The sequence below is a fragment of the Elephantulus edwardii genome, unplaced genomic scaffold (genome assembly GCF_000299155.1).
Source record: "Elephantulus edwardii isolate Elephantulus edwardi_28Jun2011 unplaced genomic scaffold, EleEdw1.0 scaffold00028, whole genome shotgun sequence".
NCBI lineage: Eukaryota > Metazoa > Chordata > Mammalia > Macroscelidea > Macroscelididae > Elephantulus > Elephantulus edwardii.
In genome coordinates, this window is record NW_006399778.1 from 18,705,864 (window position 1) to 18,767,894 (window position 62,031).

Here is a 62,031-nt window from a genome sequence, read left to right on the forward strand (position 1 = left end):
GTACATAGGGTTGCTATGGATTGCAGGTGACTCGAAGGCATATAACAACAATAACAATAGCAACAATCCATCTTTATTTCTAACGTTTGTATCATAATAACCAGGGGTTATCAATACACTTAATTGCATATTTGAGCAATTTCAGATGGCAGAAGTTGATAAGGATCTTCAGTTCTTTCATTTCCGCACTGTTGTGGGGTGCATAAATTTGAAAAGTAAATGGTCTTCCTTGTAAATATATGTATGATCACTGACAATGTTTCACTATTTCAGGATGGATCTTGTAATGTTCTTTTTTTAAAAAATTTTTTAAGAAATGTTCTTTTTGATAATAAAAGTGACATAATTTTGGTGAAATCACTGTGGAAGGCGGTATGGCGCTTTCTCAAAAAGTTGCAAATAGAGATACCATATGACCCAGCAATGCCTTTACTAAGAATATACCCCATAGAGACCATAACTGACATCCAAGCAGATATATGCACACTCATGTTTATTGTGGCTTTGTTCACAATAGCAAGGAGTTGGGAACAACCTAAGTGCCCACCAACAAATGAATGGACAGAGAAGCTGTGGTATATTCACACAATGGAATACTGCATTGAAAAACAAGGAACTCATGCAATATTATTCAAAATGGGTGAGTCTGGAGGACATTATGCTGACCTTGGGGTTGGGGAGAGACTGAGAAAGATGGTTCAACAACATATACTGCATTGAAATAGATGAGGGAAAAACTGTTTAAAAGGGATATGTGATTAGGTATTTTTGTCTTGACAGGAGTCTAGAGCGAAGGCTACATGGTGGAGTGGACCTGGGGAGGGTTTGTAAAACAATTAAAGAATTTTTCTTTTACTTTTCCAAGAGGGTAGTGTACTAGGGGGAGGGTTGGGAGGGGAGAAAAGTGCAACAGTGAATGAATGGAAATTCAAAGTCTGTAAATTTTTACTGAAATTAATAATAAATTTAAATAAATTTTTAAAAAGTGACATAATTTGTCTTTGTCATCTATGGTATAGTTGTTTGATTAAAAATGTCCATTTCAGCTCACTACTCCCTAGGAAGGACACTGATATTTGTTCTATTTAATTCTTTATGATTTGACATTATCTCCAATTAATATTTTGGAAGCAGGAGTGGCATCCACTTCCTAAACAACATGCCTCCAGAAACTCTATGAACTTTGATAAATGATGATAGTTATAGAAAGGTTTCAGGCCTTTTGTTCATAGGGTTGCTATGAGTTGTGCTCAACTCAAAGACAATCAACAAAAAAAACCAAACATTTTTTTAAAAAGGCAATCAACAACAATAACAACAGTATTTTGTACATTCCACATTCCACTTATTAATAGATCTTTGCAGTTGTTTCTTGTCATGTTTAGTTGTGCCACATATGCAAATGGAGATCCTGAAAACTTTGTCATTAAAGGCGACTCTACTTTGAGGAGGCAGCTCTTGCTCAGTTGCACTTTTAGTGTCTTCAATCTGAGGAGCTCATTTGCTGGCTATATGTTCCAATGCTATTCAAATGATTCTCAGTGGGCAATTTTTTTCATAAGAATTATCTAATGAAAATTTAGCTCTTTATATGCAGTGGAAATATGTTCTGAGATTTAGAGCTAGGTTCTTCTCTGGACATCTTTGTCTTCTTCTTCTTTTTTTGTGTATGACCATGACCACCCTTTTCATAAGCTTCCTTCCCAAGAAATCCCTGTCATATGCCTCACAATGCATTGACTCCTCCATGATTTTAAAAGTCTTCGACTAAAACAACTATGAGATATCATCTCACCCCAGTCAGAATAGCAAAATTGAACAGAACAGCAAGCCACAAATGCCGGCGAGGTTGTGGAGAGACTGGAACCGTTATTCACTGTTGGTGGGAGCGTAAAATGGTGCCACCACTGTGGAAGGTGGTATGGCGTTTTCTCAAAAAGTTGCAAATAGAGATACCCTTTGACCCAGCAATTCCACTACTGGGAATATAACCCAAAGAGACCATAACTGACATCCAAGCTGATATATGCACACCCATGTTTATTGTGGCTTTGTTCACAATAGTAAGGAGCTGGAAACAACCTACGTGCCCATCAACAAATGAATAGATAGAGAAGCTGTGGTATATTCATGCAATGGAATACTATGCTGCATTGAAAAACAATGAACTCATGCAATATTATTCAAAATGGGTGACTCTGAAGGACATTATGCTGAGTGAAGTATCTCAGTCACAAAAGGACAAATATTGCATGGTGGCACTGTTGTAAAACAGGACTGACATCGGGGTTGGGGGAAAAATGAGAAAGATGGGTTCAATAATGTATACTGCATTGAAACAGATGAGAGAGAAAACTGTTTAAAAGGGATATGTGATTAGGTATTTTTGTCATGACGGGAGTCCTGAGCGAAGGCTGCATAGTGGAGTGGACCTGGGAGAGGGTTTGTAAAACAATGAAAGAATTTTTCTTTTACTTTTCCAAGAGGGTAGTGTACTAGGAGGGAGGGTTGGGAGGAAGAAAGGTGCAACAGTTAATGTATGGAAATCCAAAGATTCTGTAAATTTTCACTGAAATTAATAATGAATTTTTTAAAAACTAAAAAAGTCTTTGACATGTAAAGATGCAGTGATCACTTCTTTCTCTGTACCAAGAACCCCTATTTATTTCTAGTCATCATTAATCTAAGTTTCTATCATTACAAATCAGAGATCTTTTCAAAGAGCACTAAAAATCTTGTTTCAAGTTGAATTGAGTGACAAGGCTAAGTACTGACCAAGGACAATAGTTATTTCTAACCTCCAACTAGAAATGGTCTTTGCTCTAGTCATACTTTTTGACAGGCAGAGAAAGGTGGCAGCACAAGTGATATTGTCTCAAGGACTCTACATATACTAGCTGGTCCATGTGCAGGGAAATCCTCTTTTGTAAAGACCCTGTTCCACAAACTCATACACAGCAAGGATGTTATTTCACACTGCAGGGCGTTTTTAAGTTATTTAAGAGCAGTATTGTGCCTTTGAGTTGAGCACAACTCATAGCTACTCCATGAACAAAAGACCTGAAGCCTTTCTGTAACTATCATCATTTCTCTGAATTCATAGAGTTTCCAGAGGCACGTTGTTTAGGAAGTGGATGTCACTCCTTTTTCCAAGCCTGTCTTGATCTGGGAGCTCCACCAAACACCAATAACCAAAGGTAACCATTATGGCATTTGACACACCAGTAGCACAGCGTTCAGCATCACAGCAACTCCAAGTTACCTTTGTACAGCAAACTGACAGACCAGTGCTGTACTGCTCAGAAGAATGTTCAAACCAAACACAATTAACCCTCGGGCCCAAATGACTTTTAAATACAAAGTCCCACCCACCAGTCCTGATTGACTCTCAACAAGAGGCTTCCAGCCCACAGCTCCTTGTTAACAAAATAAAGCAAATCCAATCAGGTCACACACGTTTGTGAACAAAATTTTTAAAACCCCAAATTTTAAAATGGTTCATTCAGAATCACTTTACACACACACACACACCCCAGATTTGGAAGCCTTAGGAAAGCAGCTCTGGTGGCCCAACCTAATGGCAAGACGTGCTGCAATCTCAAAGGCATACAGTTCAAGGCCATCAGCTATTCTGTGGCTACCAGCTGTTCAATGGGAGAAGGCTGGGCAGTCTCCTGTGCAATTAACTGCCTCTGAAAACCTGCTGGAGGATTAGCTACAGGTCAGTTCCAACTCTACCATCCACAATAGCAGGATTGGAAAGAAGTTGTCTTGAACAATAGAAAATGAACTCTTAATATGTCAGAATTATGTGTCTCAATTTGTGATGCAAAATTAAGACAAAACCCTCCTTTCTACCCAAGAATTAGGGATTTCTAGGAGTTCTAGTGGCATAGTCTGTAAAGAGTTTCACTGCTAACCCAAAGGCCATTTAAATCCACCAGCCACTGTAAGGAATGTACCATTGAATTGGTGTCAACTCATAGCTGACCCTCCAGGGAGTTCAGACGCAGTAAACTACATGAATGAGATTGCCCATCTTGCTCCCACAGGACAACTGGTGGATTCAAATCCCTTGCATTGGCAGTGCAATTCCTGAAGAAGAATCTTGAATACCATGGACCACCAAGAAAATAAATAGATCTGTCTTGGAGAGGGTGAAACCAAGTTCCTCCTTGGAGGCTAGGATTTTGAAGCTCCATCTCACATACTATACTTTGGGCACATGGCCTGGAGAAGGACATCATGCTTAGAAGGGAGCTCCATCTCACATACTATACTTTGGGCACATGGCCTGGAGAAGGACATCATGCTTAGAAGGGTGGAGGGACAGCACAGGAGAGGAAGACCGTGGATGAGATGGATTGATACGTAGGTATGCCAGAGTCAGGGAGACTGGCTCTGGACAGGGCAGGCTTCAGGGTCGCTATGGGTCACAGGTGACTTGACAACACGTAAGAACAGCAATAAGAAGAGGCAACAAGAGAAAGATGCTGCATCTCCTCCTGTGTGATTTACTCCCTTGGAAAACCAACAGTTTTAAGTTGTAACCAATTTGATGGCAATGAGCGAGACTTGTTCTATGAGGTAAAAACTGAGTTATCGGTTCTTTTCTTATTGGACCCAGTGCACATTCCACCTCACTACCAGTTAAGACACAGTATCTGTGTTTTTGGTGATTTTGTGTGAGGAGTTAAATATCACACCCTTATCACCCATAAAAACTCTTGTATCTTGATTTTCTTGTCCATCAGCTTCCAACTGAAGATTGAAGACCCCGGCAACTTCAGAAGCCAGGTGCTAATGATAAAGCTGCTGGAATTTAGTCCCTGACCGATGAGATGGAGAGCCTTCCACTCCACCCTATGCACCCTAGGTCCACACTGAAGCACACTGGACTCACATTCACTCATTGCTGTTGGGTTGGAATTGACACATAGCTGAGCCTCCAGTGGATTTTGGAGGCTGTGAAATGCACAAGAGGGAAACTGTCCCTCTTTTCCTGCAGAGCCCATGGTAGATCCAAATAGTCAGGGAGGTATGGTCTTTGGGCCAGCAGGGCATATCCCTATAGACGATGCCATTTTAATGAAGTAGTAAGGTTATTTTGTGTTAACCTGGAGCCCTGGTGGTAGTGTGCTGTTGCTCTGTCAATTGAGTTTGACTCCACCAGCCCCTCGGAGGGAGATGAGCTCTGGCGGCCTAGTTGCTCTTCAACCCAAAGGGACGTGCTCCAAAGGAGAAAGATGGGCCATCTCCTGCCACATGATTTAGAGCCTCTGAAATCCTGCTGTAGGATCAGCTACGAGCTGGTTCCAACTCAACAATTCTGAGGGAGAAAAATGGGTGGTCCTCTCCCATAAACCGTCTAAGATATCTGATGGAAGGTCGCTACAAGTTGGAATTGACTGTAGTGGCTTCTGTGTTAAACTACTGGGTTGGGATTGCTAGTGAACCCCAGTATCACAGCAGGTAAGTAAACTGTTTACTGTGAAGTTGAGGACTGCTGCTTTGTGTGAGAAAGATACAGCTGTCTGCTTTTTTGGTAGAAATTACAGCCTAGGGAATCCTCTGGGGCCCAAGATCATGAATTGTAATTCACTGGATGGCAATGGATTTGTTTTCAGTTAATATTTTGTTATAGTAATCTATTTTATATGAAAAGCAGTTCCTGAAATGTGTGTATATATATCTATATCTATCTATATCTACATCTATATATATCTCACCTTGGTATGGTGGTTGGAAAAGAAGTCGTATGAAAACCTGGAAAAACAGAGGCCTCTGTTATTCAGAATGCAAAAGATGTGGTAAAACCATTTCCTGTGGCAGCTTGGAGGGCTGACTACATTAATGATTAAGCCTTCACACAGGCTTTGGATCATTTCTTTTCGGGAAGGTGTTGCATCTTAGTCTGAGGAAGCTTGTAAAGTCATGTCAGTGTGCCAGCTTTTACAAGCATCACATGGAAGAGCTAAGCTAAAGAACTGGCTGGTTGTAAACAGAAATGGATCCTTGGATCCTGGGGTCTTGAAGTAGACTTCCTACTATCCTTAGATAGTGGTAAGAAACTGCGTTGCAATCCCAAAGGCATGTGGTTCAAGTCCACTGCTCGAGGATGGACAATCTCCTCCTGTGTGATTTACAGTCTCTGAAAACCTGCTGGACGGGCAACTATGGTACACCACCACCACCACCACCACTATTCCCCCTGCCCCCCTTGTGGTTCAGGTGAAAGTTTACAGAACAAATGAAGTTTCCCATTAAATATCTGTGCATAGTTTTTAAGTTTACTTCCAATTCCTTTTGTGACAGCATGCTCCCCACTTTCTTGAGTTCCCCATTTCCATTCGTCCTTTTCTGCCCCTTCTTGCCTTCTGAGCTGTTTCAGGGTAAATGCCGCCCAGTACTTTCATACGGCTGCTAATTTTGAAGAATACTCTGAAATAACCTTTGACTGCCAAGGTTAATTACAATTCAGCTTTGTGGCAAAAATCCTATTAAGGCTTCCCTCCTCGAACCTTTACCAGATTAACTCAAGGGAGATGCCACTGCTAAAAGAAATGAGAAAGCAATGGATTTCAGAATTATGTACAAGAAAACACTTTGGGTGTGGTTACTGGCATTCAGAGTGGACTGGAATAGCTCTTAAGTTTCTTTGCAAGTTTGTTTACCAAAGAAACCACAAGACTTTTCTAAGTTTTAAAAAAAATCTTCACATTCTCAAACTTGCTACAGTACTAAGCTATGAAAACAGTACAACTCCCAAAGACGGTGATTAAGTCCCACCCAGAGCAACGCTACAGACTCTAATAAAAGGACTTAACCCTTTCACAATGTCCACCTTCAATTCCCTAATTGTCGGGGTGTGTGACTGCCTTGTTTCCATTCTGCCCTTTCCAAAGGGAGTCGTCCTGCTCCTGCTCCATTACTGCACAAAGTGTAACAGCAAGGACTCAGGGAGCCCCAACTGAGGCCTGGAGAGCATGGGCGTCCCAGGGGAATTTTCTCAACGTGGAAGCCAGTGGGTTGGCTACATGATCTGGGGCCACCTCCTTTGAGGAAAGGTCTACCTTTCTCCCGTGCATTAGCATCATGCATTCAGATTTCTGTGCCATCTAGTATGCCCTTATGATGAGGTGATATTCAAGGTGGTCTTGGGAGGTACATGTTAACTTCGCAGAAGCTTGGTAGGCTAGGCCCTTGGATATGGCAGAACTTGGGGCAGAGGCCTCCTGCCATGTCAGGCTGTTAGGACAGTGACTCAACCTTTGGAAATGCCATTTAGTATTCTCAAATCCTTTAAATGGCACAATTAAATGACACTAGATTGTGAGAATGTTGCATCATCAGACAAGGTTTCGATGAAACATAGGATCAGGGTAAGAACACTCCACAGCCATCTAATGAGTATTTACTATGTGCTGTTCTAAGCACTTTACCTGAATTAACTCATCCAACTCCTACAACTATGCTATTACAGCTGCAATTTTATAGGCAAGAAAATCGAGGCACAGAAAGGTAATATATACGCAGACACATCTGGTCAGGGACAGAGCTGGAACTGAAACCCAAGCAGCATAATTTTAACCACTAAACTCTATCCCACTCTTCTAATACCATGCATTAATTGCTTAGGAAAGTTACAAACCTCACATTTCCACACCAGCAACTAGCTTTCCTCCTATGATGATTCCCTAAAAGTTGTAATGGATTGTAGATGCCAATTTTTCTCCCGAGGTTCAGGCACGTGTCAAAGGTTACAAAGGTAGTCACCCTGATTTAAAAAGAAACTGATCAAACAAGAGTCTTATGATAAAAACTTTATTGTCTTAAATATCAAATGTTTTACACATTTTTCTTCAGAAAGTTCCTATTAAAAAAAGAAAATAAAAGGTTTTGATTATTTAGGGCTAACTTACATATCAGTATTTGACAAAAGCTCAAACTCAAATGCATCTCGGTTGCAGACAGGTCCTATGTTCAGCCCTGAAGCCAATGGCACAACACAACCAACTTTGGGATTCCTGAGTTTGGTTCCCTTAAGTTCTCAGAATATCACAAACGCTCAAAACCAATGTGCTATGGAAGTGACCGAGCTCTTGGCAAATCTATTTTACCAATCTACCCAATTTTTCTAAGACAGAGTAGACTCAGGGCTTGGAGAGCCAGAAAAATGCTGCCCTGCATGCACAATTCCAAGAAATGAGGAAATACTGGCGCTTCTATTTGTCAAAATATGGCTACAGAACTGGTAAATAAAGCTTTCTCGAGGGCAAAAGGCCATTAACCCAACTTGCTACGAAGAACAGAGTTTGAACAAGAACAAGCAAATGTATTTTCAATTTAGGTGCAGTAAAAACAGCAAATTCAGTCAGAATGTTGGGCTGTTCAGAGTCACTGCTGACTATTTCAAAACGCTGATTAGTGGAGGACAGAACAGAAATCTACTCATTCAAATGGAGAAGTGCGGGTGGGCCGGGAGCATAGGCTCAGAACAGTGCTCTTCTGGGAAGGGAAAGCCTGGCCGACATCAGGTATCTCAAGGTGTAGGAACCAAAAGGCCAAGGGACCGGGATGCTTCTGGGAGGAAGTGAACACAGGTCTACCTTTCCCCCTCCACACCATGAATGTAATTGCCCAAGGCTACAGGTAAAAAGAGTATAGTAAACAATTTCCCATCAGAAGGCACTTCCCCACCCCCCCCCCAGGAAATACACTCCAGGATGTCCATCCTTTGCTTCCCAACCAGCCAATGAAAACTGTTTTAAAGTACTTATTTTAAAGAGAGTTCTGTAAATATTCTTTTGCATGCTACATACATCATCCCCAGACTCTTGAGGTCATCTTGGCTTTTCTAGGTACAATTTTTTAATACTTAGGCCCCTGAACCTTTCTTTGCAGATTTCATAGCATAAAATGGTACTCTTGTATCCTCTCACCTTTTCTGGACCCCAGAGCCTATTACCAATCACCGACGCATAATGGATAAACATTCAACCTGCAAACTTCTGAAGTAATTTAAGATCCACAAAGTCTACCTAGATGCTTCAGGTTAGAACATGCATCTTCAACGAGTTTAAGCTCACGTTTCTTTGATAAGAGCTGCTCTGAGGAAAAACCCACAGTAGTGCTTTGACTCTTTTAAGTCAAATTCCGCCCACCATTCTGCCCCAGTCTCATTTCTAATCTTGCACTCAGTTGCTTGAAAACAGAATGTTCTGCAGCATTTTCAGCCAAGGTGTTAGCCCAGCTGTCAGTAACCCACAGCAGCTCAGCTCTCAGATAGGACAGGATGCTGCTGCAATGCCCTCCCTCTCCATCCCACAGTCCTGATGAAAGGAAAGGCCGACTGCCACACTGTGATGTGTACTGAGGATCACCCTACCTGCTACCTTTCTCCTCCTTCCTGGCCGACCAATCTGTCTGCACCGCCCATTTATTTGCAAATACCTGATATTTCCATTAAATATTAGAGAATATTGGCTGTTGCGTTTTAAAAAAATTCCTATTTAAGCCCAATTATCTCCTCAACTTAAACCAAATAATTCTAGTATGACTTTGAAAACAAAACGAATAGGCTAAGATAGGTCTTGTTCTTTAGGTCAAAATGCTTGTCTCCTTCCTAGATGGAAAGCTTCTGGAGGGCACGTTTCATTCAGTCACACCTGTATCTTTAGTGTTTGCTGTGCCTGGCACGGGGGCACTCAATCCACACTTGATGAATCAAAGAAATATTGATGAATTCTTGTTCAAAGACTCATCTTGCATAGCATCTGAGAGTATCAGTTTTCGGTTCAAGTTGGATTTCCTTGACCCTCTTCTCTTTACAACACTGGTAGGACAACACGAAACACAAGAAACATCTAGGAATCATTTTTGGTATACCTGATATATACTCCTTCTCTCTGGGGAAAGGTCAATGACCTGGTGTAGTTTAATTCTGAATTAGTTTAACGGAGATGAGTCTTAGGATCACTCTATCCATGTCCCTATCAAATTCTGACATTTCTGCTATTTGGAGAAACTAAGGCACAAAAGAAAATCAAGTGCAACAAAGGTTCATACCTTTATTCAAAGAATCTCTCCTGAGGGTCCAACTGACGTATAAAAATTAGCTGTGATTTCACATCTCCAGCCACCTAAGAACACAGTGTGAGTTTACTCTGGCAAGAGTAATAATTTTTAGCTCTTGGTGTTGTTTATGGAACTCCTACAGTGAAAGGTGACATCTGAGGAGAGGAAATGAACAGATGACAGAGAGCTATTGTCACACAAAAAGGAAGACTGGCTTTTTGATGAGTATCTGCAGTAGAGAATGAAGACTGCCCAACTTAGCATCTCTCATCAGACTTACAAGTTTCAAATGTGTAGCAGTTTGAGTTCTCCTGCTTAACCTCACCACAGGTGGCCAACAGTGAGGAAATGAGGACTCACTTCAATTTGCATGGCCAATTTTCTTCAAGGCTTTTTTTTTATACACAGTGGATTACAAGCCTCCTAGGGTGAAGAATACACTGGCAGGCAGGAAATTTGCTCACACTTTTTAATCTACATGAAAGTATATCTGTTGTCTGTCAATTAACATAGGAAGGTAACATATATGAAATGAAAAATTTAATTTTTATGGCTTTCTAGTCATAGAAAGCTGTGGTAAGATAAAAACAGGCAGATTCCACTTTAACTGGTTATCGCCAAAGATACAAGGATCATATATTCTTCTATTTCTATGAAACCCTTGTTAAGAGAAATGCGTAGGAAAAACACTGAAGAAGCAAAAAGTTCCTATCCAGTTTCTGTTGCTAAATGACTGGCTACTTTTTTTCAAGCTAATAGCTGAAGCTCAAACTGCACTGATGAAGGGCTACTTACTGGCTGATGCCTAAAGGCCTGAACAGGTACAGCTAGAAACAAAGAATTCTTACTAGCTTCAGTGGAAAAATCCACAGCCTAGGTATACTTGTTTGGCAGGAAGCACATGCTGCTGTACCAGAAGCAATGTGAAGGAAGCTAGGAATGCCACAGGAGAACCCCTTCCTCTCTTTGGTGAGCAGAGACCACCTGTGGAGAGAAGCTCTAACCGCAGAGCTGTCCACTGTCGTTTATATCAAAGAGGCTGTTCAGTAAAGCCATCAGGGCAGCCAAATGAGTTCACATGATTGAATCTTATTCTCAGGAGCTAATCTATCATTTCTGCACTTTCAGAATTTTGAATGTGTTTAACACAATGTAACTGACAATGAATGTTTCAAGTGTCAGGTTCCCTAACACCTTTCAGGCTCTAGAATTGTGGAATTTAACAATTATTCAAAAATCCTAACAATGTTGGTTAACTTTATTTTCACAGAAATGGACAGGAAACAAGATTTTAAAATTCAAAAACAAGTATATGTTAAAAACAAATTAACAAAACTGACAAGGATATTTGGCAAATGGATTAAAGTAATTTAAAGTATTCCCAACAAGAAATACATGTAAAACTGCTAGGCCTATTCAATTCTCTCTTAAAATATACATACACATACATAAAAAGTTATCATAATGAAACTTTGTCTAGACTGATAAGTCTATACCTCACTTGGGACTGTTCCCTAACTGCCATACTGTTAAAATCCAATGGCCATGCCTCTGCGTCTTTATTCTCCCACAGAACACTGTGAAGCCATCTTCACACTGAAGGTTTTTAGGAGGTGGCTAACATTGTTAAGCTCTCCACAACACACCCACCCAATCCCATGGCCTCAAAGAACTGTAAATTTAGAACACATTTTCAATCAAGCAAAAAGCCCTACAGCATTGCTACTAGATCTTGTTTTCAATCATAGCACCAACCACTTAAATTATAATCACAGCTCTCACGAGTCCATTGATAGAAACCCTACAAGCAGTTTTTCAGTGCATCTTACATCTTTGGTGTAGGGCAGGTAAAATCTCCAACATGTGATTGTCTAAAAGGACATTTTTAAAGACAATCTTGTGAACCTGTCACTCTGAGTGCCCTCTTGAAAACAGTAAACAACAACTCTGTCATCCACTTCCTAACTTCAGAAAGGATCATGCTGGATCAGTCTGACCTACTGTCACATCACTAAAGTCTTAACACATACAAACATCACAGCAAAGAGAAAGGAAGGAGCTGGAACAGCACAGAAGAGACAAGTCTCTCAGTGCTCCCAAAAGCAAAATTTAAAAAACTCCTGAGATGTGAGCTTTCATTCTGATTGTGCTCAATGACTTGAATTCTGATGGAAAGAATAATCTTCAAAGAGTAAAATTTTACATAAAAGTAACATTAAGTTCACAAATCATCCTTTCAAAGCATGCTACTAATTGTAATATGGAATCAAGAACTATCAATCTCAAAATTCTATTTGATAAAACCAAGATTTCTGATTCCTGCTAGGTACTGTCTGTTTTCTAGGAAAGAATGATCTAAACTACTTAGTAGGATTATTGCACAGTGGGGCCCACAGGACAAAGATTTCCAAGGGCTCGTCCTCATAAAAGGCCACAATAAAAACATTTATATGCTATGCCCCGCTCTTAACTCTACATGGTACACAAATATGATGATGAGTCTTATTTTAAAAAGAAACTCCTGAGGAAAAGAGGAGATGGAGAACTTTACCAAGGCCACTTGAGTCAGAAACCACATTACTATTTTTACTGCTGTGAAGGACACTCACCAGACAGACCAATCCAAGCACCAAGATGAACCAGGGACACAGTTATCACACAACAGCATTTCATTCAATCCGTGGCTCAAAACTGAGCTTTAGTAGATGAGTTAAGGAAAGAAAGAAGCTCCTGGCAATCAGCTTATTAGCTGAACACAAACTGACCAAATAAATCATTGAATTCCAGTGTTTATGCCATAATTTTTCATTCAGTTTTTGATACATCACCAAGTCATTTGCAATTAAAGTTGGGTTTTTCTTCCCTCACTTTAAATCTGGGTAGCACCACATTTCACCCTGATGTCAATTTCCCTACAATACCCCATTCTGGTGTTGAAATGAGGCAATCCGTGCAGTGGCCTGCCAAATATGAAACAGCTCAAATTTTAAACCCTCCTGCCTACCTACTAAAATGTCAATTATAGGAGTAAAAAAATATCTTTAGGAAATATTATTCAATGATTTGTTAACTTCCTGTTATAACTGATGAATCATAATATACAGAGCACTGGGTATAATTCCAAACACCAAACTAAGGTCAAACGTTTGTAACTTGATAATTGAGTCAACAAGTCAGACCCTGCCTATAGCACACACAGCCACGTAAGGATGCTTTCAGCTACACAGGTCGTGGGATTTCTCATGGCTTTTGCTTTTCAAAGCACTCACTCTCATTCTAAAACAGTATGATATACATAAAACCATCAATTTTATTCCAGAATACATTATCTTAATGTGAATAAAATGCTTTTGTATGCACATACTGCCAATACATTTAAAAAGGCCCAAATTTTAACAAGTAGAATAGACAAATTCATCAGACAAGAGATCATAAATTACTTTGGCCGAAAAAATCTTAAAGGAAAAAGAATTCTGGCTCAACATTCTGCTTGCAGGTTTCTACCTATCCTGTGTGTGTGTGCATGCACGCATGTGCACGTGTAAGTAGCTTTCCTTATGGGAATGGAGTATGGTCTAGCCCACTTTCTAAGGTTATGTAGGAACTACAATGTTCTTTGCCAGCAAAACAAGAAGAGCAAGGTCTACATTTCCACCAACTCGATGCAAAGCCCCAAGAGCTTCCTGCAAAGTAAAGCCAGCCCGGAGGATCCGTTCAATGTCTGCAGCAGGAAAAATCAGTGGGGGAAAAATGGAAGGATTCGATGGATGGCTGGTAGGTGGCTCGAACTCAAGGAATGGACCGGCAGCTTCAGGGCAGGTATTTTCTCTGGATTCAGGCTTTTCGGTCACTGGATTCGGAATCCCCTGACCAGAGTCTTTAACCAAGAGGAAACTGGATGGTAAGGACTCTGTTTGCTCACAAATTTGATTCAGTGCATTTCCCTCACCTGTTAAAAGTTTGGGGGAAATTTCCACACCTAGTGTGCGGTGCAGTTGATTAGACATTTCCATTGAGGCTTGAGGGACAGAACTGGAACTGCTCTCGTCAGTGGACTCCCTCAACTTGGGGACACCTTCCACAGGACCCCTGAAGTTGATGTCGTTTATATTCTCCATTCCAGTGTCAGGCGAAGTCCCTAATTTTTCTGTCTTCGTGGATACAGGGACAGACTGATGAGAAAAGCCTGGTGGGCACTGTTCATCCAGGGAAGTGGGAAGAGGTTCACTGTGGGCCCATATTTCAGGAAGGTCGTTTGTACTTATTTGGCCCTTGGCTCCTGTTCCTGATGGACAGAAAGTGTCTTCATATATGTTTTCTGAAGCTGGATTACTACTAATGACCAAAAGTTCATGAAGTTCCTTCAGAGCTGTTGTTATAGATGAACAGGATTCCTCTGTTGTCTCCACAGAGGTGTGACCACTGCCACAAAGACTTAAAGGAGAGCAACTGCTATCTTCTTCATTTGTTCTAGATATGTCAACCTTACTTTCTGGGCCCCGTAAATCCTGGGTAGAAATGGAATTAGTTAAAATTTCAGATGAAGGGTTGTATTTTGATATTTCTACTTCCATTGAAGGATTATCTAGGATGAGATGAGATGCATCAATGCTCTTGGCATTTGGACAGCCTCCTGAATTAAACACAGCAACCAAGGACTGTTCAACAACATCTACGTCCATAAGTGTTTCTGAACTTGAGCAGCCCAAGTATCCTCTATTTAGAACATTTTTCCCTGCACCTTGAAGGTCCACATTCTGCTGGAGCTCATCCCCTTTCATCTCAGCTTCTAAATCAACACGTTTGGGTTGGCTTTGTTGCCTTTGACCAGGAGGGTCAAGGGTTCCCGTGCTACACAGATGTGCTTGGTCACATGGAGCATTCTGTTGTACAACCTCATGCTGTTGATTCCTGGCTTCTTCATGCTGCTGAAAGCCATTTACTAGACTTTGATTCTGATATTCTGGATGCCAACCCTTTTGATGGAGAAACATTTGTGGGTCACACACCCTAGTAGCTGTGATAGATAAACTAGTTTCCCGTTTGGTACAGAGATGAAATTCGTGGCTTGGGGTGCTTTTTTCAGCAGGAGACTTCTTTAAAGTGTCTGTAACCACTGTTTGTTCCAGTGAATTCTGCAAAGGCCTAGGTGGCCTCTGGTCTGCTGAAGCAGTGTCTGCTGAAGAAGCATGAGCTGAAAGACCCTGTAGAGGAAGGAGATGCTCTCTCTCTTCAGAGGCGATCTGGAACTCAGCAGAAACCTTCAAAGCCTTGTCAGCTTGACGGTCAAGGCCAGCTGCATCACTGGGCTTTACAGGGCAGACTGAAGTAGAGACAGAACGAGGAACACTCGTATGATTACCAATCTCAGAACTCTGTCCTGAAGGATGGGCTAGATGGTCAAATCCATCTGAAGTTGGTAACGATGACATTCCCAGTGAGGTAGTTTCTTTACCACTTTTCTCTATATGGAATAAAAAGAAAAGGAAAAATATTAATTAGCCAGTAATTGATCAGAAAATACAAATCTAGACAGGACAGAATTAAAATCTGGTCCTTAAACTCAAATCTGTCTTCAAATGCAAGAGCTATTCTTCTTGTGGTAGACAAATTTTAGTATCAGTATAAGAAGTAGGCATGATCTTAATAAAATATGTATATTATCCTCAATATGACAATTCAAGTACCATGAATAAGCATCTACATTACAGCTGGTTAATACTCAGAACTATGGACACATATTTATTTTTATTCTCAGCATGCTCAGACCTCTAGAATGTTTCTCCAAGACTGCCTGATAATACCTGGGATGCATGCAGATTCTGGGGTACTTCCTTGGGGATAAACCCAAAAGTATGGATTTTTTAAAAAAATACAAAGTGATTATTTCCCCTCCCCCGTACTATCGAATCAGATCCTGCTGGCACAGGAGGAGACTGCCCCCCTCCAGTGGAGCATCTGGAGGACTCTAACTGCGTGCCTTCAGGATTGCAGCGCAGCTTCTTGCCACAAGGCCACCAGAGCTCCCTAATGAGTGATTCTTAAACACATTACAACTCTTAACACTTTGTGCACTATAGATGTTTCTCATGACAATGAATTTGTTTTCAACACAAACACTGAGGTTATAAATGAGAAATCTGTGGTCAGTCATACCTGGGACACAGTAAGAATTCAAAGAGAAATAAAGCAATGCTCAGAGACTACAACAAGATAGAGATGCAAACATTTGATATAATTTCCAGCCAGTTTTCAAGAAGCAGGGTTTTTTTTTTAAAAAAAAATCATTCTGAATCAGAGAACAAAAGCAAAGCTAAAGAAGATCTGGCTGATTAAATCCCAATCTTCCAACCAAATGATACAACTGTAAAAGAATTATCAATCACTTTCTCAATTAATACAGTATATGAGATGGTGTGTTTCAATAGGCACTGATTATTTAGCTTCAGTGGAATCTACAGACCGCTCATACAGCATTGCAGTCTTACACACTAGTTTAGCGTGCTTCTTAATGCTGTCATGAAATATCAGTTTCTTCTAATGTTTAGTATCAGTTATCCCTTCACTTCCTAATAATTTAGTTAAATATCCTCTATGTTCTATTATAAAAATCTCTAATTCAAAGTCAAAGGTCTTGTAACAAAAAATTGATTTTAGAACACAATCTATAAGGGCAGATGCAGTTTAAATGCTTCACTCTGAATGCTAACATCACATACAGGAGTTCAATCTGAAGAAGTCACGAAGCAAGGCAGTATGATATGGATGGCTTTACATCATTTTAATCAGCACAGAAAATGGAGTACTATTGTCAGAAAGGTACCGACAGCTTGTGCCCTTACAGTGTGGTAGTATGCAGGAAAAGAGCCTTTATCTCATTTTAAACCATGTCCATTAGAGTCTGGAAACAGGAGTATTACTTTTATTTATTAGTCTCTACGGTTGAGTCTGAAAGAGGTTCAATTCTGAGCTAATACTAAGGGGAAAAATGCACTGTAGTAAAATATTGATGTTAACAATCTAGTGGAGCTTGATAATGGCCTTCTGGCACAGTATGCCAGTTATAAGCAATCGGGGTGGTCATGGTGAACCCAGCTCATTAGATTTTAAACTCACTATGAAAGCAGCATATAGTTTCCCTGTAGCTGAGTTTCACTGGCCTAAGAGTAGGCGAGGGGACCTAGGTATAGGCCAATATTACAGGATTAACAGGAGGGTGAAGACAACAGACATTAAGAATCAAACTGTGCCTGTCTTTAACTAATTCTTACAAGAAAAAGGGGGGAAAGAAATAAAAAAATGCCATGAATCTAATTACAACCAGCCTGTAGGACCTTATCTGGTTATTAGTTGGCAGCTTTAAAGACCATTTTTCTTCCTTTCATGCTAAGTTGGCCAATAACCTCTTGTCTGCCAGCTCCCATATTTACAACACAGAGAAATGGATACCAGGCAACTTTCATGGAAAATGTGTCAGGCCAGAGAATCAAACGCCAAGGCTCAGCTCCTCCTGTGTCCTAGATAAGTCTCAGTAATCCTGGACAAGCCACCTGGCTCGTGCCCATTACTCCTTCAACAGGAGCTCTCTGCCATCAGAACTTTAGTTCTGGTATATAGTAACATGAAGAGTGAAAAAACCCGAATAACCCAGAACTTTCTTTTCTAAGAGGACCAAAGGGACTTATAAAATCTGCAGCTCACAGCTACCACCAACCACAGAGTGTTGCGATACTGATTTGATAGGCACGTGTGGTAGGAATAAGCCCGTTTCCACTGACTCTGCCCTCCTTGGAGTGTGTTATCATTGGGAATATTTTAAACAGTAAATTTTGCTCATGTATGTGTGTATGTATGCCAATATACATACATATGCACAGGCTAGTTGTAACCAGATTAAACAAGGTGAGCTGATGAAAGACAGAAGCTAAATCTCCAGAGTGCTGCACGTAGAGAGATTCTGAGACCACAGATGAAGGCTGGATGGAAGGTTTACCGTGGCGTCTATAAATACCTGGTCTGGGGCCCACTCCAGCTGCAGCACACACACACTACATGCATCATGGCTTCTGCCGCTCTGTTTGAATTAGGAAACAGACAAGCAAACTTGGGTTAACAATGCAAACCACACAGCATGCAGGGTTATCATCTCCATTCATTTGCCATCTTTAAAATCAGGAGCTGGTGGAATCTGAGTAGAGGAATGTTTCTGTAGATTTTGTTGGTTGCTTCCATTTTCTCACATTACATAAAAAAACCAATGTGGCAACTTCAACAAATTTTTAACAGAATTTGGGAAGAAAAAATTGTCGCATCTGCACACTGAAAAGTGACATTCGCAAACCTATCAGATGGGATTACGTGATACAAAAAATCTTTTTATATAATATAAAAGTGAGGGCCCACATGTAACTGCCATTTTAAAAATTTCTTTCTTCATTTCAGATTTCTATTTTAGAAGAAAACAAAGCAATCCTGGTTAAACTCTATCTTGGCTTATATTCTTTTTCTATTAATTAGTTTTAGAAAAGAGATATAGCTCATTTTTGGAAATATTATCAACTGAAAGAAAATATTAAGATACTTTAGTGTAAAGCATCAACCAGAGAAACAATTTTTAGCAAAATATTTTTACTGATAATATTCAGTTTTGATTTTTAAGATAGAGGAAAATCAATGTTTCAAATAACAGGATGTGATAATGTAAATTATTTCACTATTTAAATACTTTAAGAATTAGCACAAGCTTCTCAGATACAAAAGGTCACAAGGGTTAAAAAACCACTTCCTTTTAATCCTCTTAAAAACTGGTAAACTCTCTCCTTAGTAACTCCTTTAATCTCTTAAACCTTTTTATTCAAAGAAGGTAAATATCCAAAGTCCATGGGTAACTATTAGTAGATTAGAAAAACATTACTATTTGCAAGGATTTCTTAAATAAAAATAAGACTATAGAAAATGACAGTTTCACAAAATGGTATTATCTTCATTTTATTTTATTTTTTTTTCATATCTTCATTTTATTAACACACAGTGGTATTAATGAGATTTTTTTTTTTCAAAAAAAAGCAAAATCACGTAAGTCAAATTCATTCAAGCTTACTTACAGCAGGGAAGCTATTAAGTTAATCTCTCCCTGTCTGTTTATTCAGAATTCTCCCCTTCCTACAAAACACTTAAGTCACATCTCAAATTGTACTTTGTACATAAAACTGAGCTAAAACGTAGTGGAATAGATTCTAAATCGGATCAACTTTAAAAACTCCTTATTCTCTCCACATGTATTCTATGGAGGCTTTAAAGGATAGGCCTCCAGAAGTTCTCCAGCAACAAACACAGACAAAATCTGGTTGCTCATTTTAAAAACTTAGCGTGCATGTTCTTTTTTAAAAAAAAATTGTGGTTTAAATGAACATTTACAGAGCAATTTAGTTTTTCAACAATTTGTATGTATTTTGTTTCATGACACTGGTTATAGCCTCAGTCAATGTAAACAGCACACTGTCTTTCCTTTTTCTTCTCAGGTTGCCCATTTCTGTCGTTTTACCACCTCATCTGTCAGCTAAACTTTTTATTTGGGCAAATACTACCCTAGTGGTCTTATATTGTTGACTGTTCTGAAGAGCATTTACTGTTCACTCTACTGGTCTGTCTGGTTGAAAGGTGACTTCCAAGAGCGGGTTCCATTTCAAGAATGAATGGTGGCTAAGGGTCTTTGGTCTTGGCAAGTCCACTAGTCTCTCTATCTGACCAGTAAGACTGGTCTCTCTGACTCTGAATTCTGTTCTACATTTTCTCTTCCTCTGTCTAGGGCCTTGTACTGTGATTCCAAATAGACCAAGTGGTAATGGCAGTCATATACCACCATGTCTTAAGCTTATAGACAGTTTATATCTTGTCTGTCTTTAGGAGAAAGACAAAATACATCCAATTGGGTCAGAAAAAGAAATGTGTGCTATTAGTCATGCTAATAAATATAGTCAGTTCAGGCTTTAAAAGATCCAAAACCTAAAAAAAAAAAAAAAAAAAAAAAAAAAAAAAGGATCCCAAACTTATAAGTGAATGTTTTTCAGGTTCTAGAAAACATGCCTCAGAATCACTGATCACAGACGAGGGGCTGAGCATTATTCATGGAGGTTAGATTTCAGAAAAATTGCATCATCTATTCATCCAGAACGGAACTCAGTCTATAAATAGGTTACCCTAACCAAGACTTAGAAATTAAGTTCCTTAATTTATATTTTTCTAATACGGTCCAATGACATACTACTGTAAACCCATTAATAACAAACATTACAATCTAAATAGTGTTCAACTGGTAATTCTTCTGTCTTTGGCAGAAGCCCCCTCAGTAAATATTAAAAAGGGAGGACTTTTCAGGTACAAGGACAATGTTTTCCTTCTGTAAAAACAACCTCAAGAAAAGTAAAGAATATTTCAGGGAAAATATTGCTAAGCTCAAAAAGAAGGTACCTGCCTACTGGTATGATTTTTTTTTAAAAAAGGTATAATTTTTTGGAAGCCTAGAAAAATATAACTATGCAAATATATTCTTAATCTAGTTCATCCATGGCAACGGATTGTTTCTAAATTTGCTGAAATGTGGAGGTTTTCTTCTTTTCATGATGAGAGATGGGAGGCAGAGATAAAGAGGACAAATAATGAATATATCTACTACTGGACAGTGAAACTGATGAAGAATTTGAAAGGTTTCTGTCCTCTAATGAAACTCGCCTTTTCCTGTCTCACCCATCAATGACATTATTCAAAAGCTTAGCTTTTCCAAATACCTGCATCCTCTACGGATTTTTGAAGGGCTTCTGCTAATTCTTGGTCTGCAATATCCTCTGGCCGCAGGTCCTCTCGCCCAGCCCCATACGCCAACCTGGCACACTCTGGCAGCTCTCCCTCCGGAAGGAAAGATGTTTGGGAGCCTGTGGTGCCGATCACTAGGACATTTTTCTTAAGGTCAATGGAACACTTAGGAAGGGGAGAAAAAAAAATATATCAAAGGATAAGGATGGTGAATAAAATGCCGCACAGAAAAGATGAAAATAGTTCTTGTGCCCAACAACTAACAGACAGATAAAGAAACTGTGGTACATTCACAAATGGAGTATTACACAGCACTGAAAAGCAGGTGAAGAATTTATGACACTAGGTGTATCATGGATGCAGCTACAGGATATGATGCTGAATGAAAGAAAAGCAGGGAAGGACAAATATTGTATAAGATCACTGTTATAAAACAGGGAGATAAAGGAGTAGAAGGAAAGTAGGAAACGAATGAATAATGACCACATTCTTGGAACAGGTGAAGAAAAGGCCAATGTGAAATGAATGAACCATCAGACATTGTGTGTATTGTAATTAACAATGTAGAACAGGATACATGTAACTGTCTGACAAATGTTAAGTTTTACACACTGAAAACAATCCTGAAAGGCTGATGGGATAGGAGGTGAAGGAAAAGGAATGTACAGTGAGGACCTGATGAGATGTAATGAACAGCATGTATTAGTTGGAATTAACTATAATTAAAAGGTATATGAGTAATTATTAATATAAAACTCCATTCACAAAGAGCAAACTGGCAGGAACAGACATGGTTCAGAAACTTCACTTCATTTAGAAGATTTTTAAATATCCAAGTTTACAGCAGAATAACCTTTATAGGAATGTTGCTGTAGTCATGTGCCATTGGGTCAATAGTGGCTCATAGCGACCCTATGTAAAACAGCTCTGAACCCTGTTATATCTTGATCCAACCATTTTACTTGTTTTTATATAATTTCTATTTTTTTAAATTACAAATAGTAATGCACGTGAACTATATAAAATCTGGAAAAATAACAAGTATATCTTTTGTTTTTATGTACTGCTGGGTGGGACTGACTCATAGCTGATCTACCAGAGGGTTTTCAGACAGTAAATCGCATGCGAGGAGACTGCCCATCTTTCTCCTGTTGAGCTGCTGGTGGATTCTAACACTATCCTTTTGGGAAGCCAGTGTAGCTTTTCACTACTAGGCTCCATCTTTAAGAAACATACAAATTACTTATATTGTAAAATTGAAACAGTACTATTTATACAGTTTAGCATTTTACTTCTACAAAGTTGCTACGTTCAGTTGAGTCAGAACCCACCTATCCACTGATGACTCTCTGAACAAGCAGGTTTTCAGAAGCAGATTAATAGCACGGGAGGAGGTTGCCCATCCTCCTGCGGAGCAGCTGGTGGAATCGAACCGCATGCCTTCAGGATTGCAGCACAGCTTTTTTGCCACTATGCCAAAGTACAACTTATATATTAAAACTCTGCATCTTTTATTAGGGAGCTCCGGTACTGCACTGCAATCTCAAAGGCACAGTTTGAGGCCGCCAGCTGCTCCACAGGAGAAGGATGGGCAGTCTCCTCCTGTGTGATTAACTGCCTCGAAAAACCCGCCAGAGGGTCAGCTGTGGGTTGGTTCTGACTGTATGGTCCTCAACAACAACAACAGGCTCTTTTTAGATCTATCTTTTAGGGATCAAACGGAAATAGCAACTCCAAAGATTAAATAGGAATTTAGGGGCCAATGAGTTGATGCTCACAGAACAATTCAGAAGAGAAGGCTGAGAATGGATACACTCTAAAATAACTGACCTTTTCACTCCTACATCAGAAGACCATCTCCCTTAATCTGGAAGGTCTCTTTCCCCAATACTCTGCCTAGCATATAAGGATTACAGAGGATTTACTAAATTTACACATGCTGTAAAATCATCATTCTGCCTGCAAATCCATACAAATTCTACTCAACACCTAGTGAGGCTTTTAAAATCACATAAAGGAACCAAAATGCCCATACCAATCTCAGAATAGATAAGATATAATAAATTCACCGAATGCACAAATCCAGATTCTGTTTCTACTAATGCATAATTATAATACTTGAATAACATCATCATCAACTAAGTCTTTTTCCAGGTGTCAAGTCATGGTTCTAGTTCTGCAACACATATGTTGTTGTTGTTTGATGCCGTCAAGTCGTAGACGACTCATAGCGATCCTATGAACAGCCTGAGCACTGTTCGTACATAGAGTTTCCGGAGACAAGCCATTTCGGAAGTGGATGCTGCTCCTGCTTCCAGGCAACATATATACCCAACAGAAAAGATGCAAAATAACCAAACACATAGAAAACAGATGCAAAAAGAAATTGAAGGCCTTCAATTACCTGATGTCGCTTAAGCATATCCAATCCCAGAAGCATGTCCATGGGCTGCTCCTCTAGTATAGAGAATGAACATGCCAGGAAGTCCCCTTCGATCTGAACCTGAGCTAAAGCACATAAAGAAAAAAAGAGGTTACTGATCTCTGTTACAAGAATCTCACCCAGCCTGGTTCTGGAAAGTTACCATTCTGTGTCTTAACTTACTTCTTTCAATCAGTCCAAGTCAAGGAAAAGCATGCCAACAGGTACAAAACTATCAAAATCCAGTTAACATAATGGTTAATTTAAAAGCTCATGCAGGAACCAGCTCAGAAACTAGATCTGGTAGAACCATCAAGAATGCCGGGACTAATACATGGTGCCATTAGGACACATGCTCAACTAGAAGGAAAACCAGGCTAAATGGAAAGAAACCACAACAACCTAACGCCTGCTTCACTGAAGCCATCAGCAAAAAAATAAGTCCCCTGGAACTGATGGGACACAACATGTCTGAGCAGACAGATGCAGCCCTGGACGTGCTTAGCAGTCTATGCTAGGAAATTTGGAAGACATCTACCTGGCCAACTGGCTGCAGGAGATCCTTATCTGTTCCCATTCTCAAGAAGAGAGATCCAAGAGAATGTGAAAATTATTGAACAATATCATTAACATCACATGCAAGTAAAATCTTGAAGATTATCCATAAATGCTAGGACTGTACAATGATAGAGAACTTCTGAAGTTCAATCTGGGTTTAGAATGGGTGTGGCACCAGGGATATAACTTTTGTAGTCAGATGGTTGTTGGCTGAAAGCAGAGAACACCAGAACAGTGTGTGTCTGAATTTTATTGACAATGCAAAGGCATCTAACAAATGGTGGCTAACACTGGGAAGAATGAGAATCTCAGAGCACTTAATTGTGCTCAAGTGAAACTTATACCTAGATGAAGAGGCAAGCAAGTGTTTGTTGCACTGGGAAAAATCTGCTTTCAAGGGCCTCTATAATAAGACACAATTATGTTAAACACTTAAGTGCTGGAGAAGCGCTCTGACTATCCCATGGATTGACAAGAGAATAAACAAGTATGTCTAGGAGAAAGTGTAACCAAAGTGCTCCTTAGAGGGGAGAATGGCAAAGCTTTGTCTCATTTTGGGCATGGTGCTAGGAGGGGCCAGTCCTTGGAAAAAGACATCATGTTTGGAAAGGTGGATGGTCACTGAAAGAGGAAGACCCTCAGGGAGGTGGACTGACAACACTTTTAACAATGGGCTCAAACATCAGACATGGTGAGGTTGGCACAGCATAGAGCAAGGTTCAGATATGTTGTTCACAGGCTAGGAGAAATACTCACTTTGATGGCACTTAATAACAATCATTTCTATACCCTTACAGAAAAGATTTTCTAAAAGAGAAAATGAAATCTATTCACTTTGAACCTTTAATATTAACTTTAAAAAGAAGACTTGATTATTGCTTGTTATAATCAAATTACTATTTGTTAACACAGGGACAATCTCAAGGCCTGTGTTTGCCTTTAGACTCTTACCTTGTCTCTTTGTCAAATACTCTCATTTTAAGTATATCCTACAAAGAGTGAGTACCTATATACAGCTTAAAGCCTAATAAAATAAGCATCTGTGAATAAATTGTTCAGGTTTAAGAAACAAACTGATTTCCTATTCCTCTGTACACACTACTGATTGCAGTCATTTTGTACCTTCCCTCTACCACTCAGATGTTAAGGAAATTTTGCCCAGTATTGTATGTATTTTGAAACAACAAATTTGTTTTAATGTTTCTGAACTATAACGTCTTTCTTAGAGTAAAATAAAGGAAATTTTGCCCAGATGTGTACGTATTTTGAAACAACAAATTTGTTTAATGTTTCTGAACTATAACTTCTTTCTTAGAGTAAAATAAAATTTGGAATCCAGCCTTACATATGCACACACTTGAAACCATCTTTTACTTTAAATCATCCTTGATGTCTAACACATGACTGACTTGTCCATTATACTACAACTGGATTTTTGGGTTACTTCTAGTTTTATTACAAGCATTATTACCACAAGCATCCTGGTCTCCTGATATGCCATATTAATTTCTCTAAAATGTACTACAGGAAGTGGAATCATAGGGGATCATGTATAATGTTCAACTTTGCAGGATGAAGGTAACTGACTGCTGAAATGTTTACAGCACTGCATGAGAGCAGTATCATAAGAGGAGGAATGACTGAAGCTGTCAAGAATTTCACTTTATTTGGATCCACAATCGCAACTTACATGGAAGCATTAGTCAAGAAATCAAAGAACATGTTCTTGATATGGTGACTGATGCTGCTATGAACACTGGTGTACAAGTCTCTGTGCCTCAGTTTTCATTTTCTCAGGGTATATTCCAAGCAGTGGAATAGCCGGGCCATATGGAATTTCTCTGTCTAGCTTTTTGAGGAAACGCCAAACTGCCGTCCACAGCGGTTGTACCATTTTACAATCCCACTAACAATGTGTAAGAGTTCCTATCTTGCCACATCTTCTCCAACATTTATTACTTGATGCCCTGTTAAACTTTACCACTGCTAACAGAAGAACGTGGAAACAGCCCAAATATCCAACCACAATGGACTGGATTGAGAAATGATGGTACATTCATACAATACAATGTGTAGCACTCAGGAGCAATGACTTCGTAAATTATGACCTATCATGGGAGAGACTGGAGAGCAGTAAGCTAAGTGAACTTAGTCTCATAACAACAAATACTGTATAAGATCATTATTGTAGAGCATGTACGAGGATCCAAGGAGGGACTGCTAAACACAGGGTCACACAATTTGATGGGTGAAGGGAGAGACTGGTAAGAGAAAGGGGAGAGGTACAGTATGAAAACAATGTATATGAACTTTACAAACTTTGTATGTAAACCAGTATAAAAGAAAATTTTTTAAAAAATCAAAGAACATATTAATTAGGCAAATCTACTAAAAAAGACTCTTTCGTGAAGGCTATATAATGGAGTGGCCTTGGAGGGGAAGGATTGCATAACAATGAAAGAGTTTTGAATTTTCTTTACAAGAAGAAGAGTGAATTGGGGGTGGGTAGGTGGGGAGAAACGTGCAACAATGAATGACTGAAAACCCTAAGTCTGTAAACTGTCATTAAAATTCATTTAAATCCAAAAAAAAAAAAAAAATTCATTTAAAAAAATGTTTAAAAAAAAAAGAAGGAGCAAGTTTAAAATGGCCCTCAGGATTCTAAACGCTGGCCATTATGTATAATATATAAGTAGCCATCACATCCTATTGTTGTTTTTAAGTGCCGAGTCGCAAGCGACTCATAGCGACCCTACGAAGGAGTCCTCAATGCTTGGGTGTCTCTCATCCTCTCTCCACCTTCATAGGGTTTCTGGAGGCAAGCTGTTATGGAAGTGGGTGCCATTCCTCCTTCCAAGCTTGTTTTAATCGGGGAGCTCCACCCCACTCTCTGTCCGCACTGGGTAGCCAACCATTAACGCATTAGTTTTTTAAAATATGAAATCTATTAATTTTAACATAATTATCAATGTAACATTACCATTAATAAAACTGCAACCTAAAGGGGTAAAAAAGTATTTATTAATACTCATAAAAGTATTAAAAGCAAAGATGTCTTGAGGACTAAGGTGTGCCTGACTAAAGTCATGTTATTTTCAAATACCTCATATGCATGAGAAAGCTGGATAAAGAATAATGACGACTAAAAACAACTTATGCCTTTTGACTTATGATGCTATGATGAATAAATACAATGTTCCACGACTGCCAAGAACAAACAAATCTGCCTGAGAAGTACAGCCAGAAAGCACCATAGAAGCAAGGATGGAGTCTTCACCTCACATCCTTTGGACATGTTGCTAGGAAGGATCAGCACCTGGAGCAGAACATCACGCTTGGTAAAGTACATGGTTACTCAAAGAGAGACAGACTTGCCATGATGTGGATTACCGTGGTGGCTGCTGTAACAATGACTGTGAGGATCGTGTAAGACCAGGTGGTGTTTCATTCTGCTGGATACGGTGATGCTGCTAGCTGGAATTGAGTGGACAATAACTACCAACTGCATAAATTACCACTCTTCTCCATTTTCACCTTTTCTTATTTTAAAATGTTTGCTTATATGAGATGAATTTCTATCTCCTTGATTAGGAATGAATTCAACTTCTAAAAATATGTTTATTAACTATACAGTTTAAGTATTTCTACAAATTTTCAGATTATCTTTCTTACTGAGCTGCAGTATATAAACACACACATCATAAGGATAACCAAACGACTTAGTGTCATTTCCAAAGGCTTTACCTACGACTCAGGAAGACAGCTACTTTTACATAAGCATGAGTCTTCTTGATATCTGAAAGATATCAAGTGATATGCAGTGGTATTTCAAATATGTGATTTCACATCATGTCTCACAAGAATGTCCCCCCCAAAATCCTCAACTCAGCTTGGATTTTGATGCTATATCAGCTCTGTAGACCATATGAGAATTACCATCTTTAATATATTAAGTCTCCCAATCGATGGTATAATTCTCTCATTTGCAAACTTGCAGAATGGTACCACTTGTCCATCAACAAAGGACAGATATTGTTTTGTCTGCTGCTATTACTGCCTCACTTAATACAATGAGAACTGAAGACTTCTACCAATTTTTTCTTCTTTTTTTCTATCAATTTTGGTAGCCTAAAACTGATTAATGCAATCAAGATGCATTAAAAATAACTGTGCCCGACTTTTGCATTCCAGTCAACAAAGAAGAAAGGGCAGTTGTAAAGAATAGGATTAGGTGACAGAAATGAAACTGGAGAATGAATGATGGAACTCTGTTATGTGCAAAGATTTATTAATCACAAATCCTTTTCTTAATTACTTTAGCCCAAGTTCAAGCTGAGGCTGATGAAAATTAAAACAAGTTCATGAGAACCAAAATATTATTTTCAGTCTATTCCAACTGGGTTTAAAAATCATCTCAAGAATATATTTGATGCACTGAATAGTAAAGATCAAAGACATGAAGAGTTATGAGATGGTATCAAGAGTATTATCCACTTGTGTGAAAAACAATGTATATAATCTTTGTTAAGTAAACCAGTATAAATAAAAATTTTACTTTTTAAAAATTTATATTTAAAATCTAAAAAAATGTATCTTACAGTGGCATTATGCCGTATTTGTCTTTTTTGGAGTTAGATATTTCACTCAACATAATACCCTCCAGGGTCACCCCATTTTTGTGTAATATTTCATGAGGCATAGTATTCCATGTGTGAATATACCACAGCTTCTCTATCCATTCATTTGTTGATGGGCACTTGGGTTGTTTCCAACTCTTTGCTATTGTGAACAAAGCTGAAATAAACATAGGTGTGTATGTATCTGTTTGGATGGCAACTATGGTTTTTTCTGGATATATTCCCAGTAGTGGAATTGCTGGGTCAAACGGTATTTCTATTTGCAACTTTTTGAGAAAGCGCTATAAAGCCTTCCATAGTGGTTGGACCACTTATACTCCCACCAACAATTAATAAGAAATAAAAAAAAAACCCTGTATTTTTAAAAGATAATAACAAGTATCACCCATGAAGAAAGCAAAAGGTCATTACAATGAGAGGGGAAAAGTAAAAACTGGATGTCAGAAGAGACCCTGAAACTTTCACAAGCGTAGAGAGAGGGCAAAACAAAGCGAAGAAATGCTGAAGTGTCAAAGAGAAGAAGCTTTCAAAGGGAAGCTTAAGAAGACAAAATAAAATAGTTTAATATGAAAAGAGCTAGAGTTAGAAAAACCAAAAGAGTAGAACATACTCAAGCCTTGAGCTGAAATACTGATTCTACAGGGGAAACCTTGAAATGCAGGAACTATCAAAAGAAGATGGAAGGAATATACAGAATTGCTGTACCAAAAAGAACTGGTGGACAATGAGCCATTTCAGGGAGAAGCATATGATCAAAAGTCAATGCTAATAAAAGACGACAATCAAGCAGCACTAAAGGCATTGGCAAAAAATAAGCCCCCACGAATAAATGCAAGACAAACTGCATCTATTTGTTTCAAAAAACAAATGCAGCCCTAGCTCTTCATCAAGAACTTGCTACCTGGCCAAGTGACTAAAAGAGATTCCTATTTCCCATTAAAAAAAAAAAAGATGATTCAACAGAGTACAGAAAATATCAAACAGTATCACTAGCATCACACATAAGTAACATCTTACTGAAGATTATTATAAAACTGCTGGAACCATATATCAACAGAGAACTATCAGAAATTAAAGCTGGATTCAGAAGAGGCCATGGTACAAGGGGCACCACTGTCTGAGGTCAGGTGGATCTTGGCTGAAATGAGATTAATACAAGATGTTTACTAGTGTTTTCTAGACTATTTCAAGCGGTAAAGCACTGGTCTGTCAGTCTGCTGTACTGAGGTAACTTGGGGTTGCTGAGTTGCTGAACGTTGTGCCACTGGTGTGTCAAATGCCATAACGGCTATGGTGGACAGGGTTTGGCAGAGCTCCCAGATTAAGAAAGGCTTGGAAGCAGGATTAGCATCTACTTCCTAAACAACATGCCTTTGGAACTCTATGGACATAAGAGAAACGATGATAGTTAAAGAACAGGGTCCAGATTTTTTTTCATAGGGTCGCTATTAGTCATACTCGACTCCATTGCACTTAACAACTAGACCATGCAAAGGCATCTATCTGACTGTGTATGGATCTAAGAAATTACAGCTACCACTGAGAAGAACTGCGAATCTCAGAATACTTAAATGAGCTCAAGTGAAACCTACACATAACCAAGAAGCAGTTGCCCAAACAGAAAAAGAGAGCACTGCATGGTTTAAAATCAGGAAAGGTGTGTAGTAGGGGTGTTAACTCTCCTCTGTACCAATTCAGTATGTATGTTAATCAAGTAACTTGAGAAGCTGGACCATATGACTAAGATTGTGGCATCAGGATTGAAGAATACTCAACAACAACCTGTGTTATGCAAATGACACAATTTTGCTTGTAGAAAATCCAAGACTACAATATAGCCTTCAATATGAAATACCTCTCAAAATCAAGAATATAAAAATCCTCACTACTGGTTCAACTGACAATATCATGACAGATAAAGACTGAAGTTGCCAGGGTTTTAATTTTACTGGGATCCATAACCAATATCCACGGTAGCAGCAGTCAAGAAATCAAGTGACTTGCACTGGAACGTACAAGGGTTTGCATTTAAAAACAAGTGTATTGGGAAAATGTGCTGTTAAGGACTTCTCCAAAGTGCTATGAACAAGGATGTCAGTACCTGATCTAAGTCAAGGTATTTTCACTTCCACTTCAAAGCTGGACAGTGAGTAAGAAGACTCAAGGTCTCTGGCTTTTGGTGTACAAGTCTGTGTTGGAAGAAGTGCAACCTTAGAGGCAAGGGCAGTCAAATTGCCTGGCACATACTTTGGGTGTGTTGTCAAGAGAGGCCAGTCCTTGGAAAAAAGACATCATGCTGAGAAAGGTGGAAAAGAGAAAGACTTTCAAGGGAACGTATAGACCTAGTGTAATAATGTGCTTGAACTTAGCAGAGATTTTGAGGTGGTACAGGAATGGGCAAAGTTTAGATTTTGTTGTCCACAGTGTTGTTATGAGCTGTAGTTAACTTGCCACTTTACAAGAAGTATGAGAAATCAGTCTCTGAAGCAACAAGTTTGTAGTACAGTGCTCAAAGTGCTATTCTGAAAATATATTAAAGGTAATGAAATGATCATTTTTTAATTTTTATTATATAATTGTTGTTGTTATGCGCCAACAAGTTGCCTGTGACCCTTAGTGACCCATGTACAGCAGCTCTGAATCCTGCCCTGTCCTGAGTCAGTCTCACTGAATCTGACACACCAACCCCCACTGCCCACTGTTATTAACCCATCTCTTGCAGGGTCTTCCTCTCGCACTGTCTCTCCATCCTTCCAAGCATGATGTCTTTCTCCAAGGACAGGTCTCTCCTGGTCATGTGCCCAAAATACGTGAGATAGAGGTTCAAAATCCTACCCTCCAAGGAGAAACTTGGTTTCACCCTCCCCAAAACTATATAATCAACAGAAAAAGCACAAAGGCCTTAATAAATAAGACAAATAAATTACCAAAAAATTTTAAGAGAATAAAGGGAAATAGGTACAAAAAACACAATCATTAGTGCAACAATGAATGAGTGGAAGCCCAAAATCTCTGTAAATGTTTATGAAAATTAATAAAATATAATTATAGAAAAAAAAACACCACAATCATTTACAATACAAGTAACTTAAAACAATAAGAATTGACTTTTGAACTTAAAATTAAAGAAGGGAAGACTAGCAATACTCTGATAAAATAAGGATGCCATAAGACAAACAGCCACTGAATACTGGAAATAACTGGTGCAAGTCAGTCAGAGAAAAAGCCTTAAAACAATCATAAGGAACCCTGGTGGCATAGAAAGGTCAGCGGTTCAAATTCACTATCTGCTCCATAAGAGAAAGATGGGCAAAGACCTCTCATTACGATTCATAACCTCAGAAATCCGACTGGGGGTGGAGTGGGTGAATGAAAGTCTGTCACCAATCAGCACTGACTCAATGGCAGTGGGTTTGGTTTTTTTATTACAGCATCCCAACTTTTTACTCATGAATTTAACTTGTAAAGGAATCTCAACTAAGCAAAAATGTATACAGAAATGCACTCACTGACATGTTATAACAACATACTGGTGAAAATAATATTCTCAAAAGTTGACTGTTAAACACATTTGCTAAAATAATATTTATTAAAGTTACTGAGACATGAGAAACATGTGACTGCTACCTTTACCTTGAGTTTAAAAATCTATCAAATGATCACTTTTTACATGAAAACAGACACAGGTGTAAAGACAAGAAGGAGAGAGATGCTCACACACTAACAGTGTTTGCTTTATACCAGAAGGATCTTGTACTTTTGTTTCTTATATGTATACTTTTCAAAGACAGTGAGATGGACCGACCCTGTTATTGTAAGCATGGGCTTGGGCACGTGAGAGACCACGGGGATGGCACAGGATAGGGCAAGGTTCAGATCTGTTGTTTATAGGGTCGTATGAGCTGCAGTTCACTCAGCAGTACCTAGCAACAACCACCACCACAACCCATCGCCATAGAAAGCAGTGCTGCTGACAAAAGATAGCACCTAGCTGGTTGCTGTGAGGGAGAAAGATGGGCAATTTCCTGTGTAATTTACAGACTCCTAAAAACTGGTTTGAAAATGGATTGACTCGACAGTAATGAGGGGTGTTTTGGATCTCTTACAGAGTCCATTATGATTCACGGTGACTGTAGGCCAGAGAAAACTGCCACATGTGTCTCCTATGAGGGACTACCACGTACTCATTAACCATTGTCACCAGAGCTTCTTCAAATTCTCTACTCAACAAACTCAACTCACCACCACTGAACTGGAATGAATTCATACATGATCATAAGCAGGTTTTCAGAGGCTGTAAATTATATAGGAAGAGATAGCCTATCTTTCTCCTGAAGAGTAGCTGGTGTATCAGAACCACCTACTTTTGGATTGGCACAGCAACTCTACCCATTAAGGAACCAGAGCTGTATAGTGAGTAGTAAAAGAAAGACTAAACATAGGCATCCATCTGCATTTACCCCAAAGAAATGACAACAATGGTGTTTTAAGGGAATAATCCAGAAGCCCAAAAATAAGACAATAGCAATAATATCTTGGAACTAGAAAGCAGATGACAGGAAGCAACCCAAATCAATCAAAGATCTCTAAAGGGGTGAGCCTGGAGCAGATGACTGGTTCAAAGTCCTTCTTGGCTCTTCTTGGCTAAGTGACTGATCCCTTCACCTCAGAAGTAGACTGGAGGTTTACTCTCAAAGACACTCTTAATGGAAGAGGTTGTGGGGACAGACAGACCCAAAGAAAACCTTAATGAAATTAAGTGAAAGCGTACAGACATTAAGGTCTTTTTCTTTCTCCCAACTCTAAATCACCCTACTGTGAAGACAACAATGGCACACTGCCCACCCACGTGAAAAGTCTTCTGTCATCGTACTCTTTAATATGAGCAAATACCAAAGACATCAGAAATTTCAGGAGAATATCTAAAACAATAGACAAATATATAAAATGTGTAACAGAAAAGTAGGAATACAAAATTGAGGAAAGCTTGCAAGAAACACAAAAGAGAACAAAATCTAAAGAAACTAAAACTAATAAAAATGAAAGGATAAATACAGGTTATGAGATTATTCTACCAAATAACAGTCTAGTGGGGAGGTAGTCATTATCAGAGCAACTCAATAGGAGGCTCCAGAAATGAGGGGTATTAGTTTTACCAGTTACACAGGATAGTAGACGAGATGTCAATGAAATGAGTCAGTATGAAACTTCCAAACACTGGAGTCACAAAATGACCAGGCAAGCTGCCAGACACTTTTAGTAGAAAGGATCAAGAATCAGGCTGGGATCTAGCTTCTCTACAGCACCAGACATTGTTGTGAATGCTGCCAAGTTGAAAAAAGGAAAATGATTTCCAACACAAACCTACAGACTGGTGGTATAACAGGGGAAAAGGATGTTCTGTAGTAAGTTCTCAATTTACTGCTATGTACCTTTTTCAGGAAGTTACTGGAGGATGTGCTCAAGTAACATGAGCAAAACAAAAGGAAAATAATCCAAAATAAAAGAGGGTGGGGAAGAAAAGAAAATGTTCAATGGGGGAAAATATGATAACCCCCTCACCTCCCAATACCCAGTTTATACACTATTTACAGAAAAAAGAAAAAAAAAAAGTAAGGTGAAAGGAATCCTCAGGACTTGGTCAGGAGAGATTTTAAATGACAGCTGTGAACCACAAGCCTAGGTTAGGGGAGAAAGGAGGTACTGGAAGAAATGTCATCAATAGGACAAAATACACAGCACACTCAATTAGTTTAAGAGAGTTATACCATTAGAGAAGTATGATGAATAACAAAAACCAAATGACAAAACCAAACAAAATACCACAAAAAAGAAATCATCTGAAAAAGGGATTGATGCCAGGGAGCTCTGGTGGCCTAGTGCCCATACGCTGTGCTATAATCCTGAAGGTGCGCAGTTCGAATCCACCAAATGCTCAGCTAGAGAAGGAGGGGCAATCTCCTCCTGTCCCAGTCGGATCTGATTAGATGGTACACAACAACCAAAAAAAAAGATAAAGAAGAAAAGAAAAGGGACTGATGCCCTAGGAGCAGAAATGGACATGCATAATGGGCCAATGTTTTTTGTAACTAGCTAAAATACATAAAAGTATGACTGATATAGGATATATTTCAAGAAATTTGATTAAATGGGTCAAATGCATGCACTCCTACTCCCACTACCCTACCAAAATACATGAGCTCCCAGTGCACTTCACTCACCTAGATATACCCTCCCGATAATCTTCTCCCTACCAAAATACATGAGCTCTCAGTGCATTTCACTCACCTAGATATACCCTCCCGATAATCTTCTCCCTACCAAAATACATGAGCTCTCAGTGCATTTCACTCACCTAGATGTACCCTCCCAATAATCTTCTGGGTGCCCACTCCTTTGGCAATTCCTGCCCACCGACGGTCCACCAGCCTCATTATATTACACCTTTCCGCACACGCTTGACTCATAATAGTCATTTGGGCACCTAGAGAGGAAGAGGAAAATCACAAAACCAAAATTTATGGTAAGATTTAAAAGTCAAATATAACCCAAGACTTCTCTCAGTTTGAAATTATTTTTGCTTAGCTGGTTATTGCCCCAATTAATGCAATCTTCTATTCCATATTGGGATCTCAAATTTAGCGGAGAAACTTAATATAGAGGTATGGATGATTTTGCTGTGACTTAAAAATGATACTGTAAAACTCTACCAGTAGTAGGAAGGACACTATCTGGAAAAGACCACACTAAAACACAATGACCACTAAGTTTTTGAGTTTTTTTTAAATTTTATTTTTGTTTGTTTGAGTACCATCAAATTGGATCTGACTGGTAAGGAGGAGATTGCCCCTCCTTCTCCAGCAGAGCATCTGGTGGATTTGAACCACTTATCTCTGGGATTGCAGTGTAGCTTCTTGTCACTAGGCCACCAGAGTTCCCTTGACTACTACATTTTTAGGCATTGTTATGTGCCATCAAGTTGGAACTGAATCATCACACTAATCCTTCTTGAGCAGGATTTCAGTGACTAAATCACATGAGACTACTTGACTTTCATTGAGGGGATACTGGACTTTGAGTTGGGAGCACAAATCCTTACAACTAGATTACTAGAACCCATGTCTCTAGAAAGATACTAAATTAAGCACTAGTTTCTATTCTGCAATTTTCACTGAGCATTTTATCAAATTACTTTTGTTTTAAATTTTTAGGATACTATTTTCCTAGCTTCCAAACTACTCCATGGTATTAAAAAAAATGATTTTTAAGAGCAAAGAACTCTCCAGATCTGTCCCTGCCTTTGGTCTTCCTAAAATGGTACTTTCTTCCAGTTATTTTAATATCTGCTCAAAAAATCCTCAATGATTTCCACTCTTAATAAAGTTAGTTTCAAACGTGATGGTCAAAGTTTCAGATCTCGCCTGTTCCTGGCCCCACTATTTATTTCTAGCTGTGCATTCTACCTACTCTAAACCTACTTCAGCAGAAGTCTGCTCCTTTCTCCCTGACATAGCCATCTCTCTCCTGCCAAGACCATCCTCCCCAGCTCTTTATCTAACCTCACCTATGATTTAAAGCCTCAGTTAATGACCTGACTGACCACTTTTTCATTGTGAGCTCTCCTCTTCTTTAACTCCAATATTTTCTATTCATGTTACTTTTTAGGTAATTTACATTGCTCTCCTTCTCTAACTCAAATCCACGTAAGTTATTGATATAACTGACTCCAGGAAGGGAAAGGCCCCTTGCCTTTGCAGAGCCTCTACCCATGGAGATAGCTGAAAAGTTCTCTGTTCTGTAAAGTCACTCCTGAACATGCCCATCAAAGTATTTATCCAAACCTCATCTAATTTTCTGCACCACAGTTACGAGTTCTGTCATCAAGCAGATCTGAGGCTGGATCCAAAGTCTGTCAGTCAAACTTTGTATACCTGGAAAAGACATTTTTCTACGCCTAAATTTCTTCATCTGTAAATAAAATGTATCTCACCGAGATGTTCTGAAGATTAATTGAAATAGAAAGAAATGATACACATTAAGCACTTAGCCTGATGCCTGGCACAAAGTAAGGATTTAATAATAGTGAATGCTGAATCAGGGTCTCATGTGCTTTTCTCTCATTTGCCCTAAGAATGAGTAAGTCCTAAGACTTAGACTATCTGGCCCCCAGGCACTCTGCACCAGGCTCTGCATACAGCACTTCATTACAGTTACTTCTTCGGGAGCATTAACAGGATGAAAAAGTGGAGGGAAAAAAAGAGTAGAAATAACAAGACTTTTTTTTTTAGTCTAGACTATTATCTTTCAGTCTCAAATAAAGTACCCAGAATTAACAGACACGAGAGCACATAGTTACATCTACCACACCTCATGTAGCATTGCATTGTCTGCTCTTAGTAAAAAGAGCTGCCAATAAGAGAGGAGGGTTCAGTGAGTGCAGGGACTATCAAAATCCTCCAGTGGGGGAGCTTTCTCCTTACGTGGATGTTAAGCTCTTCAAGGGCAAGAGCCACATCCACCTATGATTGTGTTTCTTACAGCTCCTAGCACGCACAGCAGCTGAAAGATTTGGCTGAGCTTTACTCTATACAGTCCCTTCTTAGAATTCCTATCCCTAGAACTTTTAACTCCCAATTTTTATCAAGATATCCTAAAAATTCACAATGCTAAATAAGGTGAATTGAGAAGATAAAGGATGGACATTACAAAATACAAAGCTGGTCACAAACACGATGATGAAAGATATAAGTCTATTACAAACAAGAAAAGACTGGCCAGTGAAACAATAATTCTGAGGCCTTGAGCAGTGCAACAGGCCACTGCTATCCTTAAAGAGCACCCAGCGTCCCCTTCTTTGTTGGAACAGAATGCTGGATGGAGACACAGAAGACAGAGAAGTTACCTGAGTCAACAAAGGCTTTCACAGGATGTCCATTCACTTTGCAGTTAATATAGAGCATCACCACTTGGCCAAAACTTTCTGGAGCCTCTTCCATAGCTATGGTCATGTTTTCCTCAATATTCTGCTGCCTGTAATAAACAAAGTCCTGAAAGCATTATTTTCATGAAGAAAACGGTTTGAAAAAAATCACATTAAAACATGTTTCCATATATATTTTGTGTCTAATTTACAGTAGCTGAGTCCTAGATATGGAAACTGGTGCTATATTCTAAAACAAGCAATTCACTAGGATGACAGAAGCAAGAAAAATAGTTTGGGGGGGGTGGAGTCTAAAGACATATAAATTATCCTCAGGTAAAACAATTATACTCACTTTTTAAGCTCAGAAACAGGAAAAGAAAAATTCTAGAAAGTCAGAGTCATAGCCCTTTTAATTCTGTAGGATGTTAGAGAATTTCATGAATGCTCCAATAGTAGTTGTCAGGTAACTGTGAATCAATTCTGACTCCTAGCGACCTTATGTACAACAGGATGAAATGTTACCTGGTCCTGTACTATTTTCACAATATTTGAGCTCACTATTGCAGCACTGTGTCATTAGACAATGTTCTATTATTACCACAGGCCAAGTTTTTTGGAAATATATCGACAGGCCATTGTACTCAGTCTGTTTTAGTCTGGAAGTTCTACTGAAACCTTCCCACCATAGATGACCCTGCACTTATGAGAATACTTGACTGTTGCTGTGATGATGGATATTATATTGCTGGTATTTCAAGTACCTTGTAGGCTCCAGTTTCAACTGCAGGCTTATGGGGTATCTGTGTGCATTATCTAAGTTCAGTGTGTTAAGAATAGTTTGCAAACATAACATACAGATGCTGTTACTGCCTGTGTCTACTGAAATCACAATAAAACTGTAATGTGAAGAGAGTTCTTAATGTACCCATAAGGTACGTGGGCCCTTGCAAAAGTCAAAGTTAAGACTTGAACCTTGACTCCACTTTCTGGATGTATGACTTTTGGCAAATCATGTAACCTTTGTGCTTCACTTTATCACAATCACACCTGGTTTTTCTGTGAATGTACTAGGATAGTACTTGTAAAACTTTTAGAACAGTGTGGGGAACACAAGATAAACAAAAGCAGCTGTGCCTTTATGATTAATATTTAACAGTTTTTATGTCAAATGCACTTGCTGCCTAATCTCCGAGACTGGGTTTTCTACTCTGTAAAAGGAAGATAATTCCTAGCAAAGCACCTTACATACAATCCATATATAAAACACATATACATATCATAGTTCATCTGTCAAATAGTATCTTCAGCATAATCTAATTCTTACATGACCAGAAGAAGCATATTAAAAAAGGTGTTCTAGCTTACTCCATTTGCAAGCTTCTTTTAACTATCAAATACTGCCAAAGATGAAGTGCCATTAGCACTAATAAGTGGAACATGGAAACTGAAGTAGGGGCCAGACAATCAGCCTGAAAACTGATCAACAGAACAGAACACCTCTTGTCATTACAACTCTCCATCAGCTTCCAAATTTTCCCCATTTGTACAGAAGGAGAGTGTCCCCCTCTCTCCAGATCAGCTGATGGGATTCCAACCACCGACCATTTGGTTAGCAGTGTAACAAAACCAGCACTACACACCTCTAAAGCTCTTCAATGTGTGGACATACTACACTGCAAAAGAGGACATCTACATTACTTGTGTAAATGAAATTTTATGAGAACACAGTTGCACTCATTTATTTACTTATGTTTACAATTGCTTTTGCATAACAGCAGAGTTGAACACCAGCAAGAAGAGATCATCTGACTAAAAAAAAAAAAAATCATACGACTCCCAAGGCATAAAAACTTTACAATCTGGCCCGCTCTGGGAAAAGTTAACAAATCCTGTTCTCAACTATAGGGCCTGCTCTTTCTGTTAATATTCTAGTTCCATTAAACTGACAGCTTTACCAGTTGTTCTATAACAAAGCATTAGATTTCTTAGGTTATAGTTGAAATCACTGGATTTAGTTGGGCAAATGTGTTTTTGTGTCTTCACTCATGAGTATAGCAAAAAAGAAATGTGATGACCACGTGATATAATTACACATCTTTCTTCCAACGCCACAGGTTGAAATTCAGAAATAATCTAAATCAGTTATGTAGCTCCAATCTTGCACTGACCCCATTGAAAATAAGCTGCAGCAAAAATCCTCTGAAAGAACACCAGTTTAAGACTATACTAGGCTCTGTAGGTACACAGTTTAAGGGGCAAAAGGTTTTGGATTTATTTTCTCCATTTCTGGGAAGAAATATGAGCAATATAGATAGGCTCCGTTTCACTTGTGTTCTTCTGGTTTGGTTACTATCCCTAGCACAACCCCAAGTGCTTCCACTATCACTCAACAACAATTACTGAAAAACAGGTCCATTCTTCCTTCTACCTATAATGTAGATCCACTTCAGTGAGCACAAAAACGTTCCTAGTTTCTCAAAGGTGCACCTGATACAATTAATGGAAACATCTAATCAACAGGAGCATGAGAGAGTGGCTGAAGGCTGTCAATTCTGGTATATGATTTACATTTCTCTAATTTTAAAAACAATCAGAAAAATAAGGAGGAAAATGACTATTTGGCTTCCCAAGTAGATAATGGAATATGATAGATTTCATTATAGATGATGACACAGATCCTAAAAGGCTACTTAAGTTAAATTAGTGCCGTCATGGTTATGATCTTCCTATACATTTATTCACAATTAGCAACAAAAATGGACCTGCGGTAGACGGGGGTCACTGAACACGATCTTGTCTGAGACTGATAGAGCAAACAAGGCTGACATCGGTGCCATGTTATTTGCTGAGGCCCCAAGCCTGGAGACCCTGATTCATCACATTTGGAGGTAAAGCACAGGCATCTTAATGACTTGAAACTTTAAATAGCTTCTCCACCAATTTTAATGCAGCCCCAGGTGACGAGGACGGCATTGTAGAAACTGGAGCTGAAAAGGCCTGGCAGTCATTTTTTCCAATGGGGCCAGCACAAGAATCGCAGAAGGAAAAGAGACATAGATGTGGACCTAAAATATTATGGTTGGTTTTCAGCCATGTTCAGTCCTGAATTTAATCAAGACTATCTTGATTAAATCTTTCTAAGGGAAGCAATCATTCTACAAAGCCAGCTTAGTGGTCTCAACAGATTCAGGCTTCCATTCTACCTGAAGCTGCTTTAATGGTGCTCTCTCTTTTCTTATTCAAATTCTGGAAGAACAGTCATTAAGCTAGGTACTTACACTTATGTAATTTTTCATAGAAATGTGAGTACAATGGAAGAAGGAATAACCTGAAAGAGTAAAATTACTATCTCAACTGCAAAGCAGGGAAGCAGTATGTTAAAGATGCGGTTATCATCGTAGCCTGGAAAACCCAGACGCTTGCTCTTCAGGTGAAGGTGTCCTTACCTTATATCTTCTTCTATTTTTGCCTGAGCTTCAAGATCAAAAGGGTCAGAAGAAAAAAGACGAATCCTTTCTTGCTCTCTCCGGGCTCGGTCTTGCTGCTGCTCCACCAAAACCCTAGAAAATTTCTCTGTGAAAATAAAGGGGTGGGAATGGGGTCTAAGTACTACTGTATTTTTTTTTTAATGTAAATAAAATTTTTAGTTTACTTAAAAAGTTTGAGGGTGCTCTGGTGGCCTAGTGGCAAGAAGCTGCACTGCAATCCAAGAGGTTCAAATCCACCAGATGCTTTGCTGGAGAAGGAGGGGCAATCTCCTCCTGTACCAGTCAAAATAATTTAAAAAAAAAAAAGTTTGTATACATTGTTTTTTACACTGCATTTACCCCATTTCCTTTCCACACTCCTCTCTACCCTCATCAAATTGTGCAACCCTATGATTAACCATTTCCCCAGTACTACAGTATTCTAATTCTTTATTAGTATGTTCACACATTAAACAAGTTCTCAAACAACGAGTCGAGATGCAAGGGATGTAAATCAATGTTTCCTATTCCTCCCCTTACCACTGCTCTCACTGTCCTATTATCTAACAAGAAAACCTTTCTCTTCCAGCTTTCTTTATAATACACTCAAGCCAAGTAAATGAAATGCAAAAGACTGTTAGCCTATCTATATTTTACTGACAGAAATTAAGCAGAAAAATTAGTAAGCAGATAATACTCCTAGCTATGTTAAAAGAAGAATCTTTATTTTGATGTTTTTAAAAAGGTCATATATTTGAGTGTGTAAACTAAATGTATCATCAATGCATTTTTGAGCAACCACATAGGCTGACATAAGAAATTAAAAGAAACCATGATAATTGTCATATGAAGCACAGATGAATCTAAAAAATCTAAAAAACACCTTAGTTAAAAGAAGCATGACATAAGAATACACAGTGATGCCATTTATAGAAGTTAAAAAATTGCAAAACTAATCGACAGTGATTGTCAGAATAGGGGTGGTCTATGAGGACGAGTGAACTTGACAAAGAAATGCAATGGAACTTTCTGGAGTGATAAAAATGTTCTACATTTTGATTGGGATGATTCTATAGTGAGAATTTGTATATTATCTCTATACATAGATACTACTAAAATTTTCTAAAATGGGCAATTCAAGAGTTATTAAATGTCAATTATGCTGTAAAATTTAATCAGTACAGCTACATAAACAAGAGTTAAAGAGTAATTTATAGAAAAAATTTATTCATAAAAACATCTAAAACCAAGTTCACTGATGCTGTATTGATTCCATTCATAGCAAAACTCCATTTGGGTACTCTAAAATAAATCCTTACAAGAAGAAAAATCTTTTTAAGAAGAAACTTTGTATCTTTCTCCCAGGGGGTAGCTGGTGGATTAGAACCATCAATCTTTTAAATTAGCAGTCCACCACAAAATACTATGTCACAAGGGCTCTTTTTATTCATAAAGATAAAAAAAAACCACACCAAACCAACCTGTGTTTGTTTATTGAAAGAACTACATAAATACGTCTATCTCTTGATACAAATTACTGGTACAGTTTCTGTAATACCACAAAACCTGAGTTGCAGAATAAATTATATTTTGTCATGAAGGCTGGTAATACTTGGATCTGTTCCCAGCAACTGAAATATTTCAACTGGTTTCAAATGTCTAAGTGGTGTGTGATTCAACTGAGAAGCAAACAGAACTGTCCAGGTCATTATTGGCTGGGCTGTGTGCTACTAAAACAATTACAGAAGATTAGAGGATGAAGGGGCATGGCTAGATAGGGGTGACAATTCTATAACTCTATGGTCAACATCAGTTAACCTGGCCTTTGACATTAATTAGAGATTAATACATCTCTCAGAATGTGACACAATGGCTGACTGTACCAGTCTCTCCACATCTGCTGTGACATTACTACTTTCCCACAGTTCAGTGTGACAGCTTTCCACATTTATAAGCTTACCAAGATCTCCACTGAGCAGAGCATCTGCTAGGGGAGGATTGCGTTCCTTCAGTAAGGACAGCTCATGGGGATTGGCCAGCAACATGTCTCGGAGCAAGGCTGGATTGTCCAAGCCCTGAGGAGATGAAGCTATTTCTCCAGGAGATGAGTGGGGCTGTTGCGCTGCTGGTGACGGGCGCTGCCGGGAGCCTGACGTGCCGGGCACAGCTATACTACTGAAGTCTATTCGGGGTAAATCTGTTGGGGAAAATCAATTCAAAGTTTACACCAACTAACTCCACAAAAGCAAACATTTAAAAGAAACAGGAAAATTGTTCCTATAAGACTCTATGTTGGTAAACAGTAGCAAGCATTCACCTCTTGGCCTTTCTTACCACCATTCTCATGCTGACTTAGAATACTAAAGAAGGAAGCATGGGAAAACAACTGTTGTTGTTATGTACCACTGAACCAGAACAGACGCATAGCTTACCCCCTCCAGTGGGTTTTCAGAAGCAGTAAATCGCACAGGAGAAAATTGCCCCTCTTACTCCTGTTGAGAAGTTGGAGGATTTGAACTGCATCCCTCTGGGTTTTGCATCACAACTCCTTATCATTAAGTGATGAGAACTCCCTAAACAGTATTGTTGTTGTTAGGTGCCATGAAGTTCAGCACAACTCACAGCAACCCTATTAATCACAGATCTAAACTCTATCCTTTACACAGCCAACTTCAATCTCTGGAACTCAGGCCCACCGCTGCAGTCACTGTTAAGTAATCGGGTTAAGGGTCTTCCTCTCCTCTGCCATCCCTTCACCTTTTCAAACATGATATCCCTCTCCTAGCAAAGTGTCCAAAGTATGTGAGATGATGGTTCATCATCCTTGCCTCCAAAGAGCACTCTGGCTGCATCTTCTCCAAGATAGAGCTATTGTTCTTTTGGCAGCCCATGGGCTATTCAGTATTCTTCTAGATCACCACAATTCAAAGATACTAAGCCGTCTTCTGTCATACTCATTGCCCAGCTTGCAGTAGTATAGTAAGTGATTGAAAAGATCATGGTCTGAATCAGGCGTACCTTAGCCCTCAGACTAGTATCACTGCTCCTCAGTAATTTGGAGAGGTATAGTAATCTCAAATTTTGAGCTTAGAAAATATTCTAGAACTTACTTAAACTCTTAACTTTACTTATGAACTTAAACCCAATGTGATTCTTGAGAATGTTTTGACACTTTGGCTACAGAATACTATATCCCCAAGTAACAACACAGAGGCTAAGTGTAAGTTGTGTGAACTGGTTTGGTGAGGTTCTAATAATGCTTTAAACTTATGCTTTCATCTGTGCACTAATGCTAACTCTTCCGAGGCCCCTGGAAAGCTAGCTGCATGTCATCATTTTACAGGAGAGAAAAACAGATGCAGGAAAAGGGACTTTCAAAAGCTCTCAGTGTTGACTGTATGAAAAACTGTAACAAGATTAGATGCTACAACTCTCAGGTTCTATACCATGTTGGGGCTGACCTTAGAGGAAAGAAGTGAGAGACACAAAGAAGGGTAATTCGTTGCTTAGAAGTTATTAAGCTTCTATAAGGAGTGATGAAAAAACTTTTGCCATAGTAAAAGAAAAGGAGTTTTGTCCCTTTAAAACATTGTATTACAAAAGTCACTGGTAGTTCAGAGGTAGAATTCTCGCCTTCCACATGGGAGATCCAATTTCAATTTCTGGCCAGTGTATCTCTTGCACAGTCACCACCTGACCATAGCAGCTAACACCACCACCATTTCAAAGGCAGTGTGTGATGGTAAATGCCCCTCAAACTTTGAGACCAACTAAGTGTTAGTACCCAGGAACCATGAACTGTATGATTTCATTTATAGAAATTACTCAGAATTGGCAAAAGGAAAATAGATTTAGTGGTTTCCTAGAGTGGCGATGGGATTAGGGGTTTGAGAGGTGAGAAATTCTCTTTTGGGGTGAGGAAAATGTTCAAAAATTGACTGTGAGGACACACTGAATTGTACTCTTTAAATCGCTGAACGGTACAACATGACTTTTATCTCAATAAATCTGCAAATTTAGAAAATTTTATTCATGAAGGGAGAAAGGAAGCAAACAAGAAGGGTCCGAACGAGGAGGAGTGGGGCCTGAGTGAGTCCACATTTCTCCAACTTCAAACTATTGGATGGCTGGGGTGCTCCTTAGCAAGCCTGGGCTCTTCTGCAGCCTTGCAAATTTCAAACAGAAACTCAAACATAACAGCTGCCTCATAGCATGGGGTTGGTCGGTCACTCTTTTCAACTAAACGTCAAAATAGCAAAAGCTACCTAACCAGTGGAAAGGTGAAATGAATGGCAAGGTCTCTCTGAGACAGTTAATCTACGCTGTTATTACTATTGAATGCATTAAGTCAGTTCAAACTTGTGGTGATCCTACATGACCAAAGAACTGTCACACGGGCTGTCCTAGGCTGTCCTGTTTACAGACAAACGATAAAACGTCAATGGGCATGCCACCCCTGCAGTTTGAGAAACTGTATCTTCATCGGTCACACATTATCTGAAAAGTCAGCATAATTTTTAAAAATTTGTTTAGCTTTATAGACCAAGTTCTCCCCTACCCTATCTACTGGCTCTCTTGTCCAAATTGGACAATACAAACCAACAGTGAATCTCAAGAACGAAGACACTCACAAAATGAAATCATGGAAGATTTTGTTAGCTACATAATGGCATATTTTAGCTACTACTTTGTCTAACATTCAACAACAGTAGCACCAAGGGATTAATGTATCCATATCTAGTAAGGACAGTGCATCATGGTCTCTTACGGCTCCAGTTTCAAGCTGAATGGAAGCATTGTGTTATAAACTGAAGTTTGTCATCACCTAGACACCTATCATCTGTTACCATACACTTACACTGTTTAAAGAATGGGGGGGACGACGACGACACACGGATGGGACAGGAACCGAACAACCCATTTCTTCAGATCCACATTAAGAATTTACACACTTTTTTACGGTCCATGAATCCCTCTTAGCACCTGAAGAAAGCTAATGAACTTACTCTTCAAATAAAAGTGCCACACATGCAAGTACACACGCTGGTTCAAGGACAGACTATAGACACCCATTCCATATGGAGGCATTGTGTGATTAACATAGCTGGTCAGGAAAATACCAATACTGGTAGTTCAGCAGCTTTATTTGTTAACAAAGCTCAGTACAATGAACAAAGCATTAAGCTTTTATGTCAGTGTTTTATTGATCAGCTTTATATGTTTGGAGACATCATTTCAAATTTGAGTTTCACTTATTAATGATTTAGAAGAAAAAATACTATAAAGAAAGACCTCTTCCCTTATAGCAGTTAGGAGATGACATGAAATGTGGCTGCAAGTCCCTCCAGGGCTGGCCCAAAGGCCAGACATAAAGTAGCAGAAGGCAGACAAGGAATCAGAAACATAAGTACACTCTCTTTCCCAACAATAAAGATCACTAAATAATCTTCATTGAAAACAACAAAAAAGCTAACCTATAACAAAAACTTGTTACGTTTTAAAGGTCTTACCCGCATTATTCTCAGAACTCATGTTACCTTCTAAAACTTGAGTTAACCAGCTGCTAACAAGTTGATTAAAAGTCATGGCCAACCCATGTATTACACTTATAGTAGAAGTGTGCTTCACATTTGCTTTGACCTTGTAGAAGCAGACTGTCAGGCCTGTCTTTCAAGGTACTCTATGTAGGTTTGAAGCCACCAGCCTTTCCATGTATAGCTCAGTGCTTAACTGCGTGCACCAACCACAAGACAGACTCCTGATGCTTATGTTAGTGGATGCTGAACCATCATGAGATCGCTTACTTGGGAACTGCACTGGAGGTCGAGGGTCTGCACTCTCCTTCTGTCGTAAAATCACAACGTCACCATCTTTCAAGCCATAAGAAGCCAGTGATCTGTGGTTGTCTGTAAGAGGTCTTTCAGCATAGACAATCTGCAACAAGAGAGAGTTGATTAACAGCAAAAAGCACTGTGAAAGAACTTGGGATAAAGCAGAAAGACCACAGTCCTTCACTCTCATTTTTTCCATGTTCTTTTTGGGGGGGCACAGCATAGGCTCAGCCTAGGAAGCCAAGATGACACAGTCTTTCCCTTAGATCACATATTGTTACTGCCTATTCAAAGCCCTTCCAAGATTTCCCATCACACCTACAATAAAACTCAGTCCTTCCTAGTCCCTATGTTCATTTTGTACTGGCCTCCTTCCTTTCTAAGTTCACCTCATACCAAAAGTGCTCGCCTTCAAAATTATTCTTCTCACCTAAAATATTTATTTGCTTCTTTGTCTTTCTGTAACATTAAATGATACTCAAGGGTAAGGACTTTTTTTTATTTTATTTTATTATTTTTGTGTGAGTGTACCATCAAATCAGATCTGACTGGTACAGGAGGAGATTGTCCCTCCTTCCCCGGCAGAGCATCTGGTGGATTCGAACCGTGCACCTCTGGGATTGTAGTTGCAGCTCCTTGCCACTAGGCCACCAGAGCTCCCCTGAGGGTAAGGATTTTTGTTTCTTCACCTCTCAAGTGTCCAGAACATGATGTGCTACATAATAAATGCCCTGAGTATTTGTTGAATTAAAAGATGAACAAATCCATGCAGGTTAAGAATATAATTTTATTTTTTAAAAAAAAGAATATAATTTTAGGCTTAATTTTGAGCAGGGAGGGAAATAGAAACAATTTACTCTGGGTATCTACAGTACTAGTAAATAATGTGTAACTTTTAAACTATGTGGACATGAGCAGGTCTAAAAGGTTTTTCAAATACAGCCTTCTTGTAGTCTTTTTTATCATTCCTAAAGTTTTATCATTCTTATGTTTATGAGGAAAAAATAAATCGAAAAACCTCAGAAAAAAACCAGTTTACAATGCTTAAAGGGTCAAGGATGAATTCCTAATTAAAATGCTTTCACAACACAGTAAAAAGTGGAAGAAAAATCTACAGCCTAAAATCCATGAAACAATGGATTACAGAGAAGACACACACAAGACATGCTACGACTTTACTATCAAGGTACATATAGCGCACCCTGAATCCTCATGTCTTCCAGTGGGGCATGTGGAACCGAACTCATGCTTTAAAAAGTCTTCTTTTCAAGTTTCTATTCAGTCTACAGAACACTGGGTTATACGCTGAGGAACCTAAGTTCTGTCCTGGTTCTGTCAATAAGTCACTGACTTGAGACCTGCCATTCAACTGGGCCAGGCCTCACATTTCCTATTTGTCAAACAAGAAGCTGGGGTTAGGTACTCATTACAGTTGTGCCAACACTTTCTGCTACACAATCATACTACAATGTCTCCTCAGAGCTCTTGTAGAAAGGTGCCTGGCAAAGAACCTGAAGATACGGCATTTAAACTGATAAAGAAGTGGTTTTGAAATTGTGTTGACTTGAGGAACAAAGGTAACAGGAAGCTAAATTTAGCTGCCTCCAAAACGGAATCCTTCTAAGAGGAGAGGGAAAAAAATTGATTTGCTGAGCTTGTACGTTCAATTATATTTTATGAGTTCTACACTAGCGATGATAGAAGGAAAACTGATGCCTTTGACCTGTGGTGCTGGAGATGACTAATAAATATACCATGGACTGCTAGGAGAACAGGTTCGTTCTGGAGACAGTGAAACCAGGCTGCTCCTTGGAGGCAAGACTTCTGAAACTCCATCTGACATACTTTGGGCATGCTGCAAGGAGGGACAGGGACATTATGCTTGGGAGGGTGAAGGGACAGTGCGAGGGGAAGATTCCTGATGAGCTGGATTGACTCAGTGACTTGGGGTAATGGTGGTAGGTATGTTGGAGACAGTAAGGTTGGCTCAGGTCTAGTAGCCTAGTAGATAAGGGGTTGCACTGCCAAACCAAAGGCATTTGGTTCAAATCCACTAGCTGCTCCAAGGGAGAAAGATGGGCAATCTCTTCCTGTGTGATTAACAACCTCTGAAAACTCACTGTTGGGTCAGCTACAAGTTAAGTCCACCTTCGAAGCAATGGCTGATACCTAAGTAAAGAGTTCTGGTGGTGTAGCATGTAATGTTATCGGCTGCTAACCCAAAGGTCGGATTCGCCAGCTGCTCTGTAAGAGAAAGATGGGTAGTCTCCTTCCACAAAGATTTACAACCTCAGAAACCTGACAGAGGGGGACTATGAGTTGGCACCCACTTGGCAGCATGGTAAACATAACTAAGGAGTTCTGGTGGCAACGTGGGTAAAGCACTTAATAATAAACTAAACGGTGATAACTGTCACTCTATCATTCCATTCACCACTGTTATTAAAACACTCATCTCACAGTAAAACTGTATCATAGTCACCTGCAGATTTTTAGCAATGCAGTCCAACTTGATAAGAGTACATAGAGGGTAAAAAACAAAGCAAAAACATAAATCTAAACAAATTAAGTGCCACAGGTTGAGGTATAAAAAGGAGAAACACCATGTAAGCAGGCTCTTAGCAGGTGGCAGCAACATGGTAAAGTCACTACATTATTGATCACTACTCCCAGGGCTTTAGTTTTCCAGGTTCAGATACTCAACTATCACATATCAATGTAAGTCACATGATCAGTCTCCTAGGACACTGTACTCATAAAAGAAGGCCAACTTATTTATTTACAAAGAAGAGTCAAACTAAGGGGGCTAGAATGGGCCTTTCCTTAAGATCAATGAATTGTCTCCATGTAGAAAATGCTATACGGAAAGTAAGCTTAAAGCAGTGACTGACTACCAGTGAGTTTCTACTAAAAGCCAGTATCAAACTAGGTTCACACAGACTTCCACTTATCTTCACATCCTCGTAGGGCAATCTCACAATTATTTGCTCCCTTTATGGACAGGGAACAGAGATCCAAAGAGTTAAATAACCTGAAGCCACATTATATTAATGTGACAGCTGGGGCTGAAACCACTTCTGCCTGACTTTAAATCCCACACTCCTCACAGATATCGTATACAACTTCCTCAATCATAACCCCAAAGTGGCCTAATGAATTAGCCAAGTGCCTTTCAAGGAGGGTTATTAAGCCATTCGTTAACAACTAGTGATGTCTACTTCTCAGTGCATCCTCTACCCTGAACACAAAGAGAGGAACACTACTTGCTCTTCGGATTCTCCTTTTACATATACCATGCTGTCATTTCATTACTATCTAACTACGATAGTTATTCACCAGACAATCTAATGGGAAAGGCAGGCAGTGTGATTTAACAATGAAAGTATAAGATTCTGTAAGCCACTAAGTCAAGCACGTATTTAAAAAGTGGAATATTGCTATCTACCCCAACAGTCTAGGAATACTAGAAAATGAGGCGGAACATTCTCCACATTGATAATGCAGCAGGTGTACCCCATTCCAGTCCAAGGACATGAATCATTGAGATTTACACAAGCTGAGTTGAAATTATAAACAGGAGAGTAATTTTTTTTCTTTAAATGTAAAACAGGCTTAAATCTCCAGACTGACAAATGGCTGTACAGTTTAAATTCTAGACTAAATCTAGATGATGATTCTCCAATTTAAATTTTGGAGATGGCATTCCAGGTTTAGACATGATGCCTTCTACTGTTCATGTTATTCAGCTCAAAGGCTACAATCCTCAAAAGTGAAGTTCTGCCACTGTTAAGACCTTGCAAAAGTACAATGTATACAGTTGGAAGCCTCCATCTGCAGTACTGGCACAAGAATTAGTACTTACTCCAGAGGGGCACCCTGGAGAGTGAATTCTAATTTTAATCAACTTTTTAAAATAGACTAATTAAACCTTGGGAACTACACTCACATGGCTGTGCCGACCTACCATTAACTGAGCACACACCACATGCCAAGAACTCTACATAAACCAGTACAAGTAATATTCCAACCCTTGGCCATTAAATTACTTTCTCAAAAAGTATATCTTTGCAGCACAGTGAACCACTTTGATATTTCTTTTTCAGTCCGGTCTTGTGATTCCTACAAAATGATTGGATGGGCCTGGCAAATAAGGTATTTGTGGCCCACCAACCAGATGAGACAGCTTGCTAATTATGCAAACAAAGTGAATGGAATTCCTGTGGAGGTGAGATGTTGAAAAAAAAAAAAAAAGATGAATGGAACCCTAACTAGGGCACTGGCCATTTTCACCATCCCATTAGGCTTAAAAAATCCCAGAGCTGACAAAAGACCTTGCTACAACCAAGAACGATGAATCAGGAGTGTAATGTGTCCTTTGGAAGCAAGGTCCCTGAGCTGAGAACCTTCTATACCCAGGAGACAGAGCTCCTACATCAAAAGAAACAGTAAGAAATAAGCAGCAGCAGTAGCAGAGAGAACAACAGTAGTCCATGGGGGCTTCCTGGCTCACAGAGTGAGGCAGTCTGTTTGTCAACCCTCAGAATGTGAGACTGAGAACTTTTGGGCAGACTTTCTGTTGGAATGGGGTACCTCTGGGCACTTACTGGCAGAGCTAAAAAGGTTTGAAACAGTTGTCCAAACAGAACATAGGTGAGGCTGGGAGGTCTGAGAGAGGAGTGGCTACAGGCTCAGCTGAGAAGTTGTCCTTATCAAAGAACTGTATCCTTAGTTGTTTCTGATCCTGAATTATAACTTGCTACTTCCCTAATAAACCAAACAATCATGAATTGTGTGGCCACTGCAATGCAGGTTCTAACCCAGCCGAGAACTAGAAGATGGGAGAGATGGCTGGTCACATAACCATTGGCTTCCAATTCTTCCCAACTCAAATATCCAGCAATAGGCACTATGCACAGTTCATATATACGCTGTAAGAATAAAAATTATAAATTTCAAGAATTTGAAATGTTATGAGAAAATACTGACAATTTAGTGTTGACTGAGAAACTAAGATATGACACCATTTATACAGTTCAGGCCCAATTATGTTTTTAAAAGATACATTACATAAAAAAACCAAACTTTAGAAGTGCATTAAAAAGTAAACTGCCATTAATGCTGGGTTATGAGGCAAGAAGTTATGATGTTCTTTATACTTTCCTGTTACAAATTTTCTATAGCGATAATGTAGTTCTCATCATGTAAAACCAATCACTAGGACATTACAATGGAAAAGGATCACTGAAAAAAGGGGAATACTCTCAATGGGATAGATTAATGGCCAAAATACTCAAACAGTAATCATGAAGATCATGAAACTGAGCAGGACCTGGTGACGTTTTATTCTGTTATATATAATGTCACTAGCTGACTCAACAGTAATACTGTTGAAAATACTTGTGAAAATAAAAATGCCCAAAACAGCTCCAATCGAAAATTTCAGTTTCCTATGGTTTAAAATAGTGTTTTACCAGCTACTAGTCATGCTGTGTGCAGAGCTGCATCTCCAGGATATGACTGTAATATGTCTTTCACCTGAGGGACCTTACATATTCCACATGTTTCCCCACATGCCACCTACAGAGGTAAATTATACTATGTTTCAAAAATATGAAGGCACTAATTTAAAGTGAAGCTAAGTTTTGATAATTGAAGTTCACCCAGCCAAGGCTGCATTAAAGTGCCTAATAGCCAGAACTGCCTTCCAGGCCCACACTTGTATTAAGAGATGGAACACTTCCAGCTTCAGGTACATGTCAAAGCAGAGATGGGCTCTATTCTCAATTTCTTGCCATGCTCAACAATGTACTGTAACTTCTAAAATCAGTTTAAAGCTCTTAAAAATTACCATCTTTTACAGTGTATGGTTATGCACATTTGATGCTGACATCAAAGACTTAATTCTAAACCAATGATTCCCAATGTGGAGGGAGCAAGCAGGAAGGCAGTCTTTAAGTGTGTATGAGGAAACGGAAGAACTTCTTTCAGGTCATCTTTCATTAAGTTCTGTGTCTATTTATACTGTACATAAAGTATTAACGCATGTACACAAAATAAACCATGTATGATGTTGCCGTCCAATCACCTGCATCTCATAGCTACCCAATGCACAACAGCTCTGAACCTTGTCCTATCCTGAGCCAATCTCACTGTGTCCAACACACCTACTCCATTACCCCAGTTACTATGTCAGTCCATCTTCTCCAGGGTCTTCATCTCTTGCACTGTCCCTCCATTCTGTGTATTACTTGTAGAAGATATTATCTATCTATCTATCTATCTATCTATCTATCTATCTATCTATCTAATCTCACACAACATTAGTTCCTAACAAGGATTCAAGTTCACAAAACATTTTCCTGATAAGAAAGAGAAAGCAGATCAGCGATCTGGACACAGTGGCAGAATAGTCAAGAACATTCTATACATAGGATGAATTAAAGAAGGGAGTCAGAAACAGGAAAGCAAAGGAAGAGAATGTAGAAGATAAGTGAGAGGAGGTAAAGGGACTCACAGGAGGAAGATGAATAAAGTGGGAAAACCCTGGGAGTTAAGAGCAGCAAAGGGAAGGTCTCAAGTAGGAAAAGTTGCTAGATTTATGGGTAAAAACCATAATGATGTTTACTATTATGATTTGATGAAAGGAAATGACTCAAGTGTCTAGGGTGGATCCTGTTCCTGTCTGATGGGCAAGTAATTGAAGTACTACAGACCACCCGACTTAAAATAGATACTGTGTTGTCAGGTTCCTATTGAGCCAACAGAACAAACTTGAAAAACAGGAGCTGTTTATGGCTATGTAATACAGGCTTAACACAAGCAGCAGGATCCCTGGGTTCTATATGCTAGTATGGCTGGCTAGTGAAGGAAGTAAATGCCAAAACATTGACATAATGAAAGACTGTGGAGTCAGCCTAATTGTTCAATTAATCAGATATTTCTAAACTCAGAATGGCAGAGGACAGTGCTTGTCTGGACCATACAACTGTCTTTCAATCTAACACTTTTTAATTTACCTGAAGAACAAAAAGATACAATCATCTCAAAAGACAGAAAACAAACTTAATCTTCCTCTCTTCCCAAGCCCTAAAGACAAAAACCATTTACATTTTCACTTTTTCTTCCCTGATTAGCTGGTAATTCTAATCAGGAAAACGTAACCGAGGAAAGAATACTACTGAAAAAGCCACCTTCAAATATTTAAGTTGACTGTCCTTTCCAAGTTTTCCACAGGAGGACTAGTTCTCCAGAGTTTTTGTGGAACTACATTTTACAGAAATTGTAGCAAAAAAAAAAAAAAGTCCATTTCTTTGTAGCTTTTGCCAAACTCTGTATCTGAAAGATACTTTGCACCCTGAAATAAATTCCCTCTTGGCACTGAGCTTTATGCCAAAGTTCTAAAGTTCACACAGTGTAAAGGAATCATACTTGTAAATAAATTAGTCACATTTGTTTACCATGAAAAGGACAGAACAAGCTGTAGTAGGGTTTCTGGAACAATTCCATAACTGCAGTAGGAAATTAAGATTTACATTTTGGGGCCTTGCAGGACTTTGTTAATTTTCAAAAATTATTAGACTCTGTCCCCCAAGGCCCAATTATCAGACCTGGATTTAAATATTTTAGTGTGAAGACCACAGAATTCTCGCAGATAATTTGAAATGTCATCAATCCTCTATTTTAATAAACTACTTAAAATGTAAGAAGAGGTGGTTAACTTCTTTCCAACAGGGTAGGGAAATGGAATCACACCGAATTACAGTAAGGAAAATATACTGTACCATTTTCAAAAAATCGTCTTATAATGTAGTGAGCTTTGAACGGACCTAAAAGGAGGATTCTGGCCTACCACCAGGAAAGAAACGAGAGAAACCAGTCTGAATTGAACCATTAATCTTTAAAAAAACAACAAAAACACACAAGCACAAAACCAGAAACACATGTGGTGGAGGCAAACGAACATTTTTCCAAAGACCTCAAATAGGTCAAACTTTCCCCTTCCCTAAATTCACATTTAAAAACGTAAATTTTAATTTAAATTATTTCAGATGGCGCTCTCTCTAAAAAAGCAAAGCAGATGAACATGTATCTTCTACAGGGATCCAAACTGGTATTTCTGGTTGGGGAGGCAGGCTGCATGAACCCTTGTAGCCTCGGTACTGCTGCTCAAGTCCACGACGACACCCCAAACTCGATGAGAAGGGGCGCCCCATCAGACGAAGAGGAGGGCCCTCGGCCAGTCCACGCGCCCCACGCGCTGCAGTGGGTGCGTCTGCAGCCCGGTTCTCCGCGCCCTGCCCTCATCCCCACCCCAGGTTCCAGGTGTCTGGGGGCAGCTATGGACTCCAACTCCGTCCAGGATGCGGGGGCGGGCTGGGAATGGCCATCCCAGCGCCTCCTACCCCTGGCCCCATTCTCCATCAGAAGCAAAAGGGCTGGAGGCCCCTAAGCCGGGAAAGCGTCCCAAAAGGGGGCCGCTCGTCGCCCGACGTACCTGGCTCTCAGCGGCGGGGATACCGGACTCGAGCTCGCACAGTGCGCGGAAGTTGTGCAGCTCGAAGTCAGCGTCGACCTGGAGGGAAAAGGTCACCTCGGAGAGGTCCCTCCGCACACAGTACACCGTGAGCAGCATGGCCCGGGCCCGACCCAGCTCGGCTCGGCTCGGCCCGGCCTCGGCGCGGGGCGGAGGGGCAGCGGGGCCTGACTAGGGCTGCAGGCGGACAGCGCGGGCTGCTCGCTCGCTGCTTCTATCGCTCACTCACGCTCAGTGACTCACTCACTCCCGCCCTCACCAGCCAGCTACGCCGACACCACCCGCCTGCGAGGCCGTCTGCTATCAGCCGGCCTGCCTCCCACCGCTGCCGCCAAGCACGCCGGCCGCCGGCACCCCGCCCCGCCGCAACGCAGCTGCCGTAAAGCCCATCTCGTCTCTGCCTTCGCGACCCAACGCAGGGGCGGGGCGAGGGGAGGAAATGGGATGGTAGGGAGAGTTCAAGGAGAGTTGGTCGAGGGGCGTTAGTGGGGTGGAAAAAAGAAAGACAGGGAAGTCGAAGAGAGTAGGCAAGGAATGCCACCCCCCAATCCTACAGTTTATATAGAACTCCACAACTTCATTTATATACCCACTAAACATTTATTCCCCCCCCAATCCTACAGTTTATATAGAACTCCACAACTTCATTTATATACCCACTAAACATTTATTCCCCCCCCCCAAATCCTACAGTTTATATAGAACTCCACAACTTCTTTTATATACCAACTAAACATTTATTAAGGGAGTTCTGGTGGCCTGGTGGTAAGAAACTGCGCTGCAGTATTAAAGGCAAGCAGTTCTAATGCACCTGGGGCTCCTTGTGAGAAAGATGGGCAGCCTCCTAAAGTGCCATTTATTGTATCTGAAAACCCTCTGGTAGGTCAGCTACAGGTTCCAACTTGACAGGACCCAGCAACAACAAGTATTTGTCAAGCACTTCCTCTGTTGTTGTGTACCTTGGAGTCGGGACCGACCCATAGCTGTCCCATTGGCGGGCTTTTGGAGGCAGTTAATCATACATGAGGAGATTGCCCATCCTTCTCCCGCGAAGACCGCTGGTGGTCTCGAACCGTGCGTGCCTTCGGGCTTTCAATAAGCTTGCTATCCGTAAGCATTTCCTCTACCTTGAGCTAAATTCAAGGGCAGATAAGTAGATTCATACAAGTCCTTGACTTTAAGGAAACCTCAATTTAGTAAGGAATTGTGCTGTCAACCCAAGGCACGTGGTTCAAATCCACGAGCAGAAGAAAGAGGAGTCGTCAACTTCAATGTGATTTACTGTCTCTGAAAACACAGTGGAAGGTTAGCTATGTGTTGGCCAGACTCGACAGTGCACTAAAATAGTTTCGTTCTAAAACTTTTTTTTCCCTGAGATAGTTGAGTTTCCGCGCTATTAACTCACTTTCTGTCCCAGTGACTTAGGGTTAATTACCAGAAGAATGTCTATTGTGCTTTATTGGTTTGACTGTGCATCAAGACAAGTTGTGGCTGACATTGAGAAGAATTGGGAATCCTAGAGCACTTGATTGTGCTCAGCAGAACCTATACCTGGAGCAGGAGGCTGTTGTGCAACGGAGCAGGGGAACACTGCATGGTTTGGAATTGAGAACGGAGTGTGTCCGGGTTGTATTCTTTCTCCATACTTATTCAATCTGTAAATCTATATGTTGATTTAAATTATTTGAGAAGCTGGACTCTGAAGAGGAATGTGGCATCAGGATTTGACGGAGACTCATCAATAACCTGCGTTATGCAGATGACACACCTTACTTGATAAAAATGAGGAGGACTTGAAGCACTTGTTGCAGAAGATCAAGGAATGCAACCTTCGGTATGGATTGCATGTCAATATCGAGAAAACAAAGATTCTTACTACTGGACCAATAGGCAGTGTCACAATGGATGGTGAGGAGATTGAAATTGTCAACAGCTCCATCTTGCTTAAATCCAGAACACCCTTGGTACCAGCAGTCAGGGAATAAGGAGACATTGCACTGGGAAAAATCTGCAGTTAGGGACCATTCCAAATTATTGAGGAGTACTGATGTCAGTTTGAAGAGTACAATGCATCTGATTTAGTCTTTCCGATTACTAGCTCTGCATTTGAAACTTGGACAATGAATAAGGATGACGGAAAAAGAATTGATGCCTTTGAGCTGTGATGTTGAAGAAGAGCATTGAACATCCCGTAGATGGCCAAGAGTACAAACAGCTGTGTCTTGGAGATGGTGCAGCCAGAGGGCTCTTTGGAGGCAAGAATGATGGGGCTTTGCCTCATATACTTTGGACATGTTGCTGGGGGGTGCTAGTCCTTAGAGAGGGACATGATGTTGGCAAGGGTGGAAGGTCGGTGAGGGAGAAGGAAGACCCTTAACCAGGTGAATTGACACGGTGACTGCTGCAATGGGCTCTTTTATGTCAGGAAGTGTGAGGATGGCACAGAACAGAACAGGGTTCAGATCTTTTGTTCATAGGATCACTATGACTTGTGCTCCACTCAATGGCACCTAACAATAACCACAACCAAACATTATTCAGCCAAACCTTCAGATTTGGCATTTTCTTCTGAAAAGATGAAGTGAAAATGTTACTGATAACAAGAGCATTCATGGTACAATTGCAGAAGAGTACTTCTTCCAGGTTTTTAGGTGCCATCTAGTCAACAGACGTAAATCTTGCCCCTTTCTTCATCATCCTTAAAATCTCCAGTGTTCTTAAGCTTACTGCTGTAATCACTGCTTCAGTACACCTCATTAGAGGAGGACTTCTATCTCACTCAGTCTCCCCCCCAAGCCCGATGTCAGTCCTGTTTTACAACAGAGGCATCCCATACTTTTAAAAAAAAAAAAGTATTATTTTTCTTATTTTATAAAACATGTGTGGGGAACTCTAGTGGCAAGAAGCTGCACTGTAATCCCAGAGGTACATGGTTCGAATCCACCAGATGCTTTGCTGGAGAAGGAGGGGCAATCTCCTCCAGTACCAGTCAGATCTGATTTGATGGTACACACACACACACACACACACACACACACACACCAAAAAATAAAACAAAACAAAAACATGTGTGGGAATCCAAAGGGAAAAGGTTAAGGAGTGGGAGCAGAGTGTGAGGATGGATAGGGATAAAATCACAGGGCTGCACAATTTGGTGGGTGGAAGGAGTGGGTAAAGGAAATGAGAAATATCCAGCAGGGACTAGAAAAGACAGGATAATTGTGGGCATAGTCTAACGGTGATTGTTTGTTTTTTTTTTTTTACAAAGATATTGTCTTTTGAATTTGTAGGTTTTCCATTTGAGAATAGAGGCACAGACTCTGGCTGCTTCATGCTGAACAGCGGTACTGAGATGAAGGGGAAGGGGAGCCCACATTAACACTTTACTGGTGTTCGTGAGTTGAAGCTGCATGCAGTCTTATTCAGTTAGGAGATATTTTCATGACATTTTCTGCCCTCTGGACTGCAAAGTGTTTGCATGAGTGAGTACAGTGGGAGATGCTGACTGAACTTTGAGGCTCCATCCACCTTTGCTTCCTTAGCTGGCAGTTATATTTCCCTTTTGTCTCTGGAACCAGGCTCAGGGTTGAGGTTCTGGAACACGACTCAGTGTTCAGGTTACCTATAAGAAAGGGAGCAAGCCTAGAAAGAACAAACTTGTGAGTTACAAAGAGAAGGGCTTTGGAGGTGTTACTTACAGGTATACTGGAGGAGGAGATGGAGGAAAGTGGCTTAGATAAAGTGCCTCATAAACATCAGACATCTTTCCCCAGGAACTGGACGGCATTCCCCAGGGGCCAGTGACTCTCCCCTTTGGCTGAATGGCACTCCCCAGGGGCCTGATGGCTCTTCTCCTAACCCTCAAAGCTCTTCTGAAGTCTGGACTTTATACCTTGCCAGAGACCATGGGCCAGGGACAGCACTTCTAGCTCTAGTGCCACCATCATTGCTCCCTTCCTCTCTGCCAAGTGGTCTAACTGTAACTTGAAGTAGGTATTATTACTTTTCCCTTCCACAAGTGGAGAAGGGGCTTTCAGAGTGTTGAACAGACCTGCTCAAAGTTGAGAAAGTAATCAATACAGTAGAACCATGACTCAAATCAAGGTTGTCTGAAGGCAGGCTGTGAGGCAGTGAGCTCCACATGATGCTTGGGTCTACCCATCTTTTGTCTTATTCTGCAAGAAAAATCCTGCTGAAGATAATTTTCAAAATGGCCAGAAGTGTACTCTCTTGCCACACGCATGTGTGGGATCCTTCCACTGGCTGGCCACAGTCTCAGTGCACTTGAAATTCCCATTCTGTTTTCTTCTTCTTTATTGTATTAAATTACCCCCAACCATTTTTTCAGTGTTATCTATCATGTCATAGAGAGTTCTGGTGGTTTAGTGGTAAGGAGTTGTACTGCCAACCTAAAGGAATGTGGTTTGAATCCACCAGTTGTTCTATGGGAGAAAGATGGGCTATCATCTCCTGTACAATTTACTGCCTCTGAAAACCTGCTGGAGGGCCTGCTGTTAATCAGTTCTGACTTGACAATACACAAAATCAATATAATTTGACATGATCCACATAGTTCAATGCCTTTTTATTGCCAACAAAATGCAAATAAACGTCTTTCTGGTATTCTTTGCTTTCAACCAAGATCTATCTGAAAAGTGAACTGTTTAGACAGTTCCACTATCTCTTCTGAATCCAGCTTGATTATTGGCAGTTCTCCATTGATGTACTGCTCTAGCATTTTTAAATAATCTTCAACAGAATGGATTGACACAGTGCCTATAGCATTGGGCTGAAGCACAGGATAGGGCAAGGTTTCAATCTGTCATTCATAGGGTTTCTATATTGTTGTTATTATGTGTCACTGAGTTGCCTACAACTCATAGTGACACTATGTACAACAGCTCCGAAGCCTGCCCTGTCCTGAGCCAATCTCACTGACTCTGACACACCTACTTCCATTGCCCCTTTTACTGTATCAATCCATATCATCTGGGGGCTTCCTCTCCTGTGTTGTTCCTCCATCCTTCCAAGCATGATGTCTTTCTCCAGGGATTAGTCCCTCCTGGCCACATGCCCAAAATGAGATGGAGCTTCAAAATCCTACCCTCCAAGGAGAAATTTGGTTTCACCCTCTCCAAAACAGACCTTTTTTTTTTTTTCTTGATGGTCCATGTTCAAGACTCAGAACCACAATTCAAAGCCATCAATTCTTCTTCTGTCATCCTTAACCATTGGCCAGTTCTCTGCTTGGGTCAGGTGCACCTCAGTCACTAGACAGACATCATTGCTTCTCAGTACTGTGAAGAGATCCCTGAGAGCAGGTTTACCTAATGCAATTTGTCTTCTGATTTCCTGATTACTGGAGTCAAGAGTGTTGATTGTGGAGCCAAGCAAGCTGTAACTGTTAACAACCTCCAACGACACCTACCAGCAGAAAGATTTTACTTGTTTGTGACAGTTAATTATGTTGTTTGATAATTTTAGTGCTCTATTAGATCACTTTTTAATATTTTTAATAGACACAAATATGGATATCTTCCAGTCAGTTTTGCAAATTTCTTGGCATAGACGAGTTGTTCAGAGCTACATTTATGTTCTAAAATAGCCCAGTTGATATTCCATCGATTCTTGTAGCTTTATTTTGCCAATGCCTTTCATGTAGTTTGGATTTCTTCTTGTAGTACCATTGGTTCTTGATCATATGGTCCTTCTTGAAATGGTTCAGTGTCAACAAATTTTTTTTTGGTACAGTGACTCTATATTGCTTTCATTATCTCTCTCTTTTTAAGAAATTTAATTTTATTTAATACTGATTTCTTTACATTTCACACTATTTTTCTTTCACATTGTGTCTCATACAATCGTTCGATGCACTATATTTTTGGGGGTGGAATTTTTTTTTGGGGGGGTGTACTGTCAAGTCAGATCTGACTGGCACAGGAAGAGACAGCCCCTCCTTCTCCAGCATAGAATTCGGTAGATTCAAACTGCGCTCCTTTGGGATTGCAGTGCAGCTTCTTGCCACTAGGCCACCAGAGTTCCCGTCATGCCCTGTGTTTTATAAAATTAATCACCTCTTGATGTTTCTGGCATAATTTAACGTTTTACCATTGATTCTTCCAGTATTGCAGATTCTTTCAGTATTTCTTTTTTTTTATTTTTATTGTATTATTTTTACGTGTACCGTCGAATCAGATCTGACTGGTACAGGAGGAGATTGCCCCCTCCTTCTCCAGCAGAGCATCTGGTGGATTTGAACCGCGAACCTCTGGGATCTTTCAGTATTTCAAATTGAGGCTTGAATTTGTTTTTCAATTCTTTTGGCTTAAGAAATGCTGAACATGTTCTTCCCCTTGTATTTTCTAACTCCAGTTCTTTGCATGTTTTAATACTTAGTATTGTCTTCTCAAGCTACCCTTTGAAAACTTCTATTCATCTCTTTCCTTTCATCGTTTTGGTCTTTTGATTTAACATCTATATTTACAAAAGCAAGTTCTGGGATCTCTTTTGACATCCATTTTTGTCTTTTCTTTTGTTCCTGTATTTTTTTTTAAATTATGTCATTCCTATATTTTTTGTTTTATTTAAATTTATTATTACTTTCAGCAAAAATTTACAGAGACTTTGGATTTCCATTTATTCATTTTTGTACTTTTCTCCCCTCCCAACCCTCCTCCCTAGTACACTACCCTCTTGGAAAAGTAAAAGAAAAATTCTTTCATTGTTTTACAAACCCTCCCCCAGGTCCACTCCACCATGTAGCCTTTGCTC

The 62,031-nt window shown here is 39.7% G+C and overlaps 2 protein-coding genes across 2 annotated transcripts; both read right to left on the reverse strand.

Moving 5' to 3' along the window:
* Positions 1-13,670: 13,670 nt before the first annotated feature.
* RSC1A1 (regulatory solute carrier protein, family 1, member 1) lies at positions 13,671-15,509 on the reverse strand. Its single transcript, XM_006883625.1, has one exon. It carries the CDS (start codon positions 15,507-15,509, stop codon positions 13,671-13,673), a length of 1,839 nt encoding a protein of 612 aa, XP_006883687.1.
* On the reverse strand, positions 15,254-55,559 carry DDI2 (DNA-damage inducible 1 homolog 2 (S. cerevisiae)). The gene is made up of 10 exons (XM_006883624.1): positions 55,222-55,559; positions 46,701-46,830; positions 42,857-43,093; positions 40,876-41,002; positions 37,409-37,536; positions 34,862-34,990; positions 23,294-23,397; positions 20,865-21,054; positions 18,089-18,151; positions 15,254-15,541 (listed from the first exon to the last, which is right to left on the reverse strand). Exons 1-9 carry the CDS (start codon positions 55,357-55,359, stop codon positions 18,135-18,137), a joined length of 1,200 nt encoding a protein of 399 aa, XP_006883686.1. The 5' UTR covers positions 55,360-55,559; the 3' UTR covers positions 15,254-15,541; positions 18,089-18,134.
* Between the last annotated feature and the right edge of the window lie 6,472 nt (positions 55,560-62,031).

Excerpts from the sequence above, each read along its gene's own strand:
- RSC1A1 (XM_006883625.1), bottom strand. The coding sequence starts at position 15,509 with ATGTCATCGTTACCAACTTCAGATGGATTTGACCATCTAGCCCATCCT.
- DDI2 (XM_006883624.1), bottom strand. The coding sequence starts at position 55,359 with ATGCTGCTCACGGTGTACTGTGTGCGGAGGGACCTCTCCGAGGTGACC. Across the intron at positions 46,831-55,221 it reads TCCCCGCCGCTGAGAGCCAG|ATTGTCTATGCTGAAAGACC; the intron begins GTACGTCGGGCG and ends CTCTTGTTGCAG. Across the intron at positions 23,398-34,861 it reads TATTGGGAGGGTACATCTAG|CTCAGGTTCAGATCGAAGGG; the intron begins GTGAGTGAAATG and ends TATGTGCTTTAG.